This window comes from Passer montanus, unplaced genomic scaffold (assembly GCF_014805655.1).
Source record: "Passer montanus isolate IOZ18808 unplaced genomic scaffold, ASM1480565v1 scaffold15, whole genome shotgun sequence".
Classification (NCBI taxonomy): domain Eukaryota; kingdom Metazoa; phylum Chordata; class Aves; order Passeriformes; family Passeridae; genus Passer; species Passer montanus.
In genome coordinates, this window is record NW_024362051.1 from 7671314 (window position 1) to 7743402 (window position 72089).

Genomic DNA, 72089 nt, shown 5'->3' on the forward strand with positions numbered 1-72089 from the left:
TGCTGGGATCAGGTCGTTCCAAGCCATTCCAGTGCACACCTGGAAGTGCATTTTGAGCAGCTCCTGGCTACCTGCACAAACCAAATGGCTTCTTTAACAAACTGGAAGAGCTGAGCCTGGCACAAGGAGGTGCCCTGCCAGCTGTGTGCAGCTCTCTCTGCTTTCTCCCTTGCTGGCAGCTGAGCTCAGCTCCAGCCCCAGGCTGAAGGTGAGAAAGGGCTGATTAACCCAGGTTACAACAACATTCCAGTGGTGTAGCTGAGAGGGACTTGGACAACGACAGGTGGTGACTGGACAAGAGGGAATGGCTTCAAATTGGCAAAGGGTGGGTAGATTTTACATATTAGGGAGAAATTCTTCCCTGTGAGAGTGGTAAGGCCTTGGTACTGGCTGCCCTGTCCCTGGAAGTGCTTAAAGCCAGGTTGAACCAACCTGTGATAGTGGAAGGTGTCTGTGCCCGTGGCAGGGGTTGAAACTGGAATACCTTTGAAGTATTTTCCAATCCCAACCATTCTATGACTCTCTAACTCTGTCATCAGTTTTTGTGTGCAGGAAGTTATGAGCTCTTATCTGGACAGTGACCCCAAACATGCACAGTCCTGGGGCTGATCAATGTCCCTTTTGGGACATCCCATCTGTCTGCAGAGCCAATGACACCAGGGCTGATCCATGTCCCTTTTGGAACAGTCACATCCCATCTGTCTGCAGAGCCAATGACACCCCACACAAGGCACAGCAAGGGGACTCTGGTCTCTCTTCTGGAGCTCAGAGGCGGTTCCAGGGGAACAGGCAGCTGGCACAGGACCAGAACTGAGGGAGGCTGAGTCCCACAGCTCGTCTGGAATAACTATTTCAAGCATGTTAAATTTTAACCACACATGGCAGCATCTCTGTGCTCCAAGGAGAGGTCATAGCAGAGAATCACAAGCTCCATCCCAAGTCAGTCCAAAATAAGAAACAATTTTTCAAAACATCCCAGCTCTCTGCAAGCTGAGAGTCTGGAACAAAGCTCTTCCTCTGCCTCAGGGCAAAAATCCCCAAACCACAGCTCTTTTCATTGCTGACCTTTACATTGTCAGGAAACTAATACAAGGAATCTTCTTGGAGAAGCCATAGGAAAGGTGGAAGGAGAACATGGCATATGAATAAACATAAATCCAGAGTGGTGTTGGGGAGGAAATCAACATTATATGGAACTGTGCCTCATCAAGATGATAACTGGGAGAGGAAGCACAGAGTAGATGAGCTGCCAGCTGTGACACCCCACTGATGTTGCTCTGGGGCACTTTGAGCTGATAACCTGGAGCTTGGCAGCCACTGTGTAAAAGAGGCACGGGACTAAGGGCTGCTTGTCCCCAAGTCCCAGCCCCATGTGCTGCAAACCTGCTGCTTCCAATGGCCCTCCCTGTGTGAATCAGTTCCAGCAATACACAGGCCTGGGGACCAAGAGCAGAGGTCAGCTCTCTGAATTTCCCACTGAACTCCCTGATTTCACCCACACTGCGTGCTGTTTTAAGTGTGACTGCAATGGGGACCATGAGGTTGGACTCCTCCCAGTGCCTCAGCTCTCAAATGGGGATCCCTGGACTGCCCTGCTCCTCCATCCTGCCTTACACAGGCACCAGGCCAGCTCCCTCCCAGCCTCCCCACGGGATCCCCTCCTGGCCAGGCAGGCAGATGTGCCTGTGGAAATCAGGGCTGTGCAGGAGCAGCTGCTGGTGCACACAGCTGTGCCTGTCCTTTGGGGCAGGGAGAAAACAGATTCATCAATGAAACCAAATCTGCTTCATCAGAAACTACAGCCATCTGTCAGCTTATTAATAGGCACAGAACTCCTGTAAAGCACTGCCATGAATACTCCAGGAAGATCTTTGTTTGGAGGAGAAGTTTAGGTTGCAGCAACTGCAGCATTGGGTGGGGAAGGGTGGTTGATTTTGGAATTTAAAGCAGTTTATTATTTCACTTCTGCAAAATCAAATTAGTGGATTCCTCCCCACCTTCCTCCAGTACAGCATCTTCCCCCTCAGCTAAAGCCTTACTTACTTGGCTTTTACATATTACACCCCAGGCCTTCTTTAGATTCCCAAAACACTCACATGCCTGCTCATTTCTAAGGACTCTTCCTACTGAAGGGAGTGCAGGTTCAGGTGGGAAAGCATCTCAATAACCTCCCAAACCCAATTTCTGCCAGGAACACATCCCAGCTTTGTCAGGCAGGCAGAGGGAACCCTGAAGAGGTTTTCAGAGAGAGGCCTGTAAAACATTTACAGAAACACAGCAGCACTTAAAACAGCTCATTTTCATTTCTTATATCATGAGACTGAAGAGGTGTGGAGGAGGAAGAGGAAACATGTTTCCAGATTATTTTAAACCATCTCCATCATTTCTGAGAGATGCATTTAAACTGCAAGGGTTGCTCTTCCTTTAGTAATAACCAAGTTATTTTTGTGCTGTGCTTGATTCTCCTGTGAGAACAGGCAGCTAAAATAAACACTCTGTATCTATTCACATCAAAGTTTTTCCAAGAGGAATTGAAACATCGCTGATGTGGCCTATTTTTCCTTAACCTCCAGCTTCTTGTCCTTGAAGCAGCGTGGCCGGGGGAGTCGCTGCACCGCTGCCATTTGCTCGCAGTGGATGCTCCAGGGATGAGCAGCCTGAGCCATTTCACATCCCTGCAATTTTTCTCATGCCTCACCAGCTGGATGCAGTGCAGCCAAAACACACATTACAGGTCTCTCTCCTGAAGGGTGGGAAGGGGAATGCAAGGAGCTGTGTCCTGATGCTGCAAAGGGTGTTCCCTGCTCCCCCTGTGCAGCCCCGGGACTGGGACAGTGCTGCAGGATTCCCCTCCCAGCCAGGGAATGGAACCATTTAAGGGTGCCCAGCTCTCAAATGAGTCACCTGCAGGTGCCAGACAATCTACAGGCAACAGAGCTGGGGTAGGAAAGCAGCAGTAGCTCCTGGAGATGACAATGGGAGTGGGCAGCAGACGGGAACAGCAGCTCAGGACCTCAACCTGCTGTGCACAAAAAGCAAAGCTGGAGCTGAGCTAAGATCCCAGCTCTGGTAAAATGGGCCCTTTCCAAGTACTTGAAAAGCTCCAAACAGCTGTGGGGAGGAAGAAAACTCTCAGGACCTGTGGCAAGGCACACACACAAACAAGGTTCCTTCTTGAGCAGAAGAGGCAGCGAGCTGGTGACAGTACTGGGGGGCCTGGGGACAGCAGGCTGGGCAGCTCACAGGCTCCTCCTGAGGAACCACAGCTGAGGAAAACTCTCAAGGTATCTGACACAACTTGTCTGGCCAGAAGGCTCCCAAGAAACCAAGACAGCTCTAAGTCACGTTTTGTGGGATCAGAAGAAGACAGGACAGGTCCCAGGGAACGGCAGTGACAGGTTTGCCTGCCCTGGGGACTTGCCAGCAAAGCCTCACAGCATCACCTGGCAGCTCTGAGGATGCTGTGGGCAGACAAAAGGCTGAGTACGATTCTGTAATTGCAAGGTAAAGGATTTTAAACACTGAGGCTTCAGGGAAGGCATCCCTTCCCCCTGTGAGTAACCAGGAGCAGGGTCTGTGGGTGCTGCTGCAGTCGGTGCCTCCCTGTTCCAGGATCCAGCATTACAGGATTAGGTAGGCAATTATTCAGTCATCCAAACTCATTTTCCTGTAAGGTGCTTGAGGAACTCCAGAGCATCTAAAAGATTTTTTTGCAGGGCTGCACAGAGCTCTTGAAAAGCCTCTGGTCTATTGTGTATTTTCCCTTTTTGCCTTAATCCAATATCAAGCATTTCTCCAGGGAATAATGTGCAGGCTGCTCAGCAGCATTAGCAGTAAGTAATTTTTCTTTACAAACTGCAAGTCATGAATTTTAACAACTCTGAGGAAAGTGTTCATTAGTATTTTCCCAATTTCTAAGATTAGAAACTGAATGGAGATTTACCCATAGCTTGTTATCAAAGCCAAAAGGCAGCAACATTTCCAGGCTTCACTTTCCAAAGAGTGCTGCTCTGCTATTGTGTAGTTAAAAGGAGTGAATGTTTTAAATATAACATTGTTAATTAGTTAAAAGTTACAAGTATGTCATGCAAATTGACATAAACCAGAAAATACCTCAACATGCTGCATTTCAACAGATGGCAAGTGGGTAATGTCAAATTACACTTCGCCTTGTGTAAAGAAAAAGATCCATTTAATTTCTTGAAGTATTCCTCAATTTCTTCTTAATAAAGGAACTGTTTGTAAGATTTTAGTATCTTTTTTTTTTTTTTTAAATATCTTTGCTGTAGTTTTCTTCTATTTTCCCCTGCAATTTAAGGGAACTGCAATTTAAGCAGAATCACCAGTGTCTCCTAAAATACGTTGCATTGCCATTTGCTGTTACACTACTGGAGTATTCCTCTATAAAAACAAAACCCTAAAAAAACCAATCAACCCACAAACCGACTCCTTTGGCCATATGGTTATTTATACTTATTATAAATTAGGGTAACTAAAAACTGCAGCTTTTAAAACATAACACTAAAGACTGGAAACGTATTGGGGGTGCCAATAATTGTATTTATGGGAACATATGTTTAAAAAGGCTAACTTTAAAAGACTAGAGCTTTTCTAAGAGGGAAATTAATCTTGTGCTTTGCAGTATCTGTATTTCTACCAGCCTGGAGCAGAACAGAGCACTGCAGTTGGAGTTTCAGGGGATTCTTTGGAAACTGGGACAGCAGCTTGTGGTACAGGCTGGGGGAGACGGGGATGGGAAATGCAGAGAGAGCAAAGGAGATGCAGAGGGTTCTGCACCTTCCCCTTCCATGCACTCGGGTGTGCATGACTGAACAAGAGCTTGTTTCATTGCCACCTTCACACCAAGCAGTCACAAATCAGCAGGTGTTTCATTTGAATTCCAGCATTTGCATTCTCTTTTTTAGACCTTATTAGTATGAGAAAAATCAGCTTCTGAAGTCCCACTTCCCTCAAAAAATATTTGAGTCTTGTTTAATCACATCACTCCCTCCTTTTTAAAAACTTTCCTGCCAGCATCAAGAACTTGCAGGAAATACAAAGAGAAGGTATTGCATAAGTGAGGAATGTTCTTGGGTAATGCTTTGCAAAGCACTTCCCTGCTCACACATCATCATCCTGCTTAATTGTTTTTGCTGCTGTTGGTTTGTATTTAATGGATTAGAGCTTCCTTGTAGCTCAAGCAGCAACCTGAAAAACATCCCATCATCTAATCCAGGGATGTTTTGGGATGTACTGGCACCCCTGCTTTATCCAGATAGTCTGTTGCAAAGCCTTGTAGAGAAGAGGTAAAACTTCCACATTCTGCACACAAGAAAGAAACATTGCTGTAAAAATAATTTCAGACTGTCCCAGGTGAAGCTTTCACAACACCAAAAGCTGGCTGAGAGCCCTTGCCCTGGATCTGGGAAGGCAGCTGTTAATCCTCCCTTTAATATCAGAAACCCTTCATTAAATCCAGTAGATCAAAGCAGCAGTTCAGTTTTAGTTCCCATTCCCTGGAGTCAGAGCAGACAGCTCTGCAAAGTGGAAACCTCAGCACTGTCTTTGCAAAAATACTCACATCATCCTCAAAAGAAGCATAGTGGAACTATTTCAAGCTTCTGCCATTTAAACAACAACAACAGCAAAACCCCCCAAATTAGTTTCAAAACAGTTGGTAGTAAAACTAAGTGCTGTTCACGTGTCCAAATGATCCAGTTGTTCAGGAAAAAGATGCTCCAATCAATTTCTTTAAGTTTTGTCATTCATTTTTCATGCCAACACCCATGTTTCCATTAACTGGAAGCTAAAGTGGTAACTGAAACTTCATACATCAAACATACATCATTGGATACATAAAACATTCTACTCAACACAGGAAGAACCAAGTAAGAAAAAGTGTAGTAAATAAGACAGACAGCTCAAATCTTATGTATACATATTTATTTGTAATTTTACAGTGGCTTTAGTACTGTTTTACAATAACGTTTTTGGAAAGAAAAAAAACAAACAACCAAAAAGCTTCAGAACAAGGCTTTAACTAGAACTACAGAACTAGTTATTGACAGTTTTCCTTATGAAATTCTAGTTTCCTAAAGAGTATCAGTCCAAAAAACCAATGAAGCATGACTGCTGTTCGTAAAAAAAACCAAAACAAACAAACCCAAAAAAACTTTCTAGTCATTCTGAAACCAAAGTCCAGCATCAGACAAAATAGCCACTGCATTGAGAGGAATATGTTCCTATTGCACAAGCACTGAGAATGAGATATGACAATCAAAGCCTAATTCCATAGGCAGAGAGGCCACACGTATCTATAGTTAGACTTCAAAGCACATCTTTCTTCTGAAATTATATATCAGACTAGAACTAAAGTTAAGGCCATAAAACCAGAACACTGTAACAATGATAGGGCTTGATGCTACTTTTGGTGACATTTGGTAAACAGAAGGTGGGAAAGAGGACACCAAACCAACAACTGATTCTGAGGGGAGTTAAACTTGAAGGCATTCAAAAGAAATTCTCAAAAAACTACATTTTGGAGGGGGTTTGAGTCATTGGATAAAACTGGATTTTATAACTAACCACTTAATGAGCCTATTACACTCTTTAATAGCCCGTGTTCTGTAATACATTAAATAATATATTTTCTGGAATTTACATTTAATTTGTATGAAAACAGTTAATTATTTCTGCTTGATATTCCCTCTTTAAAATAGATGAAGATTTGTATAATCTTTATAAATTATCTTAACAATCAGGTAAGGCTTCAATGTACTGAGTTAACTGCACACAGGTATCTCTAATTTGCTCTTCATTAGGCATCTTAAACTGCTAAAACCACCTGGGGAACCACATTGTGATTTAAAGAAAGGGATAGTTAGGTATTGCTGTCTGTTCTAATTGTGTTCACTTGATTAGTGTATAAAACACCTGAAAGCAATGGCTCCAAAGAAGCAGTAGCTATCATGGAAGTTTAAACATTTTACTTTAGGAAAATCTGGGAATCTGATGAAGCTGAAAATGCACATTAGTCATTTTATAAAGTTTGGCTTGCTACCAGTTAAGAAAATATAGGTATCAAAAACAGACAAATACAGTGCTAACCATCTGTTACATTTTCTTTTTAAAAAATTAGCACCAATTTAAGCATCTGAATTCATAGAAAATGTGACACACTTGGGTTTTCAAAAAAAGGTTTTCCCCATTAAAAGACAAGACAACAGCACATGCTCAGGGGTATAAGGAGTTCTGTGATCAGCAACAATCACAGTCTCTGCTTCAGGCAGCCAAATGCTCTCTGCAGCTGACTCCTTCCTCCCCTGCTCCTGCTATCCCAAGAGGGCTGTGGAGTGCTGAGCTACTGCCCAGCAGGGAGGGAAGCACAGCACTTGCTCAAGCACACCCAAACACAGCAGGGCTTTGGTGTTCGGAGCCCTGCAGGGCAGGGACACTGAGATCTGCTGCAGGGGAGTCCCACAAAGCTGGCCTGGCCTCACCACAGCACATCCAACTTCATGATGCATAGCCAAGAGTTAAGAAAAGGTTTTTTGTTTGAAAAAAGAATCCCAGTGCTCACAGGGAGCTGCCCTTGCTACAGGAACAGACATTGCTGTGTCTTTATTTCATACATGGCCAGGCAGTCACATTGCCAATCAAGTCACCCACTCAGAAGGTATTTCTCAAATGACCTCTTACCATGTGTTTAATTTCAGCCCCCTAAAGGTTTCTGATTTCTCATCTCTGAAAACAGTTTTAAAGAAACATGCTGATCAAATCTGTCAGAATAGCAAAGGCTACAACAAAAATTTGAACACTTGAAGCATGTTATGTCATTCCTTTTCACACCATATATGGTTGTATTTAGGAGATTCCTAAAGTGCTTCAAACCCAGCAATTAATAAAGTTGATTTCTTTTGTGCAAAACTGCAAGCACCTTTTAAAAAAATAAGCAGCATCATCACTGAATAAACTTAAATACTTAAATGTATTTTCTCTATTTTGTCTTGAATTCTTGGACCAGAATGATTTGCCATGTTTTCAATAACAAATTGCAGAAGAGTGCATTTTATTAGTTTAATTTTACATTGGACTTGTTCTACACATTTGAAATAGAGGACCCAGGAAATTTATATCCACAAAGCAACACTGTGGGATTGAAATCCAACAACAGAAATTTTAGCTGCAAAAATAATCATTTTATAAAACACAAACAAAAAAAAAGTTCTCTCTCCAATTTCCTCCAAAGCTGTCATGAGAAAAGATGGTTTACTTAAAACAGTATTTTAGCCCCAGACATTATTTTAGCATGCAGAGTGGGCAAAAACCAAAACTGATTTGACAACTTGTGTAAGAAGCTTTTAGAACATCACTCATGTAAAAGACAATCTAAAATACGTAAAATAATGAACCAGAATACACTTTTTTGTCATATTTCAACACGTTAAAAAAATAACTCAAGACACTCTGGAAAAGCAAAGAAATCACTAGATTATAGAACTCAAATCCAAATTCGGCATCTGGATGCAGGTGTCCCTGGATCAAAACCAGTTTTGAGCAGGAATGACACAACACACATCCCAGGAAAGAATCTGCTTCCCAGAATCTGGTCTCACGAGGTTGAGCATCAAGCCCTGCTAGAATGCACATGACACGTGTAGAACATGCAGACAGATGCAGTTCAGCACTTACCCAAACACTCTGTGCTGCTGCAAGGCTGAACCCACGCTCCCCAAGGACCACAAAGGTCAGTCTGCACCTGGAGCTGTCACCTCCCAGCTGGAGGGTGGCCCTTGTGACAACACAAGGCTCACCCACCCCATCCTTGGAGACTCCATACATCAGCTGTGTTTGGAATAGCTAAATCCTACTTCATTCATAAAATTATAACTTTAAGGAAAGTGATTTAGGATTTAAGGTCCTTCCTTTAAGAAAGAAAAATTAAACATATGGAATAATTTTTTTTCTTCTCATTAATTTGGAATAAACACATATGCTGTTAGGATGTAAAAAAAGATAAAACCTCTTTCAAGAGCCCTCTGGTTCCTAACAGCTTTTGAAACTCTCCAACCAACTAGTTAATTTCTAGTCAAGGTTGAGTTTTTCGTTATTTTGACAAGAAAATGCAAGCCCTTGCTGGCAACATTACAAAACTTCAAAGGCTGTTTGCAAACTGTAGTTTCCAGTCCTAAGACTAGTTTAGTTTGTATGATTCATGCAGACAAAGCCTTAATTTTGACATTAGTTTCCTGTCTTTTTCCATAAAGACCTAGACTTGTCATATCACAGTATTTCCTCAAAGTTCTCTTACAGGCTGCTTACCCAGATTGCAAAATGCCAAGCTTCTCTTTCTAAAGGCTTTTTTGAGGAAAAATTATATGAGCACAGATGAAATGAACTGTTTAAAACATACTCCATTTCTGCAATGCCATTCAGCTACTCAGTGTTCAGATGTTTAACAAGTTTCTGGTAAAGCATCTATTGACAGCCAAAGATCCCTTTCTTTTTCAGGTGAGCAGTTAAGATTACAGATTGTACCTATGTTGACCACCATTTATTTTAGGATTAGTTCATAAATTGTCTATGTATGCTGCAGTAGTGTTAACACTATACAAAGTCTCTCAAAGGAAAGTAACGTTCATGTTTACAAAACTGAGCTGTTTTCTTAATATATATGTATACACACACATATTCTTAATTTTTAAATACATATAAATATTTATAAATGCCAAAGTGCAAAAACACGGTCAATTGCATCACTTTACATACGTGATTTTAGTATTAGGAATAAAAGTGATTATATTGCACACCAAACTCTCCTAATTGTTAAACCCCAGTCAAGTTACATTGGATTTTGTTTTCCATCTGCAAGGAGGTTCTCGTGGCATTGCCAACCATGTCACAAAGCTGGCACTGCATTTCCCCTGCTCAGGAGCAGTGACATGGGAGAAGCTGCATGCAGTGCACTGAGGGCCCACAGGAGACCCTGGGAACTGCAGCATGCACCTGCCTGGGTTTGGTGGGTACTGTCTGCATCTGTGTCCTCTGGAGATCCACGGCTTTGAATTAAACTGGAGTCAAAACCCACAATATTCACAGACATTTCATGCATGCTCTGAAGGCATTCTGTAATTAAGCTTCAATGTATGCCATAGCAAGAAGACATAAAAAAATTTAGGTGTAAGACAGCTTTTCCTACATGATTTACAAATAAACTCATTGAATCTCAAGGTTGGGGTTTCTTTTCTTGTTCCAAGAGTATATGTTCAAGCTAACAGTATGTACTAGGAAAAGAACAGATACCAGTTCAAGTCATGAAGACAGGACAGTATTGTTAAAAACATTTAAAGACAATTTGAATCACAGAATAATTCAGGTTGGAATAGACCTGGAAGTCATCTGGTCCAACCCTCAGTTGTGCTGAGCAGCCCAAGTTCAACAGGAAAAAATCAGCTCTGCAAGTATTCAAATCACATGGGGAAGAAGCAATAAATCTTTAAGTCTTCTAAAGTACAAACTGTACAAAATGAGCATAGCACAGTGCAACTTCAGCTGAAAAATTTATGTCTTGAAAAATGAAATTCAGCAGATGAATCACTAATTGTTCATTGTTAATAGGTGTCTTCAGCTATTTTAATTTACACAAATAACATGGACTAAAAAAAGCAAAAGAACAGCGAAGTGTACTGTTCTGCTATATGGTAAATAGGTATTTTTAAATGGTTTTTCCAGTGACAAGAATGCACTAAAAATATTTCACATATATCGTCAGTATCCAAAGATAAATGTAAGTTATCCATAGGTTGAAAACCCAACCATAAGAGAAAACACAAGCCCCAAATATCTCATAATTCAATTTAAGAGAAATTTAAAAATCAGATATGCCAGAATACAATTCTGAAGTTAATGTTAACTACCTTGTCACTTTTTTTTAAATCTTCTGGGACACTAAAATCTTGATATTTCTACTACATCAAATTAAGCTATTAAAAAGGGGTGAAATTTTAATATAAAAGCAAGGTTTGCATAAGGAGAAAGTGCTGCTTTTCGAGTCATAAGGTCTGGAACAATGGACAATTGTGTTTTACATGAGAAGTATGTCAGTAATGCAGTGGCTCTCTGGGCCAGTGTATTTTACAGGTTCTATTTATATATTCAAGGCAAGAGTATCTGATCAACAGCTAAATATAGACCACCTTTAAGAAAGTGGTGTTTTCCCTCATCTAGTACATGTCTACTACTCTTACAGTTCTATAGCTCAGTCACACACATGCACACATGAGATATTTTAGCAAATTTCACACCTGTGCACTCCGAAGTGGACGTGCACAAAGTCACAAGTGTGTGTTATAAAGCAATTTAAGCCCTACCCTACTGCAAATGTATTTTCTAATTCAACAGATTGTGCAATGTAACAGGCAATTTTGTATTATCTGATTCTGAAAACTGTATTGATAAATCTGTATGGAAACAGCAAATAACCTCCTCTTCTTGTCTGACACTGCATTTAGAAAATCTGTATTAAACATGTCTTTCACCTCAATACAAATAGACTTTCCTAAGGTGAGAATAGGTCTAAGCTCTGTTACCTAAATGCTTAATTTACAAGTGACTCAGAACTACTGTACTTTTATTTAATTACTCACTAGATAGAATGGACCCATTAAAAAAATGGAAAATATTTATGCAGCTTTTTGAGGGCTGCAAGTATCTCCAAGTCATCTCTCCTTTTATCAGAGCTTGCAGTTAATTAAGAGCATCACAGATAAAACTTCTTTTTCTGTTTATCTTTGTCAGAAGATGAGTATCACGAGCTAGAAAATACAGAACATTTTAGCACACTCTCCTCTTCTAAACAGGCACTGCTTCACAGAAAAGTCACTCATCCTTCCTCACAATTAATTTAAGCCACTGTATCTTCCATCCACATTTAAAAGTCTGAAAAAGACACTCAGGTGAAATACAAAATAATGGCTTTATGCTTTAAACTTCACGTTTATCTCTTCTACAAGAAGAGAGAATTACTGAAAAGTGAAGATAAGGTTTGATTAAAAGGAAAAAAAAAAGTGCTATGTGGAAGAAAAACTGCCCTTTAAACACAGTACTGAGAGCATTCCACATGTGAGCTCACACTTACACACAACACTCAGGTCGTTAAATAAAGCAAACTGCCACAGTCACACAGTAAAACAAACTCCATAGGGACTGTACATTCAAAAACCCACTGATGAGCAATACTGTACTGAATGTAAACAACCACTGTGTCACAGAAGCCTGCCAGCTGGGACTGGAGATTGATGAAGCCACTTAAGAGGAGTTATTGGCTAAAAGTCTATTATAACTGCTCACCTGAAATAGGCTGAAACAAAGAAAAGCCTGTAATAGTGTCTAAATTTAATTTTTTTTTCTTTAGACATTGATTTGCTTCCATTCTACAACATTAAGCAGGCAATTTCATAACAACTGAGTAAAAAAAACAACAGGCATTACTTTAGCAGAACATGCAGAACATGGAGTTTTTCTACTTGGTTCCATTAACTTACAAGCAATTCAGGCCCAATGGAAACTAAAGTTCTTTTCCAAAGTCAAGTCTGCAATCACGGCTGATCATCGACATCCTTCCAGGGGTCCTGTCAAGGCATCCAGGCTGCTGTCTGTGTCTGAGGCCAATGTTTGCTCTGTTGACATGGATGAAATGTCATTGATAGATGATGACTGGGAAGGACTGGTGTTGCTATTCACTGCTGCATCTGTGCTAAGAAAACCAAACATAATAAAATCTGAGGCAAGACAATATTACAGTCAAAAATAACCACGCTTCTGGGCTGTGAGCAGCACTTTCCCCACAGAAATCCTTAGAAAATCAAGGAATTAATAAAAAAGGAGAAAAGAAGCAGTAAGGGCCCTAGTAGTCAAAAGCCAAGGTGACCTTTTAAGAGATTTTTATTTTTCTCCCTCTCTATGGAGGAAAGGAAGAAAAGACTAACAATGCATAGTGTGAATAAAGACTTGAGTGCCAAGAAATCTAACCATTTTCTAACAAAAACAAATCTAATAAAAGACAGTACAATATTCTGATTACTGAGCTGTGAGAACAGCAGCAAACACAAGGATTCTACCATGGGCACAAACACTTAGCACTGTTAAGTATCCTGAGGGAGCCCTAAAGCTGTTTAGCCCTGAGGAAAGGGGCTCATGCTGAGCCTGAGAGCAGCACTCAGCAGTTCCCTGAGCTCCAGGTGAGCTAACTGGTGCTGATAATGTCATTTGATGACTGAGCCCTTTAGGGACAAGGCAGCTCAGGGTGTGGGACATGCAATACCAGTGAAGTTTTTCTACAAGTTCAGAACAACTGAAAAGCAGAGCACATGGATCTCCAAAGGCAGATCCCAAACAACAAAAGCTTTGCCTACCTGGATTATTGAGCAGATTTCTTCATTCACAGGGCTATGTGTGACAGTTACAGAACTACTGAAACAATGACTAACCTGAGGGCTGATCTTTTACCACACCATTCTTGCTCCTTTCTTCCCAATCCATAACTTCTTTGTATATTAATTCTTACAAGAGAACGGTGGGACAAAAGAAAAAAGAGACAGAAAAGCACTGTAAGATCACAGAGGATTTGTAAACAATTCACATTTGTATCAAGGTACAAGGAAATGGTTAAGGGTCAGTCTGGAAGTAGAACTGTAGAGGTATTTATCTGCCACCTTGCCTACAGCAATGATAAGAGAATTACACAGATTCTCTCAAGCATCACAGAAAAACATTAGGACTGTACCAAAATCAACATATATAAATAGCATAGCTGTCCACTGAAAAATAACAAATATCTCACCCCAAAATCTTATGTATACTTACAATGCACTAATATTAACTTAAAAAAAAATTAAAAATTGGATTTGGATTCAAAACCTGATTTTATGTAAAACTCCCTGGAAATTTTACTTTGATAACAAAATTTTACACAAATTTTTATTCTTCAAGAACCATCTCCATGGGTGTATTGACGAAAGTCTGGATATTTTGAAGATGGTTAAACAGTTAAAATATTGTGTGAAAACCCTCATTTACTAGTCAAGGACAACTTAGGATACAGTCACCTGAACAAACCCAGAAAAATCCAGAGCAGTAATCACAATTAACTTAAATCACACAAGCTTGTGTGTGTACCCACAGACTTAATGTAACTTAGATAACAATATCTGAATAGATTAAGGACTCTTCAATTCTGAGTAACAATGTTTACAAATGCATTCAGTTACATTTATGGATCCATTTTACTTTTCCACCTTGCAGTAATCAAAGATGATTTGAAGCCCACCTACCTGTGCAGGCATGCCCTAAGGATAACATAAGTATAGATCAGCCAGAATCAATATCTGAAATTTATAATGCTGTTTTACAAAAGCAAGCAGCTTTCAAAACAGTCATAAAAGATGTCTATTACCCTTGGTCTTGTGATGGCAGATGTTAAAATTTTAACTGCCTCACCATTTAATGGTTTTGACTCAACTGTAAGGTGAAATTTATCTTAATACTACAGTGTGTTTATTCTTTTGTTTAAGTCAACAGTTTAATCTATTTGGTCAATAAATAAGCAATGAGATTGGAGAAAAAAAACTATACCAAAGGACTCTCCTGCTATTTAGACTTCTAAAACAAATGAACTAGTAAATATTGTCAAGAGATATGGCTTAAACAATGCACACTGAAAAGAGCCATGTTTCTTTTTCAGAGGACTCTCTATCAAGAAAAAAGCTCTATAGATTACAAGCACTCTAAGAACAAAAAGGGAAGGAAAAAAAAGAAAACTGCAGCATTTTGTTGAAGAGACTTCAGAATGTTCCATGAATATATGAGCATTCACACACACCTAGGTAGTATTCACTCCACACACAACATCCCTGATTTCCTTTCCTGTTGCCATAGGCAGCACTGCTTATCTGGAATAGTGGGAATTATTTGGAATAGTCTGTTACACAATCCAGCACACACTGCAGCCACTCACTAATAGCACAAGATACTACAATAAATGTAATTTGTCATGCTCACTCCTTACCTTTCCATTCTTCAATTGCATGCTCTCTTTCTTCCAACTGTGCATCATAGATTTGAGGTGGAGGCTACAAAGAAAAGAAAAGAGAAGTCTACAGTGCTAACTACATCAGGTTAACACACCCAATCTTAACTAAAAAAAAAATCTAAAAATGACAACTTTTTTAGCATTTTTTACCTTCATTGTTGGCAGTTTATTCCCTATACTTCAAAGACATATTAATTTTACAAATCCAGAGTCTGCTTTTAAGTCCTGCCTCAAACTGAAAGGCTGTTTAAAAGCATCAACCAAAATTAAATTAATTGCAAGGCTTTACAGGGCCTTAGAGCAAGGCCCTGCTTCAAAAAGGGCAGGACTGCCACAAAACAGGCACCTCTTTCTGTAAGTAAAATGAAATATTAAGAACCACTTTCAGAATTATATCAGCTCCCCACCAGCAGCTGTCCTTCAGGTGATTCTGCCCCTAATGCTCATCTGAAGGCTTCCTGTGTGGCTCCTGCTAGCCAATGAATTCAAAGCATGCTCTTGACTAAAATTAGAAGTATTTTTAAAGCTATTGAATTGGAATCTTAGAAAATTTATTTTAATTGCAAACTTACAGCTTCTGCTTCAGCTGGATCATACCAGACAGTAATATAAGGATGACGTAAGGCTTCATCTACAGAAATTCTCTTGTCTGGATCTACTACAAGCATTTTTGACAATAAATCTCTAGCTTGGCTGGCTAGAAAGTAAAGGTGAAAAGAACACAAATGTAAAAGAGCTATAGAGTTTAATGTCTGACATAGGAAACACAGGACATGCACTGCAAAATTTCATTTCTGTTCTATAGAATATAGTGAGGTGGATTGTTGCTTTTGTTATTTTTTTTTTCCCAGTAATTATCTAAAGATAAAATATAACCCACATGAGCTGTATGCACTTAGAACAAGATGATCAGTAATAAAAAGTATTATTTTTAGAGAACATTAAATTATAGATGTTATTCAATGGATTAAAATTAAGATAATTAAACAGAATCCTGGGACAGAGAAAGAGCACTTAGTAACTACTACTAAGATCTCAGGACTTGTCATAAATGTAAAATAGAAAGCATGCAGCTTTTAATGTTGATACCTACTGCAATAAATATTTTTATTAGGCTTTAAATTAAGTGTGCTGCAGACATTTTAAATTAACTTCATAGAAAAACAGAGAGGAAAAACTCGCCTTACTTTTTAACTTGTCCCGATCAGATTCTGATGGAAATATCCAGTCTGGGAAGAGCTCTTCAAACTTAATACCAGGATATTTTGGCCTGTTTTCTACATAATTCCTCACTGTAGGCTGCAGTTTCTTCATGAAGTCTGCTGATGGTGTTCCTAATTGTTCAATAACTTTATTCCATTGATCAATATCTGCACCATATCTTTAGGAAAATCAGCTGAAGAATTTGTAGTCTGCACTCTAAAAAAATACCACTTAAAAATCTGAGAAATTAACAGGAACTTGAACAGAGGACACAAAGATGAACTTGACTGCAGCATCAGCAGTATTCTGAGCTGCCATGCAAAAAGCTACAAAATCTGAGTCTTATTTTTGTGTCAGTGTGTTCTGAAGGACAGGCTGGAAGTGCTGCACAATGCATTATGCTTAAGTATCTTTTTCTAATTATAATATTTTTCTAGAATCCAAAAGAAGCTTTATTTGGCAGTTGTACCCACAGCAAAACAACTCTAAGGTCAGAAAAGAAAGGCTGCTGTGGAATCTTCTGAAGTGCAATGTAACATCAAGAACACTGAAGATTTTTGAAGGTAGAGAAAAACACACAAAAACCCCTAAAGCACAAATGCATCCCACCCAAAGTAAGGAGCTTTGGACCTGTCTCCTAAGGAAATGAAACTTTGAGTTGGAGCATTTTGCAGGGGTGTGGTTGGATGGCTGGGGGCTTTTTTTGGTTGGTGATTGGGTAGGGTTGATTTCTTTTTCATTTTCAACTTCAAGGTTGAAAAGGTCCAGAAGAGTTCTGAACAGGAAATCCATATTCCAGAAGGTTCTATAGCAGGTTCTTTTGTTTAAGTATATCAACCATCATACTCACAGATAACTCTGTTCTTATAATTCAAAATTTAAATAATTTTTAAGAATAGTATTTACAAGTCACAAATTGAAATTGGGCCTCAGGACTGTCTCTTCTCCCCCTCCCAAGTGAAGGCATTTTCCCCAGCCATGGTGACACTTGTTACAGAGGTGGCAGAGCCTGCTCTGAACCAGCCCAGCTGGGCAAACAAAGCTCATTTATCACACTCAGGAGACACTGCATTAATATTCCTAACATTTAAGTCAACTCAGATCTACACTTTCCAGTTTTTCCCGATAAAACGAATGTGCAATTCCAGCAGAGCCTATCCACTGACCTTGTAAAAAAATTCATAGCAAAATTCACTATCTAGCACTTCAACCTACCCATTCTCATAGACAGACTATGCAACTAAACAACAAATATGCTGTACTTTGAATTAAGATTTAAAACCACTGAGGTGCTTCTATTTCAGTTAGTGTGTCAAGAATACAATTATGAATACATGTACAGTCACTGCTCCATGCTAAAATTTTAGACTTCTGATACAAAGATTGAAAATTTTATTTCCTTATTGAATGCATTCCAATGGAAAATCTATATTAAAATCAAAATTTAGAACTGTTATTAACTGTCATGCTAAAACAAAGTACAGACAAAGAGAAAATAACATACATCAGGAAATTTTGTTCCTAGCTGAGAAACTGATTTGTGTGAGAGCTCCACCAATCTAGATTCAAGAAGATGCTTTTCCTTTGAGTAACAGCAGCCTGGTTAGTCAGATAATCTAATCAGAGTCCATTTCATTGAGGCCTCAGAAGACTGCAGGGAAGGGCAGGAAACTTAATGCCCATCTCACTTTAGAGGTAAAAACAGGCAAAAAAAGTCTCAGTTTCAAAGTGCTTTACAGATGGTGAAAGTTGAAAAAATTTTCAATATAGGGTGGACCTAAAATAAGCCTCTTATCAGAAACCCAAGTGGGATTTCAGTATAAAGCAGGCAGAGTAAGCTCTGTGACTGACCTGGCAGCCTTCACACAAAGCCACTCTCCCCACTCTAGAGACTTCAGGGTCAGAGGGGATCAGGCATTTAATCCATGCCAAGTCTATTTGCCTTGAGGGACTCTGGAAGAAGAGAAGTTGAAAACAGAGTCCTTCCCACAATCACAACAAAGCATGACTTTTCCCAAGAAAGCACAAATACCCCTTGTGCTTTTCACATTGGTCAGGCCATCAGTTTCCTTCTCCATATGGGCAGAAAGAACACCAAAAACACATGGCTGCTGCCAGGCTTTTCCACTGTCACCTTATGTGCCTGCATTCCCTGGTTTTTCTCCATTTCCCATGGCAGTAACTCAGGCCACCCCAGCACAGTCAGGAGCAGGGTCTGTGCATCCATCACCCTGGCAACACAGAGCATCTCATTCCACCCAGAGCACTGCTGCAAGTATCCCAGAGATTCCCATCCACCATCCAGGAAAATACAAATTACTGAATCTAAGAGCAGGTTTTCCTGAAGATAGTCAAGGACAAGCACTGGGAATATGCTGAACTTGGCTCCTCCTCTAAATACCCAAACACTAAGACATTTTAAAATTTAAATTTTAAAATGCAACCAAACAAAAGAAACCCCAAACACAATCAACAAAAAGAATGCTTCATGGCCATGCACAGCAGCACTGCCCATAAATCACCCTGCCAAGATAATCCTGGAGCTGAAGGTGACCTGACCCATGCAGTGATCACCCAGGAAAAGCCTCAGCAACACAAACAGTTGTCAGTATCTCACATTAAAGAGAACTGAAACTCCTACAAGAAGCAAAAATCCCTGTAAGCACTTCCCTATCAGGGGAGGAGACTCCTTGAAACATAGACTGGTAGAGCTTCAGTGGCCTTGAGAGAATCACAAATGATAGCTTGGATATTCAACAAGCACAAACAAAATTTCCTTCATTTATTCATGAATAAATCAAAATAGCCCATGCTAACAACATGCAGGTGAAAGACATATAACATCCATGAAGAATTGTGTTAGGTTGGTCTGAAGGCTTCAAAAAGTAAAATAATAAATATAGAAAGGAAGAAAGGTAGAAAAAAAATACTTATTTAACATTTAATCAATTTACTACTAAATAATGTATGATCAACTGTTGAAGATCAGTGTCATGAAATTTAGCATTAAAATTGGAAATCCTCCTCTATAAGATACACAAGTATCTGTGAACAGGCACCTGCTGTTTTAGTGGTGGTTGCTCCTTGCTGATGAGCAAAAAATATCATATTGGTTTCAAAAACTTGGAGCACAATTAGGAAGAGAGGGTGCCCAGAGAAGCTGGGGCTGCCCCATCCCTGGAACAGTCCAGGCTGGATGGAGTTTGAAGCAGCCTGGGATAGTGGAAGGTGCAGGGGGGTTGGAACGAGATGGTTTTTTAGGTCCCATCCAACCCAAATTGTTCTGAGATTATGGTTCTATGAAATCTTGGTAAAAAATATTGGAAGGAGAAATGGAACAACAATTGTCTTATAGAAGAAGTCAGTCCAAAATCAAATTTTCATAAAATTAGAAAAAAAAAGAACCTCCAGAAAGTTTTTCTTTTTATGTTAAATAATAATAAAAAAAGATCTCATGCAGTGTGCTGGCCACCTTTGCCCAGCAAGCCCTAATAAAGAAGAAAGATTAAAACTAAAAAAATTGTGCAATGAAAAACATTAGTCTACTGTTCAAACAAATAATCAGCAAAATCCATGCATAGTTAAGGAGTAACTTTGTAGGTTTTTGCTTAAAACACTTATCTACAAAGAACAAGAGTAAAAAATAAGTGATTTTCTATTTTTCAAACCCAGCAGTATCTGTTTTTTAAACTACAAAAGCTGGAGCTCATTACACATTGGATTCAACCATTATAAATGAAATATGGGCTACTAAGCAAATAAAATGGAAAGCTCAACAACTTGGTTAATGACACTAATTTCAAAGAGTACAGTGGATCTAGTAAAACATTATTAAAATATTGCTTATGCTTTTATACAGATCTAAATAATTGTGTTTCTGTTGGAAGTGGAATGGGACTCAAGGATGACTAGGGAAGGATACGATCAGTGCCTTGGAATATCACACAACCTTTCACCAATTCTCCCATGATGCACCCAACTGACCAGATATCAACTGAAAATAAAAATGAAATGATCAAATTATGGAGAATCATGAACAAATGTGAGGAAAACAAACAAAACCATCTGCATCTACAGTAAAACACAACAATGTGGAAAACCAAACTGCTCACATGAATTTTCAATCATATCAACACCAAGTGAGTGTTCCTGAATTTTGTGTTCTGTAAAACATAATCAGTGTTTACACTTGTGAAACCACCATGAAGAAGGATACAATCTCTTCCTGGGAACAGGACTTTATGGAGGACCATTTCTGCCATAATGCACCCAACAGACCAGATATCCACTATCATATGTTAGGTGCAACAAGGACAAAAGATTAAAGAGATTTTTTTTAAATACCACAATTATTTATTTGAAAGCTCACACTGTATTCCTACAGTCCTGCAGATAATTTATTTTGGCCCCAACCAGAGCAATCTTTGCTGAAGTTTGTTGCAGCACTTGCTGTACAACAAGCTGCCTTCTGCACTAAATAAAGTGTTTTTATCATTACCAAGGGCCCAGCAAGGTCCCACAAGTCCTTTGTTTTACATACCCAAAATTACAGATACTCAAAACCATCCACAAGCCCTTGTGATAAAGAGCATACAAGTCCAGTGCTAGTAAAAATCAGCAGGTAAAACCCCCAATAATGCAAGGACAATTCCTTGGGAGTAATTTTGTTGGCTGAATGTTCAATATATTACAGCTGTGTTGGTTTTAATAATGTAACACCCAACCTCTTTGAGCACCAAGCAGACTTAAGAGAATATTAGACATGGTTTATGGTAGGGAACTGCAATGTATTTTAATAATCAGAGAGGCAAAAGGGGACACACTGTAAAAAGATGATGTTTCAGAATAAAATTACATGGATTAAAGGGTTCATTATTCATATACTGATTTTTTTGTTTGGACTTTTTTAATACTAGCCACCATCAGGATCTCAAACACTTTTTCTGAGAATAAAAAACACAGCAAAAAGATAATGGTGAATATATGACAAGAATATAACTGTAGCAGAGAGAGGGAGCTGTTAATGTTAAATGAAGAAAAGCATACAGAAAATGATCATATTTTCAACAAAAAAATTATACTGTAATAATTTTCATTTCCAATACCATGATTAAACTACTTTAACAACAAACTTGACAGGAGGAAAGCAGCCCTCCCTCCTCTTTTCACAGTAGTTATGTTCCAAGAGAGACATACTTGAGACAGAGATTGAAAGCATTACTGCAGCAGCTTACCATTCTCTTTGTATCCCATTCCCAGGATAACCTCTGGTGCTCTGTAATACCGTGTTACCACATATGGAGTCATCATGAAGTTAGTACATGCTGTTCTTGCCAGTCCAAAATCAAGGATTTTTAGTGTGCAATCTGATTTTACTACTATGTTGCTGGGTTTCAAATCCTAACAAGAAATTACTTCAGTTAAGGAAGGATTAACATACAGAATAATACCCACACACCCCGCTCCACAATCAGGACAAGCCCAAAAGTAACTTTACTAACAACTGCATTTTCCTGCCCTGGGGTATGTGCTTATTTATACAACCCCTCCCATCCTCCCTGTTTCATAAAAACTGTGTTCACAAAGAGTATTGTTAATGATCTACTACTACCTACTCTGTGGATGATACCAGCTGAGTGGAGATGCTTGATCCCACATAGCATTTGGTAAAGAAGGTAAGACATTCTTTCATGATCCAATTCCATATGAATAACCTGGCACAAATTTGCATCCATCAGCTCCATAACCAAATATCTAAAGCACAAAAAAGAAAGTATTAAGAAAACTCGAGTCTTATTTTTCACAGGTTTAAGTTTAGCATATGAGATATTTAAGAAAAATCACCTTTGCTAACCTAAGTGTAAAAAATAAATTATAAAAACCCATGCACAATCAGTTACAAAGTAAAATTATCTATTCAAAAAGTCCTACTATTAACAACTCAGTGTTCAATATTCTATCACAAAATATTAAAATTCCACTAGTTTTATAAACAGTAATACAGAGAATAATTCTATCTTTATGTATCATGAAAAACTGAGTGATGTTGATGTAGAGCTTGCAGATATTGCAACGTAACAGCTCTTTCAGTGTACTTTACTCTAAAAAATACAAAAATTAGGATAACCACAGTGAAAACTAAGAATAATAAAACAATTTTCAGTTGTCATCTACTTACCCTCTTCAGACACAAACACTCCCTCATTTACCCAAGCAGCCTATTCACAAACCACAACAGCACATTCCCTGGAACCTAGGCTATCCCACCAGTCAAATGGCCATGAATCCTTTCTAGGCCAAGTGATAATGCTTGAATAAAAAGGAATACATTCAGTTCTGAATTGAGGCCAAAATATGGTTGTGCTGATGTGACTGGTACAGAAAAAAAATTGCTCTCATGTTATCCAGACCACGTTGCCATCCTGAGGTGATCCACGGAGCTGAAGGACCATGCACACAAAACAGATGCATGGGCAAGCAAAGTATGGCAGACTGATGAATAAAAGGTAAATACCCCTTTTTCACTGCCCACTTCAGCTTTTAGCTACTCTTGATTTTCAAAGCATGAAGTCTGTAGGATACTGGAAATCCAACTCTAGGGCTTAGGCCAGTATTTGTCAGAGAAAATGAAAAAAAAATCTAGTACTTACACATCCTGAAATTCTTCTAGTGACTTCTGTGGTGTAAATACATTTAATAAACTAATAATCTATAAAATAAAAAGCAAAACATTAGAAGAAACTTCTGCTTTATGGTTTCACATAAAACTCCACTACTGCAGAAGTTACCATGCAAAATAAAGTGCACACTGTTACTATATACACAATTTGAATGTTACTTGGCTGCACTTAATTCACATATGCTGAAAAACTGCCAATTCAGAAATAGTTCCAAACTGCAGCGTGTGTGCCAAGGGAACCAAGACAGGACACCCCTTTTTTTTTTTTTTTAAGTTACATGACACCTTCTAGCTCCCTCCCCAGTGTCTGAAATATATCTCATTTCCCCCCACAAATAATAATCTCTTATTTTAAATCACATGCTGTGCAAGGAATTTTAACCAAGGCTGTCCAACACCACGTGCACAGAGGTGCCCCACGCCATCCCATTAAACTTAGATTATGATGTACTATTTCCAGAACTGCTAAAACTGCCCTACTGCCATCTTTAATAACCACCTTGCTTTTATTCTGCTACATCTGGGCCTCACCAAAAGCTTACTTAAAAAGCAGCCCTGAAAGGCTAATTGACTGCAGGAAGTTTGAGATTTGACTGTACAACTTCAGTGACCAGCAATGTTCTAGTTCGTGTTAGTACCAGCACACAGCAGTCACATAAACCTGATATTCTTGTATTTGAATAATGAAGTGTTGACATCATGGCTCACTTTAGAGAGTTTAAAGAAGTTCAAAATTCACAAGAATTGTCCACAGCATTTTAATTGTATAGACAGTGCTGCACCCTTGAAAACCTCAGCAGTTAAACACTGTATTTAATAAAAATCTTGCCTAAGCTCAGATTTAAATACAGTGAAGTTACAACGGTTAAACCCACAAACCACCCCAGTGCCAAACAGGCTTTGCTGCACGTGGCTTACAAAGGGCAAATGCAACAGAGCAAGGTCTCTAATGCTGACACTGATGGCAGCAGAAACCTCCTCCCTTTGGTGCTTCAGACCCCCAGCAGCTCACCCAAAAACTGAGCCATACATTGTGGAGAACTGCACTGCCCACAGCAAATCTTTCCAGCCCGCCACTATTTCCATTCCTATGGTTACTAACGAGTGAGAGAGCAAATCCTGAGCTTTTTAGATAAGGCAGAGTAAGGAGAGCAACACAAAGCCCGACTCACATTTTTGTGATTGACGCACTTTAAAAGAACGAGCTCTCTGTAGGCCCTTTTGGCGTGGGTTTGGTTCTGAAAAGGACGACTCAGCTTCTTCACAGCAACATTGATTCCCAGCACTGTATCAAATGCAGCACTAGAAGTGTTCAAAGACAAACAAGTTGAAGTCTGTTTGAGGGAGAGGAGGGGGCAAAAGGGAGGCAGAATGAGGAAGGGAAGAAACCAAGATTTAAGACAAAGTATATCCACTAGCCTGTTGGTACTACATCTAATTTTTACTCAGAAAAGAAACATCCTTTAAAAACTACACAACCTTTAATAAATACAAGTAAGTCAAACAGAAGCACTGACATTCATCAGAGGTCTTCCTGCTCTCCTTTTTGTCTTTAGACCTGAAACTGCTGACTCAAGACTCACACCCAAAATTGCAAGATCTAAAAATATTTTAGGCTTGTTTAAAATCAAGATGCATTGCAGCTGCCTAATCTGTATATTTGGAATATTTTTTGGGCACTTTTGCTGACTGACAATAATTTAGTATTTGCAGAAGAAATTTCTCTCAGCTAAAGGAGAGTCACAACCATGTCTCCATGATCCCTTCTGCAGGGATCAATATTCTCCTGTACATGGATAGTTCACAATGATAAAAAAAATTTAGTGCCTAGCAGAAAATTACATTCATAATCTGCTTCTGGGTGGAAAAAAATGCATTGAATTGAGAAATAAGGAAAACTCAGACTGAAGGGAGGAATACAAGAGTTTAAAAGTGACCATAACCATTACGTTTACCCTGGTTTTCACTTGTGTTTGTTCCTTCCCTCTGCAGTTTGAGGTGAAAGTTACACTTGCTTTAATAGCTGAAAGAATCTAAAGGTAAAATATCTATATAAACAAAACAAGAATAAAGTGGGAATAGTCTTCATTAGTAACACAAACTATTTGGCAAAAATATATGTGAATTCTAGCACATGCTACTCAGGAATTCCAGTCTTTAAAGAGGTTCAGTTTAAAATATGGATTTCCACATTACCCTATTTCCATTTCTTGTTACTTTCATAGGGTAGGAAAGAATTCTCATTCACATTTTTTCCAAGCACATTTAAGCTCTTTGTGAGCTCCTTTCCTATCTCATGAAGTTGTATGTGACGCCAGACCTAAAAGGGCCATCACACTACACTACTCTAACAAAAAGTACAGCTTCCCTGTGAGAACAATACTCAAATTATATCCAGTTTCCCAGCATAAAGTCACTGTTTTCCCTCCTGGAAAAAAGTAACACCACCACAAAGCAGGGCTCACCCAGATGTGTTTTCTTGGGACATGCCTCCCAATTTGAACCAATGTGCCACTTAACTAAAGACTTGCTAGCATTTATTTCAGCTTACTTCTGTGAAGTGCACAAGTCATTACTGAATGTTACAGTAAGTCTCTGATTTAAACCCTTTATGCCTGTGCAAAAGGAAGCACAGAGTGGGAGGAAATCAATTGGCCAGACAGTTGGAGAAATTATTTTCCTCCTAAACGTAAACATGAAAGCACTGATATTTCAGTATTCACCCAAAAGATGTTCCATAGAAATTAATTTTTATATGTTAATGCTTTTAATGTTTAAGGACTTCCCTGGGTTGATGACTGTACCTGTGAATTAGTATCAAATCAGTAACCAGCAGGGTCTGCATGAATTAGCTGTAAATCACAGGGCAGCAGCAAATAGAGGAATAATTTTAGGGGAAGTGTCCCTGTGTGATGTGACAATCAGATATATGACAACCTCAGTTTAACCACATATGAAGAACTCCATCTAAACCTCTTATTTTGGAGATTTACTAGAAAATTTAGGAAATCAAGGACAAGAAAGAAAGAAAGAAAAAAAAAGATGTCAGGAAGGTAAAGACAAAAGTTATTTTGATTCAGCCCAAAACAGATTAGCAGACTTCAGATATATTAACACTTAGGAACAAAGAAGTGCAGTAAGTTAAGTATGTGTACTTTATACATAAAATACAAAAGGTATATCCAGTTTCTCTCCTGGCCTGTGATCAGTGTGAGCTAGAAATATCCTCCACATAAAACCTGAGTTACTTTTTCATCTTCCTCGAGCTGTCATTTACCATTTTTCCTAAGTATGTATTTTTAAAACTACTTATTTTCCTACATTTTAATATCAAAATTAAAACTACATGGAGCAATACCAATGGAGTTTCCCATTAACATCATGAGAAAAAAAGCACAAATTTAGACCTCTCCTAGCTAAATTGACACAAGTGATATTAAAAATTCCTCATAGAATAAATTAAATCCAGACAGAAAACTCCAGAAAAACTTTTCCTACTTTTTATATTAAACACAGGATGATAAAAAAGCCATCACATCTGTGTGTTACCCTGATGTCTTGACAATTTTTTCAGCCAAACACAGCAGGATAGCACTCACATTACAAAAAACTAGAAAGTAAAATGTATCTTTCCCTTGTATAAAGATTTTAGGAGAAACTAAGATGTTGCACATTGTTCAACTTGAAGTATTTCACAGGAAGATGAAAATTCATGCAATGTTTCACTCTGTTGTTCCATAAATCAAGTAATTTCAAAACAAGTCAATAAATCAAATCATTTCCTCTTCCTCCCAACACAATGACCTTAACACTACCTGCATTTCATTCTGAAACAGAGATCCAAAGTAATTTGGCTTAAAAATGCTCTGCTTCTAGTGAAAGAAGAAACACTTCCAAGCACCCTGAATTCCTGCACGCCATCTCAGCCAAGCACAGCTCTGAGAGCACAGACACCTGGAAAATGTCAGTACTACAATAAATCTTTCCCAAATCCTAATGACCAAGATCTAGGACCCCCTCATCACTCAACCCACTGAAGAAGAATGAAATATGGTGTTCTCATTTTGACTGTTTGTCACCTATCAGTAGGGCAAGAGGGGTAGCTAAAACTTTTTTAAATAAAGGCCTGCTCTCACAGAAATGCACTCTTTCCCTATTTATATAACTTATTATGGTTATGAAAAGGCCAAGAAGACATGGGCAGGTGCTGTTAAGGAGCTGTTCACAGTACATGAGTCATCACACTTATTCTGCAGATTTTATAGATGAAGACAAACTGCAGGCTGGATTCAGAGCACAAACAGCCCACCATGTGTTGTGATGAAGTCAATATCACAGAGTTCCTGAGTACATCTGTTTGCTCCCCTGATTATGGAATGAGAACCCACATCAATAAACATTTCTGCTGTTACCAAGTAAGTTCTGCCCAACAAAATAAGGGCTAGCACTAAATTGTGCAGAATGGATTGCTGCAGTCTAAAAAACATTTCAAAGTGTTTACCTTTAGCTGGCCCAGAGGTGTGGTGCCATACAAGAGACTAAGGTTCAGGATCAGCCTAAAGACTCCCACGTCCTGGGCCAGTGGAGGCTGGACACAAAGCTGGGGTGACACACCAAGGGAGAGCCGGCCAGCCCAGCCCCTCACACAGCATCCCTTTCTGGTTAATCCATGGAGTGACAATGACACTGACTTGCCTCGTCCTGCCAGTTAATGGCAAGGCACTGCATTGATGGCTCCTAGAAATGGACAGGAGTGATTGGGAATAAAAGAGGGGGAAGAAAGGGGGGCCATGATGAAGAAACGAGTAAAACCCAGAATCTCTCACCATTGTCATACCTTACACTGCAATATCACAACTACAAGGGCAATGGGAGAACTAGAAACAGAAATAAAGTGATTAATGAGAAAGGAAGAGGTCTGTTGATCATTCTAATTTATGCAGTTATCCAAATATTAATTTTCCCTAAACACAGAACAAAAAAAAATAGGATTGCACATGAACTATAGCAAGCAATTGGTTTAGAATTTATTTAGTCCATAACCCTGTAACAAAAGAATTTATTATCAGTGTTTTATGTTCTGGTACCTCTATCAGAAATACATGCAAACTTTGCTTTATATTTATAGCTTTTCATATTTAAATTAAGTATTTATTACTCACCAAACAATGCCCTGTGCCCCTGATCCTATGGGCTTCAGTTGCTGGTAACGTTTCAGCACAGTGAATGTTGAATCTGCAACTTGAACACTGTAAAATTGACTATCACATTTACTGTCAGTCATGGTGTAGTGTCATGTAGTTTTCTCTCTCAGGGACCTGGCAACGTTTTCAAGATCTTAAAGAAAAAGAAAGAAAACAAATGTTCAATATCTCACTAATTTCAGGCAGATGAGATGGGAAATATTATACATATTTTAATACATATGAATTTTTCAACAGCATACCATTAAACATTCATTCATAAACAAACATTCTTTCAGTTTTGTGCATTACCACTGCTAATGAAGTATACTTGCAAACAGACAGCAATTACAGCTTCTACAGCTTTAAGGGAGTGTGTGCTCCTACTCCAATCCCTCAAACAAAAAGCATCTAAGTAAACAATTCTAAAAACAAAACCACCCAAATACAACTCTCTACTCCTTGAATGCTACTCCGTAACTTAGAACTACTGCTATGTGCTAGGACTGTACTACTCTCTGTATTACAGAAAAAAAATATCAAAAAGTATGTTATTTAAACACTGAGAACAAAGATAAAAGTGACAACATACATCCATGGAGTCCATGGACAGAAGGAAACAGGATTTTAATAAAAGACTTAATTAAAACAGCCAAACAAGTTTAAAACAAAACTACCCCCGAAATCCCTGTGGCTGCTGCAATTTCTCCAACATTCCCTCCAGCCTTGCTCAGCAAGAAATTTCAAGGAGGGCTCTGCCTTCTCACCTCTGCCAGGCAACCCTTCCCTGATCCAGACCTATAACAAACATTCTCCTTCCCATGTTATACACACCACACACCCTGCACTATCAGTGGCCTTGTAGTACTACAGAATAAGACTTTTGTGCTACAGTTTAGAAGAGACTTTCCTGACAGAACAGAGAATAAGTTAAATTCATCTGTCAAGAATGAGTAAGAGCTAAGTAACTACATCAGAGAGCACAGTAATGGACTCAACCTCTTTAGCTCTGAAGTGCTACAGTACCAGAGCACAGACCAACAGTTTTCCTGGGTGTCCATCCCTCTTCCAAACCTTACAAGTAAATTACCTCAGTAATTACCGAAGAGCTCTCTAACAAATTTTTTCCTTCATAATTTCACATTCACTATGACAGATAGCACCATTAGAGCCCAGAGTGATTTGCACAGGGAAATCACTTGAAACTTGTTCCTGAAAACAGGAAATGCAAGCAGCCCCTTCCCCCGGAGCAGCTGGGCTCTGTGCTGTCTGCTCTGGTTACTGAAAGAACAGCTCGTCTCTCTTCACTGGCCCCACCGAGTATCTGTGGGCCAATGCAAAACAGAAAAGCCTCAAGGGCAACACAGACACCCACCCCAGAAGGGCACAAAGCCACACAAATAACTTTTGGTTGCTTTAAGAATTGGAATTTGGATTTCTGTCTTCCTCAGTGCATGTAGGAGGGAGAAGCATCTTTTCCATGTTTTAAGTCAGCTGATGAACTCAAGGAACCTGCAGTAAAATAAATGGAAAACCTCCAAGCTCTAGTAAAGACTGGGTTTAAACCAAACTGTAACAGTGTTAAGAGATTCTCAAGAAAAGTCTAGAGTCCCTTTTACCTTCTAGTTTCTGAAAAGCTATGCAGCATTTTAAGAGGCAGACATTCAACTGGGTCACCTCCAGCAGCAATTTAGACAGTCAGTTTATCTGACATTCCCTCTTAGAAGCTTTAGAAAAAAAGCAGAGGAAAAGGGATCAGCAAAGGGAAATGTGGGCTACCAACCTTCTGCTCTGTCACAGGGAAAAGAAGGAAGAACACAGTATCTCCTACACAATAATATTAGAGGCAGTCAGATGCAGCTCCACAGCCAGCTAGCACTAGCATGAGACCACGGGATGCCCCAAGGGCAGCTCCAGACTTTCCCAGTACATCCCCCTCTTCTTCCCACCCTTTTCATTACTCCAAAGCTATGCACTCTGAGGTACCAAGTGTTTTGATGAACAGCTCCCGAGCACCTATGGTATTTTCACTGAATCTTCAATATTGTAAGAAAGGTACAGCTAAAGGTCAAGATCCTCCCTCTGCAAGGACTTAGAGATAAAACCAAAAAAGTACAGATTTTGCATAAACTGGGTATCAAGCTACAGGATATCAACTTGTTAGCTACACAAGAACAATGCTGTACCTCTTCAGGAGTCAATGAAACAGGTTTCTGTAAAAGGGATAAAGAAATATGGGACAACAAAGTTATCCTGATGCTGAAAAACCTTTCCCTTTAAGAATCATTGTCTGCACAAAGCCACCTTTCAAAAATCACTTGGAGATCAGCATAAGCTCTTTAGAAAAGCCCCAAAGATAGAAATGGGTTATCAGAACACACAAGTTTTATGTATGTCAATACATTTACAATTCTCTGTGCAAAGCAGCTCTCCATGAGTCCTGACTTTCACTAGGGCTTCAAGTTGCTTGAATGCATCAGGACATATATTAGTTCAGACATACACATGATGTAAAATTAGGTGCCATGGGATTGTAGCTGTTCACAGGACTTCAGACAATCCACTCTGGGGGCAAGAGCCCCCAAACAAAAATAGATTTCCTGTTGTACAAGTAAGAAGTATATCTGTCAAATAAGTTTCCTAGTACTTACCTGTTATTCTCCTACTAGAAAAATAGCAAACACACCAAACCTGCCAGTAGTAGCCTTATACAGAATTCCAGTGAGAAATCTTTAGAAGCTGAAAGCAACTGCCCTACAGAATATATCCTGCATTGAACAGCCACTTCCCTAAAATATATTTATTAAAATGGCAACTTATTATTAACCAGATTTGTACTCTGGGTATCTTCAAGTCAAAAGCTTGTGAAACAGACTGGGAACACATTCCCAGGGTTGTTTTGGTTACAGAAATGTCATACTGACAACGAAACACAAGAACATGAAGCTTGACTTGTTTTTTAAGTCTTAAGCTAAAATTCTACTGCTGACAATATTAGAAGTGAATAGATAGATCTATATATATAAACACACACACATGTATTCATGAAAACATATGAGAATCCCGTGCAGAAAATCTCCCCCTGTTTTCTTATTCACCTCTGCAAAAGCATTTCTAATTCAGGTGTGCCCTTTTAAGGACTATCACCCGATAGTATCAAGGGTTTTTTTTCAATCTTTACAGCAGTACATATCAAAAGGAAAGAGTCCAGCTACAAAATCACAGTGAGTTACACCTCACTCCTCTACTGACAACCTTTAGAACCAAAGTGTAACAAAGCTGAGTAAGGCCGAAGGATTACAGCAGTTTAGAGGTAGTTTGTAACTGGAAGCTCTTGGGAAGCAAACCTTTTTCTTTAAGCAGCCCACACTGCTACTGACCAAACGAAGATCCCACCACTACCTGTTACAGTCTCATTCAGCTATTACATACAGACGCAAATACTTGAAAGGATCTCAGAACTCTGCCAGGGCAAGCTGGTGTAAAGAGAGAAAAAGTTTAAACATGCGTGTGCTGCGAGCAATTTCGCTGTTCATGTAAGAAGCGAGCAAGAAGAGTCTTCTCACATCTCTCCTAAAACTTCTGCTAAGCAATCGCTTCGGCTCCCGAGAGCCGGGCTGGCCGCGGCCGCAGCGCTCGGTCCCGCGCCCTCCCGGGACGGGCTCTGGGCGCCGGCGAGCGCGGGGCCGGCCGGAGCGGCANCCCGCGGGGCGCCCCGGTTCTGCCCAGCCGCAGGACAAGACGGGGAGTCCGTCCAGCCCAGGGCCCGTCCCGCCCCGGCTCCTGCCCCGCCGCCCCAGCACGCCCCTCGCGGCCGCCCCCTCACCTGGGTCGGACGCGGCGGGACCGGCCCCGGCCGCCGCCTCCCGCTGCCCCAGCCACAATGGCCTCCCGGCGCTCCGCACGGCGCCGCCCCTGACTGACAGCCGCCGCGGCCAATCGCAGCCCCCGCCGGAGGAGCTCAGCCAATCGGAACTGGGGGCGGGACTTGCCGGCCGCTATATAAGGGAGGGCGCTGAAGGGCCGCAGTGACGGGGCAGTTCGGCCCCCGCCCCCGGCGTGTTGTCAGTGTGTGACGTCGACATGTCATGGTAGTAATGACGTCATCGCATGACGTCATGGGAGTAGTTGTGTCACTGCCTGACGTCAGCATGTCACGGTAGTCGTGGTGTCACCTCACAGCAGTACCATGTCATGACGGGCTGTGGCGCCAATCCTGCTGCCGGCTCCCCACAGCCGCGGCCGGCCGGGAGAAGCCCTCGGTGAGGCAAACGCCGGCCCCGGACAGGTGACATGTCCTGCTGCCGGCTCCCCGCGGCCGGCCGGGAGAAGCCCTCGGTGAGGAAAACCTGGACGGGAGGCCCCACAGTGGCACGGTGACATCACACAGTGACATCACACGGTGGCAGCCTGGCACCATGGCACACCGCAGCACTGCAGGCCCCAGCCCGCCGGCTCTGCCACAGCCCCTGGAGCCTGACACCCTCAGCTTTTCCTCAGGGATGGCTCAGGAGGGAAGGGATTCATTCCCTCCCCGAGCTATTTTCAACCCCACGCAAAAATCATAAGCCTTCTCTCCATTACACACCCCCCGCCCTGACACGAGGACTGCTTGTTTTTAAAACAGGTGCTTTCTAAAAATAAACTCAATTTGCCACCTCTCCTAGGATTGAAGAGAGCTTTCATTTCTGTGATTTCTGTTGTCACAGATGATTTTAGAAAATTGCACCTGTAATTTTTTAATAAATCAATTTAATGTTGCATATAGACTACATTACCTCAATATGCTTTCATAGTTCCACTTTTTAATATGAAGGGAATATTAATTCTAGATCAAGAGTAAAAGGGGCCTTCTTATCACTTACCAAAACATGTTAGATACAGAGCTACATATTCTTGGCATTTAAGTCACATTAGTAGTATAGTATTTTTTATGATTTTGGTTCTGTTACGTGGTTATAAAAAGTACCAGGGTGGTTTCCAATAAGTAGCTCCTATTACAACAAGCTGGTGTAACACTTTCAAGCTCTTAACCTAACTAAACATTCAAACACCTCCATTTAGAACCAAGCCTGCAGAGGAATATCATCAACTGCACTAGTGAAGCATTTAGTTAATAAAATGCAGAAAAATTAAATCCTATGCTTTCTAGTCATTTGGAAATAAAAACCAAACAAATGAGCAGAGAACTTCTTGTGTGTATCTGCCTTATTTTGTTGCAGGTTTATAGGTTCTCCCCTACTGCAAGTTGGTTCAAAACTAGCAAAGTTTGCTTTTGCAAATATATATGGTAGTAAAATAGAACTTTCTTCAGACCTGAGATAGAAGTCATCAAGGTAAAAAAAAAAAAAAAACAAACAAAAAACACAATAATAAAAATGAAACAAATAAAACCCCAAACACATAAACACACACACACAAAAAACCAAACCACAAAATAAGAATTATATAATCTTTTAATTGCATTGTCATTTCATTGTACCCTCTTCAAACAAAAATATCACTTGAAAGACATCCAGTTCCCTTATTCTGTTGCACCATACATGTTATGCAAATAAGAGCTGGGGTGGCATACAAAACAAATGTCGTTCTGGCTTTTCAAAACAGTTAAAAGAAGCAGAAATTGAAAACATAGCCGGGAATTTACAGCCACAGAAGAACTTTGCAAATGACTGTTTAAATATGAAACACAGATGCAACGGGGGAAGGGAAGCTGGGAAAGAAGAGGGGACAACAAATTTCCAGTTTGAGGCTGAAGGAGGAAAATCCCTAACAACTGTACAGAAGTATCAACACGCTCAGTATTTACATTCTGAGCATTACCAATGTTACAGATAAGCAGCGTACTAAAAAAATAACTTAAAAAAAGCTATACAAATTGTACTCATAAATACTATATCTTTGAAACTAGTTATGTAGTGGAGACTAAAAAAAGTTCACAGTTACTCTGGAGAGAGCTGTATATATATATATATATATATTGCACAGTAAAAAAGTTCATTCAGTATACCATGTGTAAACAATTTTTATCTTCTTTGGTAATTTCAGGACTTGGAGGAGTATTTGCTGTGAGCAAAAGCACTTGGGTACAAGGCACATCAAAAGCTTTTAAAGCTGAAAGATAAATCCTTCTGACGCTTTCCAGTTAGCACTATCATTCTTTTTAGAAAAAAACACTTGCCTATCAATTCAGAACAACACATTCTACAAGTATAACTCAGAGGTCTGGTGACAAAGGCATCAGCTGCTCTTGGCTGTTACTCTACAGTAACAGATTTGGCCAAATTTCTTGGAAAGTCCACCTAGAAAGAAGAGACAGGCTTTCAGTATGACAGAGTAATACTGACATTCTGCATTTGACAGTTCATTCAGTGTGCTTTTTCTGACTTCCTAATGAGTTCTGCTTGATTCTAGGCACATTAACACACACAACAGGCTATAGATCTGCAGATAATGACTTGCAGCTGAATTCATCTGTGCTTCCAAAACCCTCCTAACAAATACATATTTGTTTTGCACAGGATACCTTTCCAAGGCAGTCATCATTGTCAAACTGACACATCAACAAAGCAAGGTGTACAAAGCACTGACCTATTTTAAAGTACAATATCACATTTCAAGATTAGGTTCTCTGAAAAAGTCCCATTTGCACTCTTAACTAACCAAACAGCAGAAGAGCTTTGTATTTTTTTAGAAGGATACTAATTAAAAAATACAAAACTGAAAAATTGGCAATGAAACGTCACCTCTATAACCACACTCACTATGAGATTCACTAGCTATTTTCATATGCCATATAATTGGGTCTCTCACTTTACACTGGTAGGAGGAAGTTCAAAACTGCATTAAAAGGAGTGTTAAATATAGACAACACTTACATCATATCCTCTGAGAACAGCCAGGTGAAATGAAAGTAACTGAAGAGGAATGACACTCAACACTCCTTGAAGGCAGTCAACTGTATGAGGCAGCTCAATGGTTTTGTAGGCAAATTTTGAGCTTTCAGTGTCTTCTTTAGAACACAGAATGATTGGACGACCCTGAAAAGAAATTGTTGCATTGTTAAATGAAGAGGTAGCTTAGAACTGCTTTGAAATATTGTTCACAGCATGCCTGTATGTGTTTGAAGACACTCAAGTAGCTAACAAAGGCAATGCCAGTCTTGCATAATGGCTCTTGACTTTCACTATATTGTAAGATTTGAATGTTTTCACCCTGTACAGTTTTAACATTGTTCCATTTCCTTCAAAACATAAAGACCCCAAAACAAGCAAGCCATATGACAGCAGTTTTCACTGCTGATGTTAACTTGTAATAACAACCTGCAATGCAGATGTAGCATCTTATTTATAACTTAATTAACAATAACCAGCAGTACATCCCTTCCCAGGTGCACAGTCAGCAGCAGTGCAGTGTGCACAATCTTTTCCTATGACACAGGGGAAGTTAATTAGTTGAACACTGTACCTGCCGAGCTGTGACCTGTTGCAGAGCATTCTGGCACTTGGTGAAACAAGGATCCTTCATGATCACCATGATAACAGGCATTTGTTTATCTATCAGGGCCAAGGGCCCATGTTTCAGCTCACCAGCCAGGATACCTTCTGAGTGCATATAGGTGATTTCTTTTATTTTCTATTAAAAAAAAAAAGGAAATGCCTCAAGTTACTACTAAATCAGCTGAGAAGCAACAGCCACAAGAATCAAAACACCAAGGCTGTACCTCTGCCACTTAAATACATGTACCCAGTATCAAGTATTAGTGAAAACACACGGGTGGCTGCTGGGATTTCTAGCAGGCTGTGGGCAGCAGCAGAGCTGGCCCATGCACATGGAGTAGCCAACAGGAATTTTAGGAACCAAGCACCCAGCACAACCTTGGCTACTGCAGTCTGCCTTTAACACACCAAACTCCTCTGAGTGATGGGTATGTGTCCATTTTATCAGGATGTTCATAACATAATTAATGGCTTTCATGCATGAGCATCTTTTCTCAACATCAGCACATTGTGTTTTTCTGATGTTGTTTTCAAATGGGTGAGCAACTTAAATTGTTAGTTTCTTGTTTTTAAACAGACCAATTAAACACTGTGTTTATTATGTGAAAGAAACAAGAAAGTGGTATCACATCCAAGTTCACCTTATGTATGTGTTTAAATACTTCTAGTTATAGTTTTATTGCAGTAGAATTAAATTGTAATGAAATATTAGAAATAAACTATGTTGCAGAAGCCACAAAATATCATTTTAAATAATATCAAAGAATACTGAGAAGTTCCTACCAAAGCTCCTTCCAGACACGTGGCATAATTATACCCCCGGCCCATAACCAGCAATGATCTCTGTTTGTACAGCTCAAGAGCCAAATCATGTATCTTCTCATCCAAGGACAAGACTTCTTTAATCATTTCTGTTGAGGCACAGGAAAAAAAACTCTTTTTTTTTTAAAGTGGAAAAAATAGTTCATTTGTACTAGAATGTTCTAATTATCTAATAGAACAAATACACTTAATGCAATTCAACCATTAACTTAGCAATTTGGACTGCAGTATAAGGATATTTCTCCCAGCCTTACTTACAGTAATAAATTTAAAACAACTGTTGGTTTAAGCAGTGCTCATACATCCCATTTGAATCTCTAAAGGAAGTCATGAAATACCCATTTAAAATCACCTTGAATTAGTTTCATTTTATCTATCCTGATTTAAAGTGAGAGGTTTTAGAAATTTCAAACCATGAATTTAGGAGCTCAAGTAATATTTCTCATACAAAACTACCTTCTTGTAATTAGAAAACCCAACCCATGAAAATTCCAATCTTCCTGCCAAGTTTCTTGGAAGGGCACTTGTAAAACTGGCAAACAGTGCAGAAATGAACAGTTCATTTTTCTCATATTGTTTGCCTTTCAGGGTGAGGGGGAGAGTGAAACTTAAATGAGAAAGAAATATCCCTGAGTAGTACTTTACACTGCCAACATCCCCTATACCTCCTCAAACACAAAATATCAATATACCTGGCAATGACTTTAGTCCACTTATGATTTCCTGTCTCCTCTTCTGCAAGGAAATTCTGTCTTCAGACATCATTAGGCCAAACATTACAAGAGACACGAATTGGCTGGTATAGGCCTGCAGACAAAACAAAAACATTTAGCAGCTAATTCTGCACAGAGTGAATATGATCTCAGTTTGAAGTGCTGCAATTAAAATTTGAGTTGTATTCCACAGGACTGAAAGTCAAAGACTGGATAGCAATTACCTTTGTGCTTGCCACGCCAATCTCAGGCCCTGCATTGATGTGCACACCACAGTCAGTCTCCCTGGATATTGAACTTCCAACTGTGTTTGTGATGCCAACTGTCAGAGCACGGCGTTCTTTACAATACCTCAAGGCCATGAGTGTATCTGCAGTTTCACCTGGAAAACATTCACACCTTCACTTCAGCTTGGCAGAGGATAATAATGATTCCTGAAAAGCATCAAGGTCTGCACAAGTGTGTTCTAAATAACTACAAAGTGCAATGGAAAGCAATCTTAGAGCATTCACTCACAGCAAATGCAGCTCACCTGACTGGCTTATAAAAAAACACACATCATCCCTGAATACAGGTGTGTTCCTATCCAGGAAGTCACTGGCAAGTTCCACCATCACCGGTAATTCAGTTAATTCTTCCAGGACTTGTCGAGTCTGTATTCAAGCAGAACACAATATTTGTTAATATTGTCACCCACTAACATTTGGACATATTACAAATCAGAGAAAATCTAAATGAATTCTTATTAGAAAAGCTGGTAATTACAGCTCACCAGAGCTTTAAAAGCCAAGGTGGAAAAAGTTAACTTCTAGCATGGTGATTAATGGCATTGGAGCATTAATAAAGAAAGTGGCACTAAGGAAAGCTAAATAAAAGGGTGAGACCCCTCAATGAAAGACAAAGTCTGAGATAGAAGAAATAGAAGATGAAAAGCTGTTATCTGAAACCCCAGCAAAGTAAGTTACAAATGCATTTCAGCCAAGGCTGGGAACATACAGCCACTGCAGCGTGGTAACTGGTCCCACAGCCAATAATGATCAGTCTTCGGCATCTTCGGATTTCTTTCAAATGATCCTTCAGCCCCCCCAGCAGAACTGCAAACAAATAAATACACATTTTCATCTTCTAGATAGGGTATTTACAAATTTCAAATTTAGTGCAGTTTGAAGGACTGTTCTCCATTACCTGTGCTGCTCTCAAAATTCACCCTGCCTCTCATTGTGTTGACAACTGATTCTGGTTGTTCAAAAATTTCCTTTTGCATGAAGGCACTGAAGTTACCTGGTTATAAAAACATGATATGGCAAAGCTTAGGTTTGTTATTTTAAGTCTATTCCAGTTACAAAGAGAACTTTCAAGACTAACTTGACTGTGTCAGCCTAAAAAAAAGCTCATAATAGGCAAGAAGAAAGGAAGGATGGATAGGTCACTTTATTTGGTTGGTTCCATTTCCTAATACTGACAAGGTAAATAAATTCTTTCATAAGGAAACTGTGCTTCTCTTCAATTCCTAATTTATAGTCAAACTTTGCCAACAACTACAACATGTTAACATTAGTTACATTTTCACTAGATACTGAAATGAATAGAAATATCTATGAGTTTTCCAAATCTAAAATGGATAGGGTCCCAGACTGCCCATTCTCTCTCGGCCTCAAAACTTGAAATTGTCAGTTCCCAGTACAAGCAGCTTGAATAAAATGTAATTGTCACAACAAACTAGCAGTTTGCTGCCTCATCTACTACACAAACAGTGTAGTAAAAATCCGTCTTTGATGATACTCATTTACAGATGTTTCAACCCACCCTTCATGATTTGCTGCAATTCCATCTGCAGGGTCTGGATGGCCCGGGAAGGATCATCACTAGCTGAACGCTCCAGACGGTGAATCGAGAGCTTCCCATCAGTCACAGCTGCAATGTCATCATCTTCTAAGAAAATCACTCTGTTGGTGTGCTCAATGATAGCACTAAAGAGAGAAAAGCAGAGACAAGACAAACCTGACACATCAGAATTGGTAATAGCAAAGCAATTAAATATGCCACAAGAGCGCTTCCAGCCTTGCTTCTCTCTTCCTTTTGGACCTAACTGCAGACAGAGCCATCCTAAAGGCAATGGCTCCATCTGCTGCTCCTCCTGCACTCTCACAGCAACCCACAGCAGGAGGCTCAGCAACCACTGCAGCCATTCCTGCTGGTCTGAAGATGACTCCCAGTGTCCTTGATGGATCCTGCTAAGGTCCCTCTCTTGTTTCCAAGATAAATATGTGCCTGACGTGCAGGCTCCTGCCCAGCTTAGAACAACACCACTATTTTCCTCCTCCAATATCTGAATTGAAAACATCACAACCCCAACTAACCTATAGTCTCTCCAAACGTTCAGCTGATGAGTGTCCATTGTACCCAAATTACTTTTCTACACTGGATGTTTTTCACACACAGGTCAGCAACTGGCAGATATTGCACTGGTGAAAGTTTGTCAGCAGCGTTTGAACTGCAAACATTTTTCAAGCACCCGAGTCTGGGGGCTTTCTGATGTTACCTGGATTAAAAGCTCTTCTTTCAGAAAGCCATTGTGCAAGAGCAAGGCAGCTTAAATTTCCCAAATTATCTCACTTTTAAACAAAAAATCAAGATTTTCAGTAAAGTTGAAGTACTTTTACTACCTTGCATCTGAAGCAAAGAAGAATTCTACTGCCTTATCCCCAACAGCATGAAGGCAGGTTGAGCTATCCAGTCTTTTCATTTGGGAGTTGCAGATGTTCTTCACATTCTCAATGTTGCCTATTAAAGAAATGAGACATTCTAAATGTAAAGCCAGTTCTGTTCAGTTAAGATTACAGACTATACAGGTTTTGGGTGTCACAGTTACAGAAATAGGTTGGGGCATGGGACTTTTACATGAACTACACATTCAGTAGTATAAAAATATCCCCAGCCAAAAAGCTATTTGGGGCATCAGCTGGTAGTTTTATGGTACAAAAACCAATTAACCTAATTTCTAATCATAAAGTAACAGCAATTTTAGTTCTTAAAAATAATACATTTTGATTTATGAACTTACATGTTCTATACAAAACTGGAATCTGTTCGGTTGAGAGTTTGTACTTGCTCCTAACCCCAATGAGCAAAGGACTCCCTCTCCTAGAGAAAGGAAAACACTCAAGTTTATAAAGAGGAATGTGCATACAAAGATGTTACCAGACACTGGTGAAGCTGAAAAGACAATATCCCATCTAGCTTCCTAAACAGGAAGAGCCTCCTTCAACCATGATCCTAAGGTCACTACATGGCAGGAGTTATATAATATATAATATTATAATATACTTATTGGTTCTTCTTAAGATTCACCAAACATAATTATATAAGTAATTACCATGTGCCATGGTGATTCTTTACCTGTAAACTACATCCAGGTAGAGGAAAATATATGAACCAGCTGTTTTCTTTGCAGTAATCAGAAAACATCTTAGTACAGGGACCAATCTGAACCAAAGCTTACTTTGCCTCTAAAGTGAGACAACAGTAAGCTCCTGTGCTCTTTAGAATTGAAGTACTGTTACACTCTTTACCTTTCAAACTCAGAAACATCAACCATCCCTACTGCACCTCTGAAACTGTAGAATATTAAGACTTTCTTAATTATATGGGTTACATGTCACTGAAGACCTTATTAAAAAAAATATCACAGGAATAAAAGAACAAGTCACACTCAGATTACAAGATTAGCTTCTCTTAAATCCCTAGCCCTAAAAATCCAAACCTGAACCACATATAGAATAGTTCATTTCAGAAGATGTTCTCCAGTTGGAGTGAAGATACAGCTGGCTTTTTCAAAATTTTAATGTAGTCTTATTTAAACCACTGAAGCAATGGGCTTTTGGGCTGTAATATAAAACAGTCTTTATTCCCATCATTTGCTATTTTAATCACTTGCTATGTCACTTGCTATTTTAATATCTTTACATTTCCTGAAAGTTGTTTTTCAAGTCATAAATAAAAGTAGAACTTACACAGAAAGACACCATAAATGCTGTGACAGCTATAGAACTCTCTTTGTATAACCTGTTACTATGATGGTCTTTCAGCCAACATGAATATACTTATCTCAGTCTTTACTCAATGGGAACTAAAACGGAACAATATCCCTTCCCTCTCCCCTTTTTGATATAGGAAAAATGTTAGCATGCTCTTAATACAAATTTAGAAACACAAGATATATTGAGATTCTTTATTGACACACTCATTTTGGTTAATTAAGCACTTTAAACATCAATATTTTAGTATCTTTAAGAGGCTGGCTTTTTTTTAACCTAATAAGAAGCATGCATTATGTATAAAATGGACTTTTACTAACCTGGTAGCAACAGCTTCACCTGGGTAATGGATGCTCTTGAAAACCAATGCAAAAGCACCTTCCTGGAAACCATGAATACAAAGGAGAAAAAAAAAGATCCTAAACAACTTATCTCAAATAGTTGCATCTCATTAAACTGGGGCCCCTCTCTGAAGAGGCACTGAAGGAGCTGCTATCAGGAGTCTCTTCCTGGAGGGCAGACTGCACCTTTAAAGGAATTGGCCATGGAGAAGAACAAGCTGACATGCACATTAATGGTGCAACAGCTAAAAGATCAGGAAGTGAACACTTAGCCTCTCTTTATAAATAAAAACAAGAAACTTGAATGCAAAGGTTATGAAAATGTCAGAGATGCTACTCATAATCAACAGGAAGATTGTTAGACATTTACTTTCAGTAAGACCTTCAATCAGAATTTTACTTGTAGTGCATTACCATGCAGTTTCAACTAAAAACCTGGAGTTACTATTTCTAGTTCAAGCAGCGAATTCTCATTAATGTATTTCAAAAACAAAACACAAAAAATCCACAACACCAGAAAAAAACCTTAGAAACAACGCTACAGTACTAACACAGCTGGCAAACTCCTGGAGGAGGATTCCCAAAGCAGGAGCCAAGGCCCCCCACCCTGCCAGCAGGACAGAGGTGGTGACATTCCCTCCTGTCCCAGGGCTCCACTCAGAGCACTCTGCCCCTGTTCTGGGTCAGGTGAAGCCTCCCTTCCCCTCAGCTCTGGGGCTGCTCCCTCTTGACCCACACAGGCCTTGCCTTGGTGTGGATTCCAGCCCTGCTGCAAGGAATCCTACAGAGCTGCTTTAAAGAGGAGACAGGAGGTGAAAAGAGCGTCAGAAACTGCAGGAAGGGGAGGGAAAACATCTGCCCGGAGACTGGGGGAGGAAACAAAGCCAGCTTTCTCCAAGTTTGCAATGCATCTATCGAAGTTTTTAAGCATTCACATAGTGAGTAACAGTAGATTCCCACTTCACAGTTTGGAAACCAGTCCAGCTTGTTAGATCTATTTCCAAATAGGAGAGCCAAGGCACTGGCCAAACTTGAATCACAGCAGTGTTTCAACACGATCAGAATAACCTTTAGGAACACACTGCCATTTATGAGAGATTTTAACCCCCAGAGGCTCCTATTACTTTTTTTAAATTAAACTGCTTCATTAAAAAGCTGTGTTAACTTCTTGCTAAAAACAAAACTACAAAAAACTCAACAAACAAAACCCGCTGCAACTGCAATTTAAAGATTTAACAGTGAAAAGCCTTTGAAGTCTCCAAAATTTTAATCTCATTTCTTGGTCTATTAAGTGTTATTTAGAAGCCTAAAAGTGTTATTTGCAGCACCTTCTAAGAACTCCTGCAGAGGATCTAAATGCACAAGGCAGAATGCTAAGGAGCTCCAAAAATAGCTTATACTGTTGTACCGGGGAAAAAAAGTAATTTCCCACTTACCAGCTGTTGAATAACTCTCTCTACCAAGGCTGAAAAACTGGTGTCTTCACTCTCTCTGTTGTCATACATGTACTTGATCAATTTGGGGATTGTTTCTGTATCTGTTTCAGATTCAAATTCATATCCTTTGCTCTCCTGAAATATCATACAGAAGAGTAAAAGTTGTGTCCATCCCCCGGCAGCAAACACTGAAGAGCCTCTCAGCTGCCCCCCACCAGAAACTGCAGTCAGAGCTCGGAGCACTACATTGGACCAGTGCATATACATCACTACAGATAAAATACAAGGACTTGTCATGTCATAGATACTCTTTGGGAAATGCTGGAATAAGACACATAGTAAGACTTGTTTGGCATCTGTCAAGCACCAAGAGACAGGAGGGAGCCCAGTCCACACACCCTCTCAGAGAATCTCAGCACAAACTGCTACTCTGCTCATAAATACTTTGCATTTAGGATTACAGGAACATATTGCACTTCACCAGCTCCTGAGTATCGTTATTAGGCAGACCCTTTCACACAGCTTTTTTATAGATGATAGCAAGAAACTTGAATTCATGTTCCACTGAAGTCATGAATGACCTGATGATCGTTTGGGAGAGCATTAATTTTCTAGTTTTAAAATTGAGTTGCTACAGACTCACCAGAAATTTTCTCAGGTCCTTATAGTTTGTGATTATTCCATTATGGATGACAACAAATTCTAAGAGAAAAAATATACATATATATATTCATGAGCAACAAAAAATTAAGATACTTAATTCAGAACACAAAATTACAAGGGGAAAAAAAGCTTAGAAGTACACTTGAAACCACCTGCTATAGCTTTCAGACCTAGTTTATCACTACATGGACAACTGCAAGCAGAAGCCTACAAATTCTGAAAATAAACAAAGGCAGTTCCAAATTACTGAGAGTGTTCTAAACTATACCTAGTAGAGCACCAAGCCATCTCAAGTAAAGAATGATATGAAATTTCCCTTTTCTGGACCAGGCAATATTGACACATCCATATTTTCAGCCTTACCTTTCAAAACAAGAATGTTGTACTTCAATTAACTTGCAATTTTCAGAGAACAGATCTCATTAATTTTTAGTGTTACTTTAGCCTGAGAAGAGGCTATTTCATTTTAAAAAAGGCTGAGCTAAATGGAATGGCAACAGCTTAGCCCTACTACAAAAAATAGATACCATAACAATAGTAAAAACATTTGTGTTCTGTGGATTGAATAATTTCAGATTTGCGTGGTTCAAGTGCTGCAGAGATTACGTACCATTCCTTTTATCTGATCTCTGAGGGTGACTGTTTATTGCACTTGGTGCTCCGTGCGTCGCCCAGCGAGTATGAGCAATTCCAAAATGTGTTTCAAAATCTGTTTTTGAATCCAGGTCATCTTGTTCTATACAGGAGAAATCCAGTTTACTGAATAATTAATATCGCCTCTGTCTCACACACACATGATTAGTAAAACACAAAGACAATTCCTACAGGCAAAAATCTAAAAGCTATCTTCTGGGTTTTTTTTTAACCATTTGCTTTCTTGACATTACACTTTCTGAAAGTTCAAGCTACTGTGATTAAAACCTTGTTTGCCAAGGCATGAGCATTTTTAGCCAATACTAACAGACAGGCTAACAGACCCCATTACTACAAATTATAATGTAAACGTATTAAAACACTACTTCAGGCTTTCACAGATGGAAGCACTGCATAAAGCAGATTGTGATGACAGCCAGCTGCTCAAATGGTCATAAATTCTGTCAGAGTGCATGTTTCAGCATTTCAGCCATGCAGCACAGAAATCACATGAGCAAAGAGCCAAAAGAGCCCAGGTTTTGAACAAAGGAGCAACTAAAAGAAGGGAGAATAGACTGACAATTCCACAGTGCTAAATCTGAAGATCAGCTTGTTTTTTAAGTGCAGATTTGAGGGGCACAAAAAAATTAGCTGCTTGGATTTCCCAATGCAGTTATTGCTGATGCAAAATCATAACTGCAATTTTATGGTCTGACTTTCTGCTGAGATGCAGATAGTATCTGACTGGGAGGCCAAAGTAAAGGGGTCATTTTAACACTTACTGTACAACTCCTCTTCCAGGGCCTTTACTTTTCCTCTTTTCTTAACCAGTTTGATGAATCTTTCTTTATCTTCATTATTATTTCCATCAATTGCCACTCCTACAGCATAGGACACAATCGTAAGTGTTATTTAAAGCATGAAATAACTAGAATAAGGAAAAGGCTGAGAAAGTACACACAGGCACACACCACTGAAATCAATAGTTTTATTGTTGCTGCTAGACCTGTGCATGTTCAAATGAAACCACATTAAGTCTGTATCCACTGCACAGATTAAAACATACATGAGCCATCTCAAATTGTATTTGACAACAGACTGAAATATTTTGCCTATGAAATGAGCCAACTCAAATTTAAGACAAGTTTAATCTTCCCCATCCTTCACTGTGATTCACATTCACAAAAAAGGGCTGAGGCACAAACTACACAGCCCTTTATAGAGATCTTTTTCCACACCCTGTTTGTTTTGCTTACATGTACTAAGCTCAACCATCTAATTACAGAGCTAAACACCCAATTTTATGTCCTGAGGAAAGCTGTAGCACTCCAAGAATCAATCTAATTAGTTCTGATCTGTTAATCTGTAGAATAAAGGAAGACAAATACAAGAGACCAGACACTGAAAGGACCCCAAAAAAAGTCAGGAATGAGCTATTGGTTGCTAAAATTAATTTGTTGAGTTGGTTAACATACCTGCAGAGTCATAGCCTCTGTATTCCAGTCTCTGTAATCCTTTTATCAGGGTTTCATATATTTCCTTCCTAGTGCGAGGCACTCTGTAGTTTAGATAAGCAAAAATTCCTGTTTAAAGAAAAAGGGGGAAGGAGGGGGGAAAAGAAGCAAAGAGGTTATTTTAAAAATTTGCATCACTTCAGACTCAATTTAAAACTCTTTCAAAGTAGTGTCAGGGAGAAGTCCTAGGGGCACCCAACCTCCCATTTACTACAATTTCTTCTAATGCATTTTGAAATTGAAAGAATTCAAGTACAATAAAGGACTTAGAAGCCAAATTTCAACACATAAACTTTACTGGCAAGTTTCACTCTCCTCACGTTACCCACCAAGAGTTAAACAGTTAGGAGAGGTTAAAAAAACTCTGCTTTTCACGAAAACCACAGCTGAAAATGGGAACATTGTGATCTATTTCATATCCAGGCATTCAAAGAAGGAATATATTCACCAGTACTAACACAAGGAGACTTTTGTAATCCAAGTCATGGCCTTAAATACCCATGGGTAGGTACGAGGCACAACATCTATTTCTGAAAGGCTCCAGCTTAATCCCGTATGCAACAGCCACTTCAGCAGAAAGAGAATGGAGACGCAAACACGAGGAAAGGGCAGAAGTCACTAGGGTAGGACAACAAAGGAAAGAAACAGAAGGTACAAAACGGGGTCACCCACAACACGAGCGCTGCCTCAGCACAATCCCAAAGCCAGGCGGGCACAAGAGCCCCTGCCAGCTCCTCGAGCCCTGAACTCACTCCCTGATCCCTCTCCTCCTGAATAGACCAGTCATCCACCAAGAAGAGGCTTTTTTTTAGTTTGGGGCTTCGTTCCCCCACCCTATTTTTTTTTTTTAAGTACACAGGCTTTTTTTTATTAGAAAGGCGTTGGGGATGTTGTTTTATGTTTAGAAAAGGTGTAATAAGAGAGTCACCTGCAAAGGAAAACACAGCCATTCCTTTTCTCTGCCTACTACTCTTCCTGGGACTCTGGTATTATATGGATACATTAGGGCCCTTTATTAACTCTTGCACATCTGTACCCCAATAAAACAAAAGCAACTAATTTCGCTGTTTCAACAGTTTCTCCGAGCAACAAGTCAGGACTGGAGACTACAGTAAGAAAAAAACCCCAGACTTTAAGAGCTCTACAGATAAGCAGTTCAGACAAGTGTTTTAGATAGAGAAACCCTTTGTTTGAAATGTAACACCCTCTTCCCCTTCAATTAAGGCTTTTGAACTGTAAATGGCCATAGTGAAGACGCTGTTATAATGATACACCAATAAATCTCCCTTACAAATATTACTGTGAATTTGGTTACTCCTCTGGCTTATAAGACATTAATACTGTTGATTTGACAGTGAGACAAAGAGAGTATTACATGTGCCTCCGAATTTATTTTGGAAAGATTAAAGGGTGGATAATACTTTGCTGCTTCAGAAGTGAGATTTATGAGGAGCTCAGACTAATTATTTCTAGTGCATCCAACATTTAACGGAGACATTAAGACAATAGTTGCATTTAAGAAGGTATTTGGGAATTTGAACTGCTTAATACTGTTCTTCATGGATGCTTTGAAAAATAATGCCTCTGGTTATAAGCAGTCACTTCAGACTGAGAGCCTGTTGCTCATTTTTCCAGACAGATATTTACCGTTCTCTGGCACTAACCACGAACCTCAAAAGCAGCATTCTTCAATTTCTTCAATACGAATTTCTCAACATCATTCCAAAACATTGCCACACCTCATTTCAGATCCAGCTCTGCTTTCTAAGCCAGATTTCACAATGAATTTAAGCCTCAACATCCTTGTATGTTCCATGTGGCATCTTTCACTACACGGAGCTCCAGGAAGAGCCTTCCTCTGGGACCATCCCTACAATGCTACCAGTGTGCTGCATTTGTTAAAAAGATCCTTTTTTCCAGGGAATTGGAGCTGCACTTCCACACACGTGCATTAGAAGATGCAGAAGTCACCAAAGGCCATTTAAAATGAAAACAATAGCTACAGCCTGACTTCAAAGAACATGTTATAAACTCTTCCAGTTAAGGGAAATAAATCTTACTCTAAGCACTGAGAGTAACACTTTCTCTAGTACGTCTGTTTCACGATTTATCCACTCACGTATTTTTTCCTCCTCAGTCATCATTTTGGCCAGATTTTAAGCACATTACTCAACTCATGTAGAAACAACTTGTGATAAAGACTCCTTGTATCTTAATTCTTTCTGGAAGCACACCAGTATGACTGAATCTCAGTTGAATCATCTTATGATAAGAGTTTTGTGATGCACACAAGCTCCTTTATGATGGCCTCCCCAAGGTATTAAATGCCATTTCCAGATCTTGCTTCCTTAAGAAGACTCAAAAACATAAAATCCAGAAAAAGCACCCAAGAAGTGTTTTACTAGGACGCTGTCCTCTTGATCTAAATGTTAAATCTAGTTTATAACTTTCCATAATCACAGTTTGCTTAGAAGGATGAACTAGGTCAATTGTCTATGGCTTACCTTTAGAAGCAGATGCTAAAAACAGAAAGAGAAGGTTGCTAAAACATAACTAAAACCAGCTTCAATCACGTGCAGACACTGAAAGCAAGGCTCTCCCTTTACATGTACATCAAGACTTCAGAGCTTCCCCTTTCAGGATTACAAGCAAAGAGAGCACCAGAAGAAGGAAAAGTAAATTGAGTATTTTTTTTGGGGGGAAAATTCCACAAGAACTCTTGCAATTGCAAGACTTCACCAAAACCAAGAAGGGGGCAGCCTATACTTGAAGTTTGAACGAAATTATTTACTTTTTGAAAAATAAAAGGATACCCCTAAGCACACTGATGCCAGAAACTTAGCTTTGAAAAAGTCTCAACTTCATACCATATCCTGATGAAACTAACTTTGATTTAAAAGAGGTCATCAGTTTAAGTGCATCTTGACTGTTTTTTAAACCCTGAATACTTTTGCTTGAATACTTTGGCTATACTGCCTTACGTGTGAGAATGATAACATCTTGACTTTGTTTCCTTAGGAGCATGTTTATAGCAGAATTTATGACCTGTGTATTTTCAAAACATAAACCAAGGGCTATAAATCTTCACGTGCTACCTGAAGCCAAAGAAAACACAATAGAGTCCATTATCAGCACTTAAACCTGGAAAGATACGAAGAAATAAAAACAACAACAAAAACGTAATTTCAAAACTACTTTTTGAAATCTCTAGAACTCCTACACTCCCTACAGAGATCAGCAAGGCAGGCTGAGGGATATCTTTAATGAAAACAAATGTAATATAAAAGGTTTCTAAATGCTGATGGGAAAAAACCTAGCTCAGCTCTCACTTACCCTTCGTGAACTGCTGCTCTTTGCCATTTCAAACTGAGTCACTTGCTCCACCCCAAACTGGATGTTCTACCGAACTCCTCGAACACGGTTGTTAATTTCCCTCACTTCCCAATCGATACACAGCCCAGACATGCAAAGTTTTTGATATCACCATTACGTGTCTCAGGGCTTGCCGTGGATACCCCAGGGTGGCTCAGGCGCTGAGCCAGGTCTCTCACCTGGAGGGTTTTGTTTAGAAGGCACCGAGTTTGTCTCATTGATACTGATCTGTCACGTAGGAGCTCACACAATAGGAGTTGAAACAATATCACCTCGTGTTCCAGTGAAAGAGGATTCCAGAGCTCCTTGCTCCTTCTGAGGTTACAATTAAAAAGGATGAGGAGGCAAGGAAAAGATACCTAATTCAGAAAGTACAATTTTGGGAGCAGTAACTCAACTCACTTTCAGTCTGCATCCCACAAAAGAGGTTTTGTCGATGACGACTAAGAAGTACAAGTGCAAATTTTTCTACTTTCGTCAGACCTGAGAGGAGATGTCAGTAACAGATTGGCAAAGTTTCACCAAACTTTCCTCCATAACCAAAAAAAATCGCATTAGCAGCTTCCGAACCCACACTTTGATTTCCATCTGATCCGAAGCATATCTAAGCAATTGTGTACACGCTATAGGAATTATCTTTTCCATCTCATCTTTATTAGAAAAAAAATGAGGTGAATAAACTCACAACCGCTAAGAATTAAGCTCCTTCACCGCCTTTGTTTGAAAACCACAAACTCTCCCTTATCGCTGCAGCTCGGAAGTGAGTCACGATTAATCAATCCCTAGTCCGGGATTGGGAAAGACCGAGCCCAGCGCATCCCGCGCACCAGAGGCAGCGGGACCAGGAGCAGAGGCTACCCAGGCACCCCGGGCACCCCGGGGCAGCCGGGCCGTGGCAACGGGACGATTTCTATCCCAGGAGCCGGGACACACCGCCAGGCTCGGGGGGCTCGGGGAGGGAGGAAGGGAACGGCGATCGCGTCTCCTCGGGAGAAGGGCCGGGCGGAGCGGCTTCACCTCCACCTGCCAGGCGCTCCCCGTCCTTCCCACCCCCAAAGGGATGCAGCCAGACCCGAGCGACACGGCTGGGCTGGGGACAAAGCCGCCCCTGTCCCTGGCCGGCCGGGCTCGGGCTCGCTCCGTCACTCACCGCACATGGTGGCAGGCACGGCCGCTCCCGCTCCCGGCAAGGCGCTGACGCTGGGCCCGCCCGCGGCTCTTATGCTCCGGCTGCGGGGCCGGGCCCGGCCTGCTCCGCCCGCCACGGCCCGGGGCCCGCGGGGGCACAGCCCGGGGAGGGGACGGACCAGGGAGGGGACAGAGCCCAGGAGGGCAGAGCCCAGGGAGGTGACGGAGCCAGGAAGGGCAGAGCCCAGGGAAGGGAGAGAGCCAGGGAGGGACGGAGCCAGGGAGGGGACAAAGCCCAAGGAGGGGACAGAGCCAGGGAGGGGACAGAGCCCAGGACAGGGACAGACCCCCGCGGATCCCGCCCTGCCCGGCCCTGCCGAGCTCCGCGCACGGAGCCGTTAAGCTCGGGAAGACCTCCCAGATCACCAATCCAGCCTTTCACCCATCACGCCTGGTCAAACAGAGCACTAAACGACACGTCCAATCGTTTCTTCAACACCTCCAGGGATGGGGACTCCACCACCTCCCGGGCAGCCCGGTCCAATGCTTGGCAATCCTTTCCTTGAAGAAATTCTACCTGGAGTCCGACTTCAACCTTCTCTGGCACAGCTCTGGGCTACAGCGTCTGGTCATGTCAAGACAGGATGAATCCCATGTCCACCTCAGGCCTGCTCAGGGATTTTCGGAGCAACAGGAACCCCAGAGAGACCTGGGTTCCAATACTTGGCATTCTTTCCTTGAAGAAATTCTACCTGGAGTCCGACTTCAACCTTCTCTGGCACAGCTCTGGGCTACAGCGTCTGGTCATGTCAAGACAGGATGAATCCCATGTCCACCTCAGGCCTGCTCAGGGATTTTCGGAGCAACAGGAACCCCAGAGAGACCTGGCTGTGTGACCATGGGCAGCACAAGGAGCACTTTCTGTGCACCCATTCTGGATTTCCACCTCACGGTGCCATGAAGGAACAGGGCAGGTCCGTTTTGTCAGGAGCTCGTGGAGCTGGCAGGGGAAGGTGTCCCCTGTCCTCCAAGGACTGACAGCCACACTCAGCAGCCAACTGTGCCTGCACAGGAGGACAGGAGCACCTGCTCCGAGCTGAACGTGCTCACCAGGCTCACCTCAGGGACAGCTCCAACCCCTGCTCAGCCCCTGTAGTCTCTTCCAGGTACTTGGCAAGAAAGAACTGCTCCAGGAGCCTTGTCCAGCTCTACCTCCTGGTCCAGGCTCTCCTGAGGGCAGACAAGGAGCAGTGGGGAGACTGACGTGGGGTCAGGTCTGCATGGTCCATGCATGGTCCTCACTTATCTTCTAGAGGAACTCATCTCACCTCAGAGAGCTCCTCCAAACAAAGGAATGAATGGGGGCTTTTAAAGCAGCACACTTGGATTGACAGCGTACACAGAACAGCTGAAGCCATTATTTGAAGAAACATGACTTTTAAAAATACACAAAGTTTCATTAAATAGTTTCTTCTTCCTTATTAAAAAGTACCAAAATATTTTATAGATGTATTTTATGATCCTAGTTATCTCATAGAGTTCTTGAAATTCAAGTGCAAGGTGTCTTATTTAAGCTAGAATTTAAAGGCTCTTTCCCTCTTGCATTTATTTTGCAGGTCATTTTTTACCTAAAGTAGTGATTCCCTTAAACTTTGTCACTTTTTATTTGGTGGAGAAGTTGAGTGAAGGATAAAGATTGGAACATTAACATTTCAGTTACAAAAAACCCCCCTTTTTGTGCCACTTTAAGAAAGAGAAACTTTGTCTCAATTTTAAAGTAAAAAAACTAGGTTTAAAATATTTTCAGGTCACAAAATTAAAAGCATTTAATTTATCTTTTAAATTAGTTTATAAAAAGGGATAAATTAAGTGCATTTTTCACTTAATGTGTGGACAGCTATGCACACTGTGCTCCTTAAAAACCAGTATTATATTCCTTCCCCCATCCTCCCAGAATAAGACCAAACAGGCCCATGATTTGTCACCTTGTCAGTCCCTGCTCTGTCACCAACCTGCCACGTGACATCAGGCAAGTCATTTTGACACTCCATTCCAGTTTTTCTTCTCTGTTTAGGTAACTGCTCCTCCTCTAAAGTAACCTCTGATCTTGTTTCCCCCAGCCCAGCCTGAGTGAAGAGAGACATTCCTAATCACAGCTCTGTGTGTTAAGTAACATTGCTATTTATATTAAATTATATGCAATAAAGGAAAACTTATTATTTGCTCCTTGTGGAGCATTTTAACTAATGAGTGATGCAGACAGTAGGAAAGAAACACTTTTTTTGACATCACTGCAATGCTAATTGCCAAAGATCACGAGTTAGAGCCCGAAATTCCACTCATGCAAGACATTTCATGTTTCCATGTGACATTCCCAGGGAGAAAACTAAACAAAATGAGATTCTACTGCTAGGAAGAACTGCATTAATTAGTGGTTAATGCATCACCTTGATAACTTATCAGTCAACACTCCCCAGAGGCATCTGTCTGATCCCATTTGGCTTTTTCATAACTTTTTGGAAGTGTATTAGAGAGTACACTAATTCTTTTTTACTAGTGGGTTTGTTCAGCTTGAAGGACACATTTTACAGCCCTCAGATGAGATGATCAAACTGATCCCATCTCACAACTTCTTAAACTCTAAACACCAAAATATTCTGAAGTATCCCCTACTGTATTCAACATAATAAGGATCCAGAAATTCTGCCATATTCTGGAAAAGTGCTCTTCTCACAAGACCATTAAAAAACCCAAACCAAACCAGAGCAGTTTTGACAGACAGTTGAACTGAAATTGAAGGTTGCGATTTTCCTGTCACAAGAGACAGGCAACTGATGAGCAATAAGGAGGTCAAGGGGTGCAACTTCCCACTAAGCTCTGACGACAAACCTGAATGGGCACCCAAAAGTTTTTGCCCAGCTACATCTTTCTCTTTTTTTTGTGTCTTTAACAAGTGATCAAAAATAGAAGTAGGAAACATTGGGGTACAGGATGGAGATCACTGTATCACTGTTTTAGTGTCAGGTAATGAGGAATTTGCCTGGGGCACCAAGAGGCAAAGGCGAGGTGCAGTGAAAATCATGGAGCATGTGGCTGGAAAGAGGAGGGATTTATGTTTAGGCTCCCTCTGAGCTTAATACAGGTACTAGTTCACACAGCATTTATGATCTGTCCTGAAAAGCAGCCATCAGCACTTTAAGAACAGCTATTTCAAACTGCATTTGCATACTCAAGAGGTCCAGATACATCCCTGATTACCTTGTTCTGGTCCTTGACACCCATGGGGACTGAATTTCCTGGTGAGGAGTTTCAGTAAGTTCCCTTGTCCCAGGGAGTGAAAGGACCAAATCCCTCTCATTAGTACACAGGGACAGGAAAAAAGTAGTGGATGTGAAGTGCAAAAGGGAAGAATTGTGATAAATACCAGGAAAAATTAGGAGGAGCAGTTATGCAATGGACAGTCTCCAGAGGGTGGCCTGAGGCCCTTTCCCTGGTGACACCACTGGAACAGACCCTGTCCTGTGAGTCACCACTCAGTGACCTGTGTGGGGTGGGAAGGACAAGGGTGACCAAATGGCAGTCCCTTCCAACTCCAGCACTTCCATGACTATGGCTGGGTTATAAAACTCCTTTTAAATTGCCTTTTTGAACTGCTGTTTGAGTGGCTACAACATTTTCTGAGAGCTAGTAGACTGACTCTAGATTCATACTAGAATGCACAGCACAAGTTCTTATATTAATGATTAAATCCATTATTTGAGTTTATATGATATATTTTATTTTAGTTTATATTACATATTTATAGATTACATCTTTATAAATTATATATTTAATATCATATATTTACCTTTATTTTGCATATAAATAATATCACATATATATTTATGTATTACATATATATTTATATATACATTTATATATTACATATTATATATTTGCATATTACATATAATTATCTATTATTTATTTAGAGATTTCTTGCTTCAAAATGTGGAATTTGAGAGCCTAAAAGCAGCGATTGTACATTACAGATCATCATCCCCCACAACTAGGCTTCTGCACTTCTGCTGTTTTTATGTATTACTCCAAATAAAACATATTTAAAACATGGACAAATTGTGAATATTCTCATCACCATCACTTTCATTTTAACAAAATGGGACAGTGTTATTCCCTACCAAGGCTCTCAAGGATATTTGGGCTGACAGCTTGGTCTGGATCTCTCTGATTTCTTCCCAGTCTGATAACCACGACTGCTGTTAACCAGGAGTCACTCCAGCGAAGCTGAATTTCACCAACAGAAAATATAAAAAGGAAGTGCTGACCTTGCTGGCATGTGAAGAAGGTCAGGCTGAGCTTCAGGACACCCTCTGCATCCATCTCAGCTCCACAGCGAGTTTGGAAAACAATCAGCAATGCTTTTGAAGTGAACACAGCAACACCTTTCTTCTGCTGAGAGGTTCAAAAGAGAAAAAAAAAGTTTGTAATTTTGATGGTTCTCTCAGTGGAGGTGTCATCTAGCTGCTCACCTAGGATCTGTGTAAGGCTAAGGCATTGGTATTTTCAGTTTAAAAGTATGAAATAGTAATTAACAGCTTTTCATTTGAGAACAGGAGGAGTTAATTGTCATTTGTCACTGTCAAACAGTTGACTTTGAAATTATAAAAATTATGTGTGGTAGGAGGAGTTACACGTAAATGTGAATCAACATCATACCTATGACTGAGGAATAAGTAACCATGATTTAATTCAGTGGCTTTTCAGCCGAATGTCGTGAGGAGAATGTGTCATGTAAAACCAACCCAGCTAATTAACTAGATCTTAAATACTTTAAAAAATATGAAGGCACGTTTAGCAATAATTCATCTAAAGCATTGTGTTTTAAAAAGAATTAAATGGTTTCCTGAGGTTTTGATGTAAATTCGTCATAACAGGAGCTGCAAATAAATGGATGGCAAGTGTCAGAGAGGAAAAAAAATTCTTGGAAAAGTCTGTAGATTTTTCAAGCAAGCCAGCTTTCAGTGCTGGATTAGATTTCTCACCATATTGTGTGGTCCTTCTGGTCAAAAGTGAGAAATGCTGACTGATTAAAACAGATATCTGCATACCTGCCCTTCCCTGCCCATTTGTGGGAACCAGGTCCATCTACTCATTATTTTTCATAAATTCAGGATTCTCTCAGGTACATGGGGTTGGAGGGAGCAAAGATAGCTACTTACAATAGTTGCAGAAAGCATGCCCATGTGAGAAGTCAAGAAGCTTAAAATCCAAAGACGGAAAAAGCACTGCAAGAGGACAATTCCCTCCAGTGATGCCCCAAAACATGGCTTGGCTGAAAGTGTTTGAGCAAGGAACTGGTCAGAGAACCAAAAAGCTGCTGCAGCTCCTCCATACAGCCCAAACAGCTCCATCACACCCCACAGCATCACCACAGCATCACCTCTTTGTCCCCCACTGAAGGACAGCCTCACTCACCTTCCCCAGTTGCTGCAGAGCCCTCCTGGCAGCAGCCACCCACCGTGTGCACTAATTCTGCTCTGCCCCAGCTGCTCTGGCTCACCCAGCACCAGGGAGCAGGGCAGGGTGAGGTGTAACTCCTGCACTGCTCTGGGTAATTTTATTTCTAAGCATATGAACCTGGCTTGCTATTTTGGTAAGAGCAGCTTCATTCCATTCTTCTCTCAATTTGTTTTCACAGCTTTAATGCTTCAAGGATTTATGCTGGCCCTTGAGAACAACACCTCTGAAGACAGAAAATGGTTTTGCTGCTGGCTGCCCTCTGGGTTGCCCTTTAAAGAGTTCTCTGGCAAGGAGCTTCTGATTTCGTGAACAAAACCCTGTTGTTTTGCAGAACACATATCTACACTCTCCCCAAAGCTAAGCTGAATAACAGTCCAATTTTCTCCACTGTCTCACCCCTAACATTGTTGCTGTCACCATTGCCCAGCAAGAAGCTGCTACAGCAGCAGCTGGAATGAGCTGGAGGGAGACAAGGTGCTGGCAATGGGAGGTACTTCCAAACAGCTCCAGTTATCAGCAGCTCCAGGCTGAAAGAAAACAAATCCAAGTTTCTAAAAGCAGCCCATATAACAAGATGCATCTGGCTCTACCTCCCACATTCAAACCTATTTGTTTTATCTGTCCCTATCCCCAAATCCTATTCTGTCCCTATCTGTTCCTTCTAGTTGAGATAGGCATCAAAGGACTACATACTAGGAATTTAAACACCATCTCTTCCCCCTTTCCTCCCATTTTTAATTAAAATAAATAAATGTGGGAGCCAGATTAAGCTACAACAGTAACTTTTTTAGGAGTGGTGTATTAATACTGCAGCTTCAGTGCTACTATTTATTTTAGAGGAGGATGAAAGTAAAGTACCTTAAATCCAAACCCAGGTAACCAGGCATACCCCAGCTTCAATAAATAAAAACCAATTTTGATAGGTATGTGATGCTGTTGTTTAGCAACTGATACAATATTGAACACAACTCTTCTCACGGGTGGGTTATTTTCTGTCCCAGAGTCACAGCTATTCTGATGATGTCTGCTCTTGCCTACAGTTTCTATATTTCTCCTTCTGAGCCTGACACAAATCACAGCTACAGCTTCTTCAAGTTGTTTTTCTAACAGCTTGTGATCTTGTTCTTTTGGCAGCTTATTCAAAGAAAAATGGCATTAACTGTTTAAATAGAAGCAGTCATTTTCTTCCACTGACAATTAATGATTCATCTACATCTCTGTTTCCAGGGGTTTGGGGTTATTAAAGCTGCCATAATCTACCAGTTGTCAAAATCAGCTTTGGGCACATCAACATTGCTAGAAATACAGATATTGCACACAGGGGATTCCAAGATAACTTTTCTATCACCACCCATGTGCAAAACCAGTTCAGTTTTTGTGCAGTTCCTCTGTACTAGAGATTAGGAAACACCTAAAAAACTGCAGAGCATCTGTTTGTTTACTACACACACAGCATTGCTGCAGAACAGCGTGATAGAGACCACTGAGTAGAAGTCACAAGTTGATAATTAACAGAAACAGCACTCTACAACCTGTGAAAGTGGGCAGAATGTTATCCTTAAGTGAGCCTGGAATGGAGGAAAAGTTGTGCAGTGAAATGGCAGCTCCCCCACGGTGTCACCTCGAGTGCACCTCCCACAGCACCTCCTCTGCTGCCACTGCCCCTGGGGCTGCAGAGTGAATCTGTCCCTGACAGCTCCTGCCAGCTACACTGTGAAACAGCTCTCATAACCAAGCTATGAATTGCACTGTTTTACTGCCAGTAAAAATTCCGTGTATTTTCTTTTTTTTTTTTCTTTTCTTTTCTCTCCTTCTTTTTTCGGTTTTAAATACAGTTTTCCTCTATTAAGCACAGGACTTTTGCGTTACAGTAAAATTATAAATCCTCTTTGGGTTTCCCTTACTCAGATGGACTCCATCTAGTCCCAACAACTCCAGTTACTAAGTGGATTTAGAACTTCGTGTTTAGAGTATCCCATGAGATGCATGAAAGGATGGCATCCCTGTGGGGGTGTTTATGCTCTTGCACTGCAAAGTTGCCTTTGGCAAATGAAGTTCCTGTGGTATTGTCACTGAGCTCTGGTACTTTGGTCCGGACATACCAGATGGGGTAAATTGAGGACGATGTTTTGCTTCAAAACTGAGTTTTCTGCTTTTAGCAAACCTAGTTTGCCTCGTTATTTTATCTGGGCAAGTGGGAGGCAAGATGATGGTTTTGATTCTCCACTTTTAACTGTGCTTCTGTGAGTTGTGTGCTGAAACTGAGCTCGTACTTCTTAAATGTTTCCTATTGTTTCTGCAATTTAAAGAGAAAAAATACTCATGGTAACTTGGACAAAATTTAAGGAAGAGTTGGGGGAGTAAGTAAGAGCAATTTGCTAGAAAACTAAAGAGGAATAGATGTTTCTGTTTTCTGTATTTGAGTTACATCTTAAAATGAAGGGATTTACTCTTAAAAAAATATTCTGTCCTAGTCAAAATGTCTCATTTCAATTCAAGTCTGAAACCTTTTTTTTTTTTTTTTTTTTTTTGTGCTGTACATTTTGACAGCAAAGACAGTCAGTTTTCAACTCAGTTGACCAAAACTGGCTGGCAACTTGAAACCCAAGCAGCTCAATCCCTTATTTGTACAGCTGCAGGCACTGGGCTCTCCTCCACGCCCCTCAGATGATGGAGTTGCAGGACATCAACTCTGCAGCCTCGGCTCCTGCAGCAGGACCTGGAGTGGTCACAAGCCTCCTCTGTCCTTGCAGCCTGCAGCACTTCTGGCCACGTTTTGGAGGGAAGTATTGTAAAGTCTCCTAACCATAGCAGTGTTTGAACTGCTGCTTGTGCAGCTACAGGCACAGCCTTGCTGCAGCCCAAGGGAGATCTGGATGCAATCCAGTCAATCCAGGCTCAAAGCTTGGATTTGTTGTTACAATACAGCTTGAGTACATTTTAAATTACCTCAATTTACCTAGGTGTTGAATTAAACGGCCAACATTTAACATTGGTCTGCACATTTATGAATCCACCTATCATGAAAAATTGAAATTACTTCTAAGCAACCTAAATGAAGGCAGTTTTAACTTGGATGTGCTAAAAATATCATAAATTAATGAAAAATTTTCAAGTAAGGAAACATTTTATTTTATGTCACATATCTTCTGAGTTCAATTACCAAAAGCAGCAGTAAGAGAAGGCAGAAAAAACAGCTTCACAATCTGTCCTGCATCTGCCACTGGAGTTACAACAAGAATTTCCATGTTGGAAACCAGCAGGAAGCATGTCACTTCACAAGAACCAGCATCCTTGGCACCAAGGACCGGAAATTTGCCACTTTAGGTTTGCAGGGAATTCTGTGGAATTCACTTGGAGTGGAAGGTCATTTGCTTCCTGAACTGTGTCATGCTAGGCAAATCCCAAATAGGAACCTTTCCCTTTTCCAAGAATTGGGAGATTATCATCTGCCTAATTACACATTACGGTTTACAGAAAAAAAATTCCAATTTCGTTGTGCCTTAGTCACATTGTTTACTGGCTGAGTGTGAGGAGCACAGATGTTAAAAAACCAGCTGCAGCATCTTCTCTATGTATTAGATGTGAGAGGAGGGCTGCCAGGGGCTTAGCTAGCCCTTACTCCAACTGGAGTCATCATCCTGTCTGGACTGGGGCAAAACTTTCTTATGACATCACTTCTGCTTTGAGGCTGCCGTGACACACCAAATCTGCTTCCCTGTCTGCATGGGAGACTAACACCTAAATCAGCTTGGAAATCCAAGAGGCCCAAAAATGAGAAGCAGAAACAGGGATTTAAAATTCTTTTTTAACAACCAATTCCCCCCGTTCCAGAGAAGTTTACTTAACACTTCTGAAGTCCCAGGCAACGCACTTTTGTTAACCTGTATTTACCTAAGGCTTAAATGATTTCCTAGACCAAGGTGTGTGCAACCACCTCGTGATTCACCAGCAGCACAGCTTCCAGAAGCTGGTGTTGAAACATCCTTTGCAGCAGATCCCCAGCATGTGCTGCGAGGTTTGAGCAGGAGAGGCTCCCCATGGCTGCTTGCTCTCTCCACCTCCCTTTCCTTATGGAAAGGCTCTCCAAAGCCCCATTATTTGTTACGGTGTTGCTCGTGCTTGTCAGAAAGCTGCTGGCCCTGGACTGGAGCCCAGGCTCTCCCAGGGCTCAGCATCAGAGGAGTGTAACAAGATAGGAAATATTTGCTGTCTGAAGGATAATGGGAAGTAGAATAGCAGGGAAGGGTGGATGCTGGAGCAGCCTTGGAGCATAGGATCTCTTGGAAAACACTCCAGAAAGAAGCTGCCAGGAGCTAAGCAATGTCATAGTCCCCCTAAAGAGGGGGAGTCTAGAGCAACAAATCTAGATGGTGTGAAAGGAGGAAAAACCTACAAAGTGGAAAAAACAGGTATGAGAGACTGAGAAGGGAGAGCTCAAGGCAGAACCTGGCCAGGAGCAGTGCCAGACCAGCAGCCAGGCTGGTGCTGCCTCGGGAGAGCTCAGCACTCCTGGGCTTTTACTCAGGCAAAGAATTTTTCACTCCTGCCAAACAAATTCCACCTCCATCTTCTTCCAGGCAGTTGCAATATTGAAATGCTGCAGTCTGCTCTCACTAAGTGCCTGGAAAACAAACTCAAACCAATCCCCTCCTGTCTTGAGTCAGGATGCCACAGGTTAACATTTGCTGTGCAGTTTCTGTTCCTGAGCAGGAGAAAAAGTTCCTTGGAGGGGAAAAACTGCACAACTTGAATTCTGCAGTGAATAAATTAACATCACTTCTCTGTCTCCTCCCCTTTCCTTTCTGAGGTTAGTACAAAATGCAGGCTTTAGCTGATGTTCAACAAATAAACCTGAATTCCAGAGCAACTCCTCTTAACTGGAAGAGGAGCTTAACAGCTCCTCTTCTCAGGAAAGGGTTTGCTGTCACAAATAAAGCAAACCAGGAAAAAGTAATTTTCAAGTGATTTTCCTGTCCAGTTACTTCTTTGGTGAAAGAGAGCAAAGGAACTCTTTAGCACCCCTCACGATGAATTTTCAGCTCTGTTTGTTTTGACTTTTTGTAGCTCAGCCAGAAAATAATATTAAAAAAACCCAGAAAAATAACCCACGTCTGAAAATTTCCACTAATGAATTCCAGACTTCTGGACTGCAAAACCATCTGCTTTCTCCCAAGTCATGTTGTCAACAACTAAGTACAGCTGTATGAAGGGTAACAAAATATTGCAGTTACTTGTGTTTCTACACCCCCAGATTTGCAGGGTTATTGAAGAACAGCAGAGAAACTCACCAGGTCCAATGCAAAGTTTTACCCTGAACTTTGCAAAAATCAGCAGCATTATCCTGATCACATTAAGCAAACAGGTTACATTTTCACTGTTTTAGAAAATTCTTACAGTAAAGAGCCAGTGGATGGCAAAGCACACTACCAGGGCTTCCACCACCCAGCCTGGGAGGCAGGAATTGGGATGCTGCACATTACTGGTGTTCAGTAGCTCAGTTTCTGCTGTTGTCCAGGCAGCCCAGCAGCTCCAAGGAGACAGTAACTGTGTGAGCTACAAGGTCCACTGAGCTTGTGGTGTCTCTCAAACCAAATAATTGCATTAACACTGCAAACAAGACAAATGGTTTTGTCCAGCTCTGCTGCCATCAGGGACACCCAAGCCTGCTCATGGCTGTGTGCAGAGTAAGGACAATAGCTGGGAGAGCTCCCTGAATGTGCTGCTGGCACCTGGAGCATCTCCTGCAAAAGCAGCAGCATCAGCCTTGGCCCCATGGCAGGATTTGGTGGGAAGAACCTGATTCAGCATCAGCACCCAGCCCTGTCCTCTTTGGGAAGGCACTGTGGGATGTCCAGTGACTCTGAGAGGTTCAGTCCCACCTTTCTGTGCCTTCCTGCAGGCACCAGAAGCTCCAGCTGCAGAAGCACAGGGTTCCTGCTCACACATTGGGCATCACCAGTGACACTGGACAGCAAAGGCAGCAACCCGAGCCAGCCCCTTCCTGCAGGAGAGCTTCCCACCACAAACCACAGCAGGAGCCTGGGGCTCCTCCTGATAGCTCAGGGGTTTGGTTTTTGCCTTTGGAAAGTGGTCTCTAACGAAATTTTCTTCAGATAGACACAGTTGGAGCAATTGCTTGTTAGTTTAAACACATTAAACAGCCCATTAAACACAACCTCCTCAGCTGCAGAGGCAAATATTGTGAAGTAAATAAAGTTTTGACCAAGTCTGATTCTGATGTCTTTGAGAGCTCCATTCGCTAACTTCTTCCTTAAAAAGTCCTAGAACCATTTACCACTTTAAAAGAAACACAAACTAATTGATCAATAGAATTATTACAGTAAAATCAATGTATTAATTAGAGATCAAGGAGGGTTGATGCACTGGAAAGCTCCCTATATGCTGCTAGAATGTTTTTAACTTTCGAGTTTCCCCACTTCCTTTCTACAGCCTTTTTTTTTTAAATAAGGCACAGGGGAAAGAGAGGCTTTGAGATAGACATTTAGAAACTGAAACCAGATATTTAACATAGAGCCTGTCAAATATTTCAAGTCAGAAATACCCATCAATGCATAAATAGCTTGTGCTTCAATTGTTACAGCCTACATGAAGATATTTTTTCCAGATAGGCTGGGTAAAAGCACAACTCTGAATAGAGCACATCTTTCCTCTTAGGGACACAGCTCCTATAAATTTCCAAGAACAGAAATAAATATTATTTTGGTTATTTTTCTGACTAGCAAAATACAAACCCCAATACTAAATCTACTCCGTTAATGTGTTATTCAGCTTACTCACTGCCCTGAACCTGGTGTCTGCTAATACTTAACAAATTTAAGCTTCTTTCTTATCCTTTAAATGGATGCATTTAAAATATACAAAAAAAAAACCCCAAAAAAACAACCCCACAACAAAGAACCAAAACCAAACCAAAACAAACAAAAAAAAAAAAAGACCACAAAACCAAACAACAAACGAAATACTTGTCTTTCATAGGCATAATCAGTCAGGTAAAATTGGTGGTGACTACGTAAATAAATAAAATATAGCTATGGGTCACCCATGAATAAGAGAATTTCAGCCACACAACAGAGTGATTCACCTGATCTACAGCAGCTCAGTTAATTCACAGGTGGAGACTGCCAGCCTTTCAAGGAGAGATCCCAAACACACAGCTGCTTTGGGAACCTTAGGTTATTTTCCACAGAGATGGTTTGAGGAGTTAGGATGAGATCTGAGCTTTTGGAAGCATGAACTGCATCCATCAGGCTTTTCTGCAAGCTGGCTCAGGGCAGAGCAGCTCTCCTGGCACAGGGGATGTGCCTGCTGCACCTCCTGGGTGTGGCTTTGCAGGTCCTGAGCCTGGCCCCAGGGGTACCCTCTGGATTATCCCTTGGTTAAAATAAGTGAGGATAAATAGATGAAACCTATTTCTTCCTTTCTTATTCCGACTGGTGCATTCTTGGGTTTAACTGCTTCTTATCAGCTCTGGGCCAGGCTGTGTCCAAGCCTAAGTGTTGGCCTCAGGGAATCTTTTCCCTCTGATAATTTGCATCCAGTACCTGTGTGTCTGCTTATGCTCATATCTGTCACTTTTCCTTAGATAAGCAATCAGCTGCTAGGAGAATTCCTGAGAAAGCAAGTCTTTATTGCTGGAAGTTCCCGAGCACAGAAGGATAATGCTGGGGGCAGTAGATGCACTTTGGGGTTGGGTCAGGGCTGTCTCTTACAGCTGCAATCTCAGATCTGTGCCTGTGGCTTTTAATGAGCAGAGCTGTATGTAAAACAGATTATTCACAGCACCTACAAGTCACCATTTGCATTTGGTTTTAAAAGGTCAAAACATCTGCTGAGGAGAAAATAAATATTCTTAGTCCTTCTCATGGGATAAAGGATTTATCCAAGGTCCCAAAGAAAGCCAGAGGCAGTGTGTGATGCTGAGGATGGAACATCTGTAGTCTCTGTCCCAATCACAAAAGTCCTTCTCTCACCTCACAGATCACATTTGAAAACAAAAAGTAATGAAGTATTTCATTTTTCCATACAAGAATTCTGTCAGATCGTCTAGTCAGGTAGGACTTGCCCTTTACAAATTTTGTTTTTGAAGACTCTTCTTACCTTACAATTCTTGCTGGTGTACTATTCTACACTTGAGAAAACACTTCCAAGAGGAGGCTGAATGCTTTTTTTGCAGCCAACAAAAGTACAGGAGCAATTCCAGTACCCATTTCTTCTTTACCTGTTCCTACTGAACTGTAATGTGCATTGCTAGGGAAACAGTGCAAAATGCAGTAAAAGCTTTGGCTTCTTGGCAGAAAGAACTAAGAAGTATCCCCTGGTAAGCTACGTCCAGTTCTTCTTCCCTTTGTATTAAAGGACCACCTCTCACAAATAGCATTTACTGACAGCTTAGAGAAGGTTTCAGTAATAGCCGACACAGTCCATCTTTTAGTGGATCTGAGCACTGTTTACTGGGCAGAAAATTAAAAGGCATGGCTGCAAAATTAGCAGGAAATGTATCCTTTTCTGGTATGCAAAAATACAATTTATTTCTATTAAATTTGGCTTAGATTTAACAAAACATATTACACAGATGGAGATTTCTTCCAAAAGGAAATTAACCATTCTAAGCTAAGCAAGATTTAGTGGTTCTGGTAGAAACACCATAAATAAAATAAACTATCAACCAATATTAGTTACATTTTCTCTTTTAGATTGATGTATTGTTTGCCAGTAGATTGTCTTTTATTTGGGCATAATTGTTAGAGTAATAACACTATAAAGCGAAGTTCAGACTCTGATTTTATGAAAATGTTTATTTCCAGTATTTGTGGTTCCTCTGCTTTCCATTTTCCATTCAGGAAAAGAAAGAAGGTGGGTTTTAATCCTGCTCAAAATGAAACTAAACCAACAGACATTTTGCCAGGTCTTTTGTGGTAAAGCAGTATCCTCACTGTTTGCAACCAGCCTTTCTGCTTCCTTCCACAAAGTGAGGCATCAGAAGAACACTGCTGGGAGAGAGGGCATCAAAAGGGAGGAATCTTCAGGGGAAATAATTTCCTCCTCCAGACTGAATGTAGCTATCTAAAAAGCTTCCAAGAAAATGGCTTAGCACAGGCATTCTATCCCCCAGCATCCCAGTGTTAGCAGCTGCAAGCAGAGTCCCAGCAGTCATCTCATAGAAATACAGCAGCAATTTTCACTGAGACAAGAACTATCAGTGGATGCAGAGCAGGAGCCAAATTTTACAAGAGACCCCCCACTCCTCATGACTTTCCTTTGAAGCACAATCCCCCTAGCTCAGGTGCTGGAGTTGCCAGTCAGCAAGCTGTTCAGAACAGGCTCTGAGCAGCTGATTTCCTGACCTTCACAAAGAGCTGTGAAAGCACAATGTACCCCTTGAGGGACATGGAACACCTATTGAGTCTGCTTTCTGCTTAGGGGTGTCTCCAAGGTGAACCCTGGAAATAAGATTGTGGTATTTTCCTTTAGCTCTAAAGCACCAGTTAGACCAGGGGAACATGGCTCAAGGGTTAAATGGGCTTTAGCAGATCCCATTTAAATCTCATGCTCCAGCACTGATTTTTTTTTAAATAAATGTAGACAAGTCACTAAAGTCCAGATCATTAAAAATACTTGAGTACCAGTTTCTTTGGTTTTATAATGCCTTGTGTTAGGCAACCTGAGAATTTTAATCCTGAGCCTTTAAAAGCACCTCAGCAGCACTTTCAGCTGAGGTAGCCACATTTCAAGTTACACATGGGAAGAGCACAGTTAAGGAGGAAAGGATGTCCTTTGGGAAACAAACCCCACTGAAACATAAAATCTAATATGAATAACGATGTGGGAGATGATCAGATGATAAAGCAGATGCAAATCTAATATTAATAACCTGATGTGGGAGATGATCAGATGATAAAGCAGATGTCCAATATATTTCTCTGACCTGTGTATGAGACAAGGAGGAGTTCCCTCTGCCAGAATAGCTGTGAACCCTCTCCCAGATGTGAGACATATCCATCCCCTACCAGCCAAACCCAGCCCATGCCCTCCTCAAGTGCCCAGTTCCTCTCCAGCTCTTCCTTCTGTGGGTGCTCTGTCTCTTTCCTTCTTGATGTAGGAGAAAAGATTCAACTTTCTGGTCCCCACCAGTGACCATTTCCCTGACAGGAGCCATATGAGTTCAGATAATGAGGATCCATCTGCACAAAATGGGCTTTATTCCACTCTTGCTATGAGTTTGTTCAGCTCAAATGCAAGGCTGAATTAATCTGTTCCTTGCAAAACCATGCAAATATTAAAGTTATGTCCTTAAACTGCTTTGAAGTCTTTTGGTGAAATCTAGTCTGGGAAACACTCCACATGACTATGCCAATAATGTCTCTAAACGTTCTCTCCAGTGAAGGGAGTGACATAAAACTTTTAATTCCTTCCTTACTAGTCACTCTGCTGTCTGCCTGCGTGTAGAAATAGTCAAGTGAGGGGATCATGTGTGTGTCAGAGACACATGCCCTGGGCTGATGTGACACATGCCCTGGGCTGATGTGGGAAGGGGCTGTCCCAAGGCAGAAATGACCCGTTCACGCTGCGGCGTCAGAGAACCACGTTTCAGAACCTCCTGAGAGAAACAGAACATCAAGAGTGGCGTCAGCTGAGCAAGAGGCAGGGAAAATACAACCTAGAGAAAGGCCAAATCATCTTCTCTCTAACCAATTCAAATTAAAATTGACAGATTTGGATTTTGGAATTATAGAATGAGTAGAAAGTAGATCAGACACACTCAAGCAGCTACCAAAGAGCTGTAAAAGACCCACAGAGATATTCAGTCTCCTGTGTGTGTTTGCTGAAAAATAACCTGTAGTTGTGTTGCTGAACTGTCTGTAGAATCCAGCCGGGTACAAAGAAAGGATGAACTGACTGGTGGCACCTTCCTGACTTCTACTGGCCATGACTTGATTGCCTTTGTGCTATCTACAGCCATAATTCAGGGAACCTGGCTCACCTTTCACAGGGTTATAGACCTGTCTAAACAAACAAACTCCAAGTGTAGCTGGGCTAAAATAACAGCAGAGGTTAAAGACAGGGTCTCCAAGGAAAATAGCTGAATAGCACAGTTTGGCAAAGAGCTAAAGCTGAACATTGTGTTTTGTTCCCAGTGCTCCTAATGAAGACCTAAAGTAGAAAACTTAGAATTGTTTGCATCACCTCAGTAGGAAACTGGGTAGTTTTAGGATTCTGCAGCAGAAATGAATCCTGGAAGATAGCTAAAGAGGTGATTTCATGTATCACCATGTTTAAATGCTGACGTGGAATCACTGTGATGAAAAGGCCTCTGTAACACCTGGTGTTTCCTTGTGACTCCAGCTCTGAGAACATCACTGCCTGTGCAGAAAAAGGTGTTTAAGATAACAACAAGGACAATGCTTTAAACAAGATAGCACAAGGTTTGAAAAGCTCCTCACTTTTTTACACTGTTTTACAGCAGGGTGAGCCATACCTGACACTAATTGCAGCAGATCGTGACTCCTTCAGTGACATTACACACAGAGCTAGATTTTGGGGGTGGGAGACCTTGGATTATGACAGCTCAGTTGCTTTCATTTGCACTGCAAAGTCTATCAGATTTGGGGTTTTAATTTGACACTGCAGATTACAAGCAGTTTTGACCCTCATAAAAAGAAATTTTTCCTTGATCTTTACATTCAACTGAGCCAGTCTTACACTTCCCCAGCAGGGCAGACTGATGAAAACAGGCTGCTGTTGGAGGTTCTGCTTTCTGTACAAATCCAGACTTGCACATTAGCTAAACCATATTTGCTGCAGGGGAAGAACTGTTGATTATTTTTTTCTTTCCCATTCCATTTTTTCTTTTCTCTGGGGCATCCATCCTAACATCTCATCCTCTGAACAACATCAAGGCATGCATGACACCACCAGTGAGGCAGGGGACATCAGCAGCAGCCAGAACTTTACCTCTGAACAAAGTTACTCAATGCCATCTGAACATTTACACTGGATGTTTTCTTTTTCAACTTCCACCAAAGGGTGTTTTATTTCTTTTTATTTCCTCAGTAGCAGCAGAGATGTTTTGAATAAGGCAAGGGGAATACTTCTGATTGTTTGGATTCTGTTCAACATAGACAGATTTATGTGTTTACCCTGGAAATGACTTATTGGATCATACTTTGAGCAGAGCCAGGGAGCCCCCTTGCCTCCACCTCCCCCAGCCAGTCCCCAGGGCTCTGCCATAATGTGGTTTTCATTATAAGCAGGAGCATTTTCTTCCTTACTACAGTATTTTTCATTATGCAGGGAAGAGAATAACTAGGAAACTCAACCTCTGAAGGAAAAAAAAATATTAAAATTACTGGGAGGGTGGGCAATAAAGGTCTTTATACGCCTATGTGTGCAGTGGTGTTAAAGATGTGATGATGGAAGGTGTTGGAAGCCTTATCCTGTGTCTAAAGTGCAGCAATGTGGTAAACTAAGGATTGGTTTAGAACGCACCTCAAGACTCAGTTTGGATCTGTGGTGTGCCCAGGTTATTGCTGAAGTTCAGGTGAATTGATTTGATTTGGTTTCTTCCAGTGGAGATCTTACCAAGGGAACATTCCTGCTTGCCAGCCCACCACCCTGGGGCTGCCCCTTGCAGCTGAGTGAAATTAATAAATGAAATTGATTTTTTCTAGAAAGATGAAGGTGCTGATGAAATTCCTCTTCAGTTTCACCTTTATTTGGGCTTTATTTTTCCTATGCCTTCATTATATGAGGGTTAATCAAATCCAAGACACCTCTCTTGTTTCTGTGATGTGCCTACAATGAGCTCTGCAGGAATACCAGAACATAAACTTTTTTGCCTGGAGGAGAAGAGGACAGAGATCCCCTGGGTAAAGAATTAATTGTCACTTTTTGATGACAAAAGTATTCATCCCAGTAACATGCTGAGTGACTGAGCTTTTGCAAAGCTTTTTTGACAGTTTCATTCATGTCACATTTACTCTGCTGTGAGGGTTTAGAGCCCAACTGCCTGCTCAAAAAAACCACTTTTGCAGTTTATTACCTGCAAGAAGAGCTGGGACACCAGCAGAGAGATCCATCTTGTGCATGTGAACCCCATTCACCCCAACTCCCAGTTCCTGCACAACAGCAGCCCATCCACAGGAGACCACTTGCTGCAGACCCCAGGGAGTGTGGGCTGCTGTGAACATTTCAGCACAATTTTTTGTCCCATGGAAGTGTCCTAATAAATCCCCAAAATAATATCAGAGCTTGGAGGGATTCCTACCCTTGCAGCCCCTCGATATGTATCAGTTTCAGAGGCTGATGTGTATTGAATTACCAGAGTTAGTTAGCATCGTGGTAGAAGAGAAATTCCACTGGATGACAGAAGGATCTCCTGTTACCCTCCTAAGGGGGGGAGAAGTGAAGGTCTGTAGGGCAGAACTGCTCTTTGACATGTCAAGTTCCAGCCACAGGAGGTTATCTCAAACATCTGCTGTTGATTTGCCTGATTCTGGGGCAGGCACACTTCACACAGCAACTCTGCCTCTGCATTTGGGGTGCCTTTCTTTAGCCTTCTCTTTTTCATCTCTCACTCCATCAGTGTGGGTTAATGTGGAGGAAGTTTTACTGAGTGATCTCCTGGTTAGTATGATATTTTTACTTTAATGAGGATGAGAGATGATGAAGCTGAGCAGTGAACAAGTCTATCTGAAATTCTGAGGTTTCCGTGTCAATTCCTGGTGTGGGGTTCATGCACCCCTCCCACAGCAGCCAGGCATGACAAGCCTTTGATGCATGAGACACGACACAGTCACCTCTCCACAAAACGAGACATTTCCAAATTAATGTATTTTCTCTTCTGATACTTCCTTTTCAGCTGTGGCCTTCCATGAGATAACCCAGTTCTGCTGGTTTGTAAAGAAAACACAAAGGCTAGCAGATATAACAACTGAGGATATTGAGCAAGGAACCATTTACCCAATTGTAACCACTTGAGCCATTCTCCAGATGTACCTAGAGCATCCCTAGCATAGCACATGGAATTTTCTGTGGCAGAGAAGACCAGCTGCCAGGCCTGGGACAGAAACAGAGCTGCTGAAACTCTTCTAGAGACATTTTATTAGACGTTTTCAGTGTAATAGCAAAGCTTGGAGCAGTGTGACATTTCTTGCTTTGGGTGGGACGAATGATATTTCATTAATCATTGCTTGTTTTGCAGTTACATCACTGTCCATGAAATTGAAAAACAGAGAATGTTGTGTGGTTTCAATAGGTTTGACCGTCAAATTACGCAAGTCATCTGCAGTAGGGAAGTGAACAGGTCATTCTCATGGTTACAACGCCCAGTGTGCCTTTTTTTTTCCTTCCTAATGTCTTTTTCATCTGAAAGTAGCTGTGCCTAAGTCACACTGAAAATGACACAACTGAAAAATTTTGTCAGTGACTTCAGCTCTACCAGTGATAATGTTGAAGATGCAGACTGTCCCAGCAAAAAAAAACTTCTATTTTTCATGTGTTAAAAACCAGGCATAGAGCTGCTAGAGTGAGGCCTGGTTAAACTTTGTCAGTAATATTTTAAATAATTCACACTAGGGAGTTTTGTAACTTGCCATATTTATGCATGGGAAATGCACAACCAAATTGTCATTCCCCTTCAGCATTCCAAGGCAGGAGTGGCCATTTCCAGCTGTGACCTTTGCCCACGCTTGTACATTGCTCAAGGACAGTAAAATTAATACCACAGGGATGGATGAATTCTTTGTGGGATCCCAGCTATGCTCTGCTGGGTGCCCGGATCCAGCTGCCCTCTGCAGCAGGGGGTCATTGTAGATGTGGGCTCTTCTGGACAGAGCATTTCTGTGTGCACAGCACAAGTCAGGATCCTGCAGCAGATGCTGGAATTTTTGTGCCAACTATAAGCCTGGAGAGGCATTGGAAATTTGGCCAGCTCTTGTTGCTGTTGAAGGTAATAGATTTTGACATAATTCTTGATGGGCAGCACAATCAGTCTTCCAGGGGGGATTCTCCCACACCTGTGATTAAATGTGTGTACAAGCTCCTGAGTCAGTATTTCATCGGTCATTCCTTTAATTGAGTTTGTACTTTTCAGACGTACAAAATAAACATTGATTTCCTTTGTTAAATGGACAGCAATAAACTGGGGTTGCACACTTTTATTATCAAGAAATAGTAAAATACCCAGGAATCAGAAGTGTGCAGGTTGGTGTGCTGTACAGCTAACCCCAGGATGAAAACTTCCCATTACTGGCATCAGAAAAAGACTTTGCTCTCCAGTGTTCATTCACATACATGATTATGTTTGTACATGAAGCAAGATGTTGTCAACCCATAAAAATGTAGAGAATGATAAAGCAAGAGAAACAATGTATAAAATGATAATCTTCTCCATCTACAATATTCAACTACATCTGTGTTGGATCAGAGCTTGGCTGCTGAGGATGAGCTTTCAGAATATGTTGTTCCCATTTTTGTTTCTTTAGGGAATTGGGGAGCTTTTCCTCTGAATTTTCACAAGCTCATCTTTTCATATGGCAAAGAACTCACCAATTACAGAGTCACAGTGTGGTAGACAGGCAGAAGAAAATGCTAAATGGAATTTTATTCTTTACATTTTTTAAACTTCATGTGCCCACAAAGTCTTGGGCATAAAGCTCCTCGGCACATAATCCTTACATGGCTGGAAGGCAGACACTCTCTGATTTCTGAAGTGGAAGAAACCAAGATGTTGGAGCCTGATATGCTACTGCAGAGGCTAAAATAATAATTATTGAATAGTTTCCACCCTGAAATTCCAATATCCAAATATAGTCTGAGACCCTACTGCCACACCAGGAATGGAGCTGGGAAGTCCCTGCAGTAGTTTGTAACAGAAATGTCTATTGAGAGACAAGGTTTGAAGTAGTTAAAGAAAATATAAAAGCCAAGAGTGCAAGTAGCTGGCTACATTTTAAGACCCAATACTCAGAATACACCATCTGTTGTGTGTTGATTTTTAATGAATTTTTGTTCAGTTCAATCCTTATCCTTCTTTGAAGATCTATTATTTTCCAGGTAGAGTCAAAAAGCTCATTCACTGCAGTTTTTTCCGTCAACAATTCATGGTCAAGAGTTGACCACGTCCATTGAAGCTGCTCAAAGAGTGAGCCTGTAATTCAGAAATGGCCAATTTCTGTGAGCTCGAGGGCTCCCTTCATTTCTAGCCCCATATTCACATGGCAGTTCACATAACCCA

At 40.7% G+C, this 72089-nt stretch overlaps 2 protein-coding genes across 4 annotated transcripts; both read right to left on the reverse strand.

Moving 5' to 3' along the window:
* Positions 1 to 5926: 5926 nt before the first annotated feature.
* Positions 5927 to 32073, reverse strand: MAPK9 (mitogen-activated protein kinase 9). Of its 3 annotated transcripts, none has more exons than XM_039701194.1 (12): positions 31980 to 32073; positions 28133 to 28307; positions 24143 to 24272; positions 22942 to 23000; positions 21907 to 22045; positions 21526 to 21691; positions 20214 to 20285; positions 16276 to 16458; positions 15661 to 15785; positions 15065 to 15128; positions 13488 to 13559; positions 5927 to 12749 (listed from the first exon to the last, which is right to left on the reverse strand). In XM_039701194.1, exons 2-12 carry the CDS (start codon positions 28252 to 28254, stop codon positions 12607 to 12609), a joined length of 1275 nt encoding a protein of 424 aa, XP_039557128.1. In that variant the 5' UTR covers positions 28255 to 28307; positions 31980 to 32073; the 3' UTR covers positions 5927 to 12606. The 3 variants fall into 3 exon arrangements, with proteins under 3 accessions (XP_039557128.1, XP_039557130.1, XP_039557129.1); XM_039701196.1 differs by having other exon boundaries at positions 5927 to 12754; XM_039701195.1 differs by lacking the exon at positions 20214 to 20285 and adding an exon at positions 20508 to 20579.
* A 1518-nt stretch (positions 32074 to 33591) lies between these two features.
* GFPT2 (glutamine-fructose-6-phosphate transaminase 2) lies at positions 33592 to 50383 on the reverse strand. Its single transcript, XM_039701670.1, has 19 exons — positions 50334 to 50383; positions 45773 to 45880; positions 45080 to 45178; positions 44275 to 44400; positions 43645 to 43703; positions 43002 to 43136; positions 41545 to 41606; positions 40252 to 40331; positions 39854 to 39971; positions 38994 to 39157; positions 38373 to 38468; positions 38184 to 38281; positions 37720 to 37840; positions 37412 to 37569; positions 37167 to 37281; positions 36436 to 36563; positions 35621 to 35788; positions 35032 to 35193; positions 33592 to 34455 (listed from the first exon to the last, which is right to left on the reverse strand). The coding sequence occupies exons 1-19, from the start codon at positions 50338 to 50340 to the stop codon at positions 34411 to 34413; spliced, it is 2049 nt and encodes a 682-aa protein (XP_039557604.1). The 5' UTR covers positions 50341 to 50383; the 3' UTR covers positions 33592 to 34410.
* Between the last annotated feature and the right edge of the window lie 21706 nt (positions 50384 to 72089).

Coding starts and splice junctions, on each gene's coding strand:
- MAPK9 (XM_039701194.1), bottom strand. CDS start 28,254: ATGACTGACAGTAAATGTGATAGTCAATTTTACAGTGTTCAAGTTGCA. Junction 20,286..21,525: donor AATGGGATACAAAGAGAATG/GTAAGCTGCTGC, acceptor TTTTATTTTCAG/TTGATATCTGGTCAGTTGGG. Junction 13,560..15,064: donor TGCAATTGAAGAATGGAAAG/GTAAGGAGTGAG, acceptor TTCTCTTGTAAG/AATTAATATACAAAGAAGTT.
- GFPT2 (XM_039701670.1), bottom strand. Junction 38,282..38,372: donor GAATTTTGAGAGCAGCACAG/GTAATGGAGAAC, acceptor ATTTGTTTGCAG/TTCTGCTGGGGGGGCTGAAG. Junction 37,841..38,183: donor GTTACCACGCTGCAGTGGCT/GTATGTTCCCAG, acceptor GCTTGAATACAG/ACTCGACAAGTCCTGGAAGA.